Source organism: Desmodus rotundus, chromosome 10, assembly GCF_022682495.2.
Source record: "Desmodus rotundus isolate HL8 chromosome 10, HLdesRot8A.1, whole genome shotgun sequence".
Classification (NCBI taxonomy): domain Eukaryota; kingdom Metazoa; phylum Chordata; class Mammalia; order Chiroptera; family Phyllostomidae; genus Desmodus; species Desmodus rotundus.
The window spans coordinates 26164662-26236750 of NC_071396.1; the positions used below are offsets into that span (position 1 = coordinate 26164662).

At 47.6% G+C, this 72089-nt stretch overlaps 1 long non-coding RNA gene and 1 pseudogene across 1 annotated transcript; one reads left to right on the forward strand and one right to left on the reverse strand.

Annotated features, from left to right (window-relative positions):
* Window positions 1-9468: 9468 nt before the first annotated feature.
* Window positions 9469-59808, reverse strand: LOC123479887 (uncharacterized). Its single transcript, XR_008425423.1, has 10 exons — window positions 59608-59808; window positions 55865-55969; window positions 50048-50142; window positions 48544-48773; window positions 34728-34826; window positions 31798-31881; window positions 30281-30510; window positions 16087-16185; window positions 11025-11121; window positions 9469-9637 (listed from the first exon to the last, which is right to left on the reverse strand). It is a non-coding gene; the product is annotated as an uncharacterized lncRNA (long non-coding RNA).
* Window positions 52848-54551, forward strand: LOC112306002 (splicing factor 3A subunit 3 pseudogene; annotated as a pseudogene).
* Window positions 59809-72089: the final 12281 nt, after the last annotated feature.

The window sequence follows — 72089 nt, forward strand, 5'->3', positions numbered from 1 at the left end:
TGAGCCTTTGTGATCCCGGGAAGAGACATTCCACACCCCTCCCCCAACAGATAAAGACTCGCCAGCGTCAGCAGATGGAAGAATGCTAGGGGAGTTGCTGGACTTCAGCTTTTATCTGATTTACCTCTTTCCTGAATTCCAGATCCCTTACCTACACATTTTCCTACTTAAAAAAAAAAAAAAAGGCTGCTTGAAAGGAAATGTAAAACGGTCTTTTAGGGTACATGACCCACTGTCTACTCAGATCACTGGCCATCTGAATAAAGTGCCCAGAAAGATTCAGTCCCCCTCTCTGCTTTTTGGGTCTGGTGGTGACAGGCAGCAGGAACGCTGACTTTTCCAGTGTCTTCATCTCCTCCTCCACACATTCAACTCCAGCAGTGGCTGTTCTGATGACTCCTCAGTAGCTCATCCAAGTGCCAAGGGCCCCTTTTTGCCTTCTCACGCTTGCAAATTTTCCTGCTTGTCCTTTCCTTTCTAACTTCTGTGCACTTGAAATCTTAATTTACCTTCTAATAACTAACTTGTTCAGCCCTGGCTGGTATGGTTCAGTAGATTGAGTGCCAGCCTGTGAACTGAAAGGTTGCTAGTTTGATTCTCAGGCAGGACACATACCTGGGTTACCAGGCAAGTTCCCAGTTGGGGGGCGTGTGAGAAGCAACAAATTGATGTTTCTCTCTCAAATCAATGTTTATCTCCCTCTCTTTCTCCTTCCCTTCCCTTTTCTCTAAGAATAAATGAAATGTTTAAAAAATTAACTTGTTCATTATCTTCAGCAACTGATGTTCACATCTCTTGTTCGGTCTTCTAAGTTGATACACACATGAGTGAAATCGCATGGTACATGTCCTTCTCTGTCTTGTTTTACCTGATATAACAATCTCCAGGCCCATCCATACTGTTGCAAAAAGTAATGGCAAGGGGACTCAAGAGTTGAAAAATTTTAGTTTAAGGTAAATAGTTATAAGCCTAGTAAGTAATGCATATGTTAAAGCTTTTGTTTCAGAAACTACAGATAAGGCCCATCCTGGCTCCTGGGAGAGACAGCCGACCTCCTGGGACACTGCTAAAGACCACTGCCTGGGGACAAGTGGAGGCATCTAGTGGAGGCATCCAGGCCATTGTGTTCCAGGGAGAGACAGACACCACCCTCTCCTGGGAACAGCTAACTGCCCAGGGCGAGACTGCTGCTGTTTTTTTAAAATTCTAATTTTCCCTGAATTTCAAAATCCCTCACTGTACTTTGCTCTCTGCTATAAAAATGCTGGCTTGGAAAGAAAATGTAAGATGGTTTGTTAGGGTATGAACACGCTGTCTTCTCAGATTTCCGGCCATCTGAATAAAGCGCCCATAAAGATTCAACCTGTCTCTGCTTATTGGGTTTGGTATGTGACAGGCAGCCTGAATGCTGGTGTTTTTTCCGGTTTCAGTAAGAGTTCCTTCTTTTTTACAGCCTTATATCATTCCATTGTGTAAATGTAATGCTGATGAACAAGACGGAAACAGAGGCATGGACACACAGAACCTACTGACTGCTGTCAGAGGGGAGGGACTGGATGGAAAAAGGTGAAGGATTAGTCAAAGAAGATAAATGCATGACCCATGGACACAGACAACAGTGTGGGGATGGCCTGAGGGAAGGGGGGGGTGAGGGCGGAAGGAGGTGGGCAAAGAGGAGGAACATGGGGACATCTGTAAGAGTGTCAATAATAAAAGTAAAGTAAAAATAAGATAGGGTGGATCCTAATTACTTGTGGAGTCAGTATTTTCAAATCCGCCTGCTCACTAAAATCTTTTGTGACCCCCAAATCAATAGTTCTGGCACTTTTGTGGTCCAGGCAGACAAGCAAACAGTGGTGGAAGGTCTAGCCACCCTTTGAGAACCTTCCCACCTAAGATCCAACAAGGCCATGGTCTGCCTTTTGTCTCTGCTCATAAACTATAAAGAACCGTCCCTGACGAGTTAATGCCATGGAAGCTGGCTGGGAACCAGGCGCAGGTTTTGACCTTCATACACATAAACACTCCAGTAGCCTTCCTGCCCAGTTAGTTCTGGGGATCCTCTGATCAGTTAGCCACTACCAAAGAGCCCTGTGTGCCAAAATGCTCTCATTCCTGCTGTATCCCTGCTGACCTTTTCTCCTTCAAAATATTTTATTTTTCGAGGGTAAGGGAGAGAGAGAGAGGGGGAGAGAAACATCGATGAAACATTGATCAGTTGCCTCTTGCATGTGCCCCAACCAGGCCTGTGCCTTGACTGGGATTCGAACCAGCGACCTTTTGCTTTGTGGAGCGACACCCAATCCACCGAGCCACACCAGTCAGGGCCCTACTGACTTTCATGGCAAGTCACACACCATGTCTTTGGCAGCTAAGGGCTCATGTGAATGAAATGTTCTAGCTGATGCCAACCACACGAGACAACACTGTAAGTCCTGAATCCCTGGTAGCTGCGCTGACATCATGAGTTTGACCCAAGCGGGTGTTATATTTTGCCTTCCTCGTTATCACGACCTTAGAATCCACTTCCAAACACATCCCCAGGAGTCTGCCAATGTAGTCACTATACTGCGAATCTTTCGGCACATAGTGACTTCCTCCCGAGTCATGGTGTGTACTTGTCTCTTGAGATTGTACTGATATTTGATGCTAATTATGGGCCTAATGACAAAGAAGGATGATCAGTGGTGGGACTAGGAGAATGGGCAGCCCCTATACTGACCCGGTAACCCGGTAACCGTAACCGGGTAACCAAGTGATGTTATCAGGGGGCTGTCAAGCAGGAGGAGGCTATCTTCAGACTACAGAGACAAACTGCTTCTGCAGGGAGGATAGGCTCAGCATGACTTTGTGTTTCCAGAGGGTGGGTTTCAGCTCAGTGCAAGCAGAGCCCTTTTCCAACTTCCAAGATCTCATTCTTTATTAACATTCACCTGAAAATGTAGGGAGACTGTGCAATTAAATCTTGTGTTTGATATTCAGGAATATTAACCCTGCAGCTGCGAGACATGAGTCTCTTTTATAGCTTCCATGGAAGAGCCCAGGTTTTTGGACCATGGCTTCATCTGAGAACACAGAAACCTAAGCACGGCCCTGGCTGGGTACCACAGTTGGTTAGAACATTGTCTCAATATGCCAAGGTTGCAGGTTCAATCCCTGGTCAGGGTATATACAAGAGCCAACCAATGAATGCATCAATAAGTGAAGCCACAGATAGATCTTCCTCTTTCTCTCTCTTCCTTTCTCTCTAAAATAAAAGAAAAAGAAACCTAAGCTTGTCACTCAAGGCACATGCTTCACTTGCCACTCTCTCACATCAACAATGGGTGATTATTTAATGTTTAATTAATTTTTAGAGAGAGAAAGAAGAAACATTTGTTGTTCCACTTATTTATGCATTCTTTTTCTAAAAAAAAGTAGTTATTTCTATTAATTTTAGGGGGAAAGGAAGGGAGATAGAAGGAGAGAGAAAGAGAGACAGAGACACTGATTTATTGTCCTACTTATTCATTCATTGGCGGATTCCTGTATGTGCCCTGACCAGGGATCAAACCTGCAACCTTACTGTTTTGGGCCAACACTCCAAACAACTGAGCTTCCAGGCCAGGGCCTGGGCATCTAATGTTGATAGCACGCATATCAGAGACGGCCGGTGCCCCGCTTCGCAGTGGCAAGGAGCCCAGGGATTTGCTCAAGCACAGAGCAGTGACTGGACCCTCCCCTCAGTCTCATCTCTGCTGGTTCATCTCTGGGACCCAAACCCAGCATTATCCCTTGTCAGTGCGGGTGGAGTGGCGGGTGGATGTAACCCAAGAACTTGAGCAGACAAAGTTGAATCTGAGTGGGTGTGAACAGGGAGTGCCAAGCGCTCCACCCTGCAGGGGCTGCGCCAGTGGAACTTGCTGGGAAAGGGGTTTGCAGATGGGGGACACAGTGGCCTCTTGGCACTCTGGCTGCCATGCAGTGCAGGAGGCTGCTGCTCACGAAGCCACCTTAGCTGCAGGAGCTGGGCCCCCAGGAAGTCATGCCCACGATGGGACCCGGACCCTGGAAAAGTGTGTACTACAGGGGGCTGCTGAGAGGGCCAAGACACAGAAAGGAGCGTCTCTTCCTAACAGAACACAGAGTGGTCTCCATGTAATGGCAAAGGTGGCAAATAAAACCATTTGGAACATGCCCGGCATGATTTTCCAGAGTAGGAAATGGATGGTGAATTTGACTATGGGAGGCAACAGACTGTCAAGTGGTGGCGCTTCCTATAATAACAAAGGAAATAAGACAAGCAATGTCATCTGTCAGAGAGGTGGGGGAACTACCTCGGTGACAATACACTGCGCAGAATGAGCACAGTGTGACACAGGATGATGTATCATAGAACTGCACACATGAAACCTACATGACCCTTTAAAATGGTTTTATCCTCACCCTTGGACATGCTTGCTGATTGTTAGGCAGAGGGGAAGGGAGGGAGGAAAGGAGAGAGAGAGAAACCCTGATGTGAGAGAGAAACATCGATGGGTTGCCTCTCCAACGAACCCCAACCAGACACTGAACCCAAAACCCAGGTATGTGTCCTGACTGGGGATTGAACCCATGACCTTTCAGTTTACAGGATGACACTCCAACCAGCCAAGGCTGAAACCTATATAATCGTACTAACCAATGCCACTACAGAAAATTGGATTAAAAAAAGACAAACACGTCTCTATGTACAAAGGCTTATATTTTCATTTAGAAATGTTTCTTGTGTCTTGTTTCTTCAGGGGATCATGTTGCAGACTCACACGTGTCGATTTTGTCCTCGTGGTAGAAGCAGTCCAGCTGGATAATCCCCACGGACGGGAAGTTTGCACAGCATTTTGCAAGGAAATGCTGCTGCATCTCTCTCTGGGCTACTTCATGCACCCAGAGCTGTGCATTACAACCTGGGCGTGATGTCACCCACGGAGTCACACAGAGGCCATGCATAAAGAGATAATGTCATCAAATCAACGTGCTACATACAGGGTTGGACCTGGGTAAATCCTGCGGGCACATGTCAATTGCATGAATAGTGGCCCAGTGGCCCTCGGTCCCCCTGCTCTACAGTGGACCCCTCTCTCAGCCTGGACCCATGGGCCCACGGGGAGCTCCCTGGGCCCTGCTGACAGAGGAAGGGAAGCCTGCACATCAGTTAGCCTGATGTCCACGAACGGCCAGGAAGTGGACAGCTGCAGCACGATGGCCACCTGTGGACAATGGAGCAGGACAGTGGGTCAAGTAAACTGTCACCAGGGGCAGAGCTGGGAGCAATTCACCTCATCACTCACTTTGCATGAAGGACAAAGGACCAGACCCACAAGTACACGCTCATTTGTGGCTCTGGCCAATGTTAAACATCAAGAGTCAGGGACACGAAAGAGACATAATGGGAAAATCCCTCACAGTGATGTCTGGGAAGCGGTTTGAGGCCTGTTCTCATTCTCTGGGAAAAAATATGCAGAGATATGTGAGTCTCCTGTGACACTTATCACAGTGTGGCTGCCAAGGAGAGGGTTTCATCGGTCAAGAGGATAAGGTGGAACATTTGGTAGGTTCTACCATCTGTGGAATAGGAAGCTGAAGCTTCCAAGTAAAACTAATAAACACTCATCTACCTGCAGAAAACAGACCGGCGGGGACCAGAGGGGTGCAGGGCGGGAGCATGAGGAAAGCAAAAGGGGGCACATAGGGTGGCGCAGGGAGGCCAGACAGGGGCAGTGAGGGCACGAGGGAGTAGACTATGTTGTATTACACTTGTAGAGCAGTACGAGTGACATTTATACAACGTTACTAGCTACGTTATCTCCAAAGTCTAATAATGGAAAAAGATAAAAGAGAACCTTTCTCAGTCCTGCATTTGTTCAATAAAAAAAAAATTGCAGTATTTGAATAACACAACCATATTTCGTTGACTCACCACATGTTCAGGAAGGACCAGCTGCCTTGGGGGTGGAGAGTATGTGGCCAGCCTTCAGACAGTCCATGAGACGTGGTCGCTATGACAACAAAATCAATTAACCATCATGTGCAACAACAGCAACCACTGACTCCAGAGTCCAGCCAGTCAGGACAGCATCTAAGTTCTGGGCCACAGCATCATCTGAGCAGGAGTGAGGCCTGCTGGGGCCACTCATGGGCTTCCTGCTTTCCAGTTCCAGCGTCTGCAGTGATGGCAGAGACATGCTGAGCAGTTTCTGAGTGGCCCACAGATGTGGATGTGGGCCTGCTCTTTATAGTCACATGGGACAGTCTCTGTGATTTATATCCAAGACTGCAGATGCAGCTTAAAGAGCTTCAGGAAAAGCCTTGTGTTAGTAGTGGTTCCAAGCCAGATGTTGGAAAACTGGGAATGGTTCATTGTAGAGAAGTCACTGATACTGGAGTAACTAACATAATTCAGTACTTGTCACACAATGGAAAATGTGCAAGAGGAAACACAAGGGTAAGAATGATACGGACCTCTCCTGTGGCCATGGCCACCTTGACTCAGGTCCCTGCAGGGCCCTAAAGGTGAGGGACAGACAGGGAACCACGAGGAAGTGTGCTCCACTAGAACACAACCTGCATTTTGAAATCTATACAAAAAGAAAAATATGTAATATGTCTGTAAATAATGAATGGTGGGTAATAATGTTAAAATAAAACATAATTTGGTTTAAATGAATTTATTAATTCGGTCCTACCAGGCTGAGGTTCTGCATTTATATCTGCAGCTATATCTGGACCCAGAGAGAAGGCTCTAAACGTTCAGGGGATAGTTGGCTCAAGAAAGCACTCAGTGACGGCCCGGAAACTGTGACATGGAAAAGCTGCAGCTCCTTCCTTTGATGTGGAGGTGGGAATCCAACAGCTTAGGGGGACAGGAATGTTGGAGTGGGTTTGTCTTTTAAGTCCTGTTTTACAATCTGGGAGAGTCCACATGGCATACATTCCACCAACACATAGATAAGTACATTTTAGAGAAAACACAAAATAGTTGAAGGTCTCCTTGCTCACTCCTCTCTCAAGGCCTCACCAGGCATGGGAAACTGAAGCCTCTCAATCCTAAAATCTAATGTGACAGGTAGAGAGCAGGTTCACAGCTGTGGGGAAGGGCTCGATGGACAGCAGGGGGAGGGGTAGGAGACTGAGTGAGAATATGAAAGATGAACTCAATAGACAGAAAACACTTTGGTGTTTGTGGTGGAAGGGGGAAGAAGAGAAAGAAGAAGGGCATAGGGGTGATAAATGGTGAAAAAGAAGACCTGACTTAAGTGGGTAAACCCACAATAAATTGTACAGATAATGGGATTCAAAATTTTCCACCAGCCCTGTCACCCCAATATGTTCGATTAAAGTCAATAATCATTGCAGATAAACTGGGTCCTGCGGTAGCAGGGGCCTAAGGACCTTGTCCTATCACTAAATACTCAGTAGATCTGATCACCTAAAAGACAGCAAATCAAAGTATCATCAAATGAGTCTGACCAGTAGTGAGCTGTGGGCTTGGCTGATAAATCCCGGGTCTCCTGGAAGGGAAGACAGCAGCCCCCTGCATTCCCATGTGACCTGTACAAGCAGAAACACCCCAGATGCAGTGAACAATGGTGTAGCTGGAATCATAAGCACACTCAGTCTGTCCTTCCACCAATATCCTGTCCTGCACCAGTTACATTTTTAGAATTCTTTAGTGAAGGAAAGACCAGATACTCTGCGCAAAATCCGAACACACAACAGATCATTTCTACTGTCAACTTTCCTTCATCCCCCAAGAACATGAGAGCCTTCCCCAGGGTGACTGTGTATGTGAGAGAAAGCAGGGAAACAGACAATCCACAGACGACAGGACCCGGGTTCTGATCTGCACTTGGACTAGGAATCCGGAGTGTCACCATGTCCCTGCACTACCACCAGGAACCTTTAGGGGCACTGAGCAATGGAATTTTAGATCAGGACCATTTGGAAGAGGGTCCAAATGTGGCCCAACTCAATTTGTCATTGTCCCCTCAATCTAGAATGCATAAGAGAAATAGACGGAGCAGCTGAAAGATTCTCCCCACTGGCTCACTGGGCAGTGAGGGTTCTGTGGTGGGAAAGTCTAAACAGAAGCCGTGACAACTGTCTACACCCAGGACACTAGTGAGTCAGAAGCTGGACGGCAGAGGTTTGTGCTCTACACACCAGGATTTAGAACATGCAGGAGTGCTGATTCCCACCACACCAACATTCCACTTCTAATTAGACTGGTGCAAAAAAATATGTGAAAGAGGAGGAGAAATAGGAGGGGAATAAGAATAATGAGAACACAGACAAGAAGAAAGGGAAGAAACATAGAAAATGACAGTAACTTGAGGCAAATGTTAACTCAACGTGACTCTAACTGCTGCTGCGGCAGCCACGTGGGTACCCTGGCTGAGCAACCTCAGTTCAGGCATTTCCTGGTACCCACATCTCCTGGTACATGCATCCCCTGGTACCCCCATGCACACCTACTGATCTGCAAATGCCTTTCCAATCACGTTAAACAAAGGTCACCCAAGTTGTTTTTACACAGCGGACAAGGCCTGCACATCCCTTCACTGTCCCAAGACAGGGCACTTCCCCTCTACAGCCCTGTGTCCCCACCTAGTCTGCAGAGGTCCTGCTGCCTTTTCCATCCACAGCACGTCCCTCCTGCTGTTCCAGGAGGAGGATGTGATGCTGCCTGGACCAGTGAGTGGGCACAGTACTGCTAGGACTTCCTGACAGACTCTCAGGCTCAGAATTTCAGAATAAATCTCAATCAAATTAAGGGGGCTTCTCACTCAGTGATATATTTATAGTCCAGTGATACTGAGCAGCACAAGTTAATAGTCGCAATGTAAATAGTAATTTGTGGAATGCAGCCTCTCCTGCAACACAAGATGAAGAGGCCCAGCACCCAGGGGGCCTCTGGTGCTGGAGGCGGCACATTCCTCAGCTGCACAGGGGTCTCCAGCCCATGTGTGGGGGGAGCTGAGGAGCTGCTCAGTTGGAGACAGGCCCAGAGACACAGAGGGCTCTGCGACAGGGGCAGCCTGCTGTGCCAGCTGCCCTGTGACCTGGGCCATGTGTTGCTGCAGGCTTGATGGTCCTACCTGTTTCACTTGTGGACAGAGGTTCTGTGTGCAGACTGAGGAAGGCCTGGGGGTGAATAATGCGGAAGATGCTCAGGAGATTCAGCCAGGTCTTCACATCACACAGAAATAACTGCTGTCGTCCTGAGTAAAACACTTGGCCTTATCTTTGGACTCAAAATTGGCAAATACACTTCATCTCTGAAAGGCAGCAATGTGAGTGGGGCAACCACTGGCATTTACTCAGAAATCATTTCCTTCCAGAAAACAAGAATCTAAGAGACCCCATCCTCTCTCCCTCGTGTCATGACTGAGAAAGTGTGTTGAGGATGGACCACGGATTGCAAGCCCTTGAAGATGTCCTTACCTCTGAGTCTCAGAGAAAGAGCAGACACTGGACCCAGATGCTGGGGAAGCGGATACTCAGGGGTCGCTGGGCTGTGGAGATCTGGGCAGGAATCTGTATCTGCAGGGGTCTGGTCTCCACAGGATCCTGTCCACAGGGGATTTGGACTCCCCTCTGAGGTCCAAAGTAGTCCAGGCTAAAAAGACCAAGAATTCAGGGGCAGGTACTCTCAATGCTTCTCTCAAAATGGACTGTGACTTAGCTGAAAGGATTTCCTTGGTTTCAAAGGAGTTTTTAACCACAGGTCACCAGATTACCATGGAACCTGAGCTGTCCATTGTGACCTGCTGTGACATCACCCAGTGTCATAAAGGCCAGGCACAGGAAGACCCCAGCACCCACTCACACTGGTCCCCACAGGATAGCCCCTGGGAAGACCCTGCAGGAGGAAGCAGCTGTGTTACCAGTGGCCCCAATGCCCTGGGAGCCCACGCTGCACAGTGAGGGTCTCTCAGCCTCGGCCCCGCGGGGACCCCTGTGCTCTGTGCACGGAGGATGGAGAATCATGCCTGGTTTCTAGGTCCTTCCACAGGATGTGGGTGAAATGTCAGAAAAGGTACAGCGGCAGCAGGACAGGCCATCTGTGGACATCCATGGAGGACAGTACATCAGGGAAACCCCTCCAGAGGGACATAACTTCAGGCAGTTCAGCTCATCTCTCCCTTGGCTGGGGATGACCATGCCCGGATGCACCACCCTAGGCTGGTCCACACTCTGGTCCGCAGTCTGGGTCAGTGATCAGGGACCTGCGGGAACGTGATGCTGAGCATGCGGGCACTGGACTCTGGGGGACAGCAGGGGGACAGGTCTCCTCAGTGGGCAGTTGGACCCCAAAGACCTTGTGTCTCAGGTGATGCTGGGACAGTGTGGCCTTGTAGATGAAGACTTCAGTTATAACATGGACAGTGGTACCCAAAGAAAATACACAAAAAAAACAACAATGACAAAACACACTCACAGATGCACACATGCAATGATGGATACTAGAGGGGAAGGGAATGCAGGAGCACAAGGAGGGTAGAGGTCAAATTCAACATAATGAAACAACGGAAGTGTTTTGGGGGTGAGCTCACAATAGAGAATGTAGGTGTTGTATACATGCAGGTGCACACCTCAAATTTATATAATGTTATTAACCAATGTTACCCCCTTACATTTAATTTTAAAACTTAAAGAGAAGCTACTGAGCCCTTGTTTTATTTAAGAAGACTGTAAACATGGGGTTGGGGTGAAGGGAAGAGACAGAAACTCATGGACGCGGACAGCAGCATGGTGAGTGCCGGGGGGGAGGGGGGGGGGGACGGGGTTCCAGGGGGATAGATGGTGATGGAAGGAGACTGACTAGGGCCGGCGCACACCATACAGGGTGCAGATGGTGTGTTGTGGAACTGTACTCCTGGAACCTGTGTAATATTGTTAACCAGTGTCACCCCCATGAAGTCAATAAAAAGAAAAACACAGCAAAGAAAGCAAAGGGAAGACATTTTTCTTTCATCTACACAAGACTAGTTTTATTGAGTTACCTCAGTTCACTAAGGATCCAGGGAAACATCTGTTGAACTTGGCAGCTCAGAATGTGTTCTATGGTGTTTCCATCAGACATTTAATGTGGAAGAGTTTCTATGAAAATAAGAAAATATAAAGCATAACAGCTAAAAAGCAATTTCTGATTCCAGACGTCAGAAAGTGAAGAAGAGGGAGAACCAAGATGGCGGCGTAGGTGGACACACTGCGCCTCCTCGCACAACCAGAACTGACAGAGAATCGAACAGCGGGGGGCACCGACACCAAGGAAATAGAAAATGGACATTCATCCAGACTGGTAGGAGGGGCGGAGACGGGCACCGGGGTGGAGAGGACTCGCGTGGCTGTGGCAGGACTGAGACTGGAAGAGTGTGGGACAAATGGCGCAGGCAGTCCGAGCACTAGCAGACCCTGCAGCCCCACATTTGCACAGATAAACCCAGAGGGCTGGACTCAGAGTGGCGGAGAACATAAACCCAGCGGGTAGCACCCTCTATCTGTGGGCACCACATTCGCCCACAGATAAACCGGATGAACGGCGGGGAGCGAAGCAGACCTCCCGACCCAGGGCTCCAGCTCGGGGAAATAAAGCCTCAAACCTCTGATTGAAAGCGCCCCTGGGGTTTGGGGCGGCAGCAGGAGAGACTCCCAGCCTCACAGGAGAGGTTGTTGGAGAGACCCACAGGGGCCTAGAGTGTGCACAGGCCCACCCACTCGGGAACCAGCACCAGAGTGGCCCAGTTTGTGGGTAGCGGAGGGAGTGACTGAAATCCCTTGGAGAGTGGAGCGGGCGCCATTGCTCCCACTTGGCCCCTCCCCTACGTACAGCGTCACAGCGCAGCGACCAGCATTACCCCGCCCTGGTGAACACCTAAGGCTCCGCCCCTTAAAGTAACAGACGCGCCAAGACAAAAAAAAAAAAAATGGCCCAAATGACAGAACACTTCAAAGCTCCAGAAAAAATACAACTAAGTGACGAAGAGATAGCCAACCTATCGGATGCACAGTTCAAAGCACTGGTTATCAATATGCTCACAGACTTGGTTGAATCTGTTCGAAAAACAGATGAAAAAATGAAGCCTATGCTAAGAGAAACAAAGGAAAATGTACAGGGAACCAATAGTGATGAGAAGGAAACTGGGACTCAAATCAATGGTGTGGACCAGAAGGAAGAAACAAACATCCAACCAGAAAAGAATGAAGAAACACGAACTTGGAAAAATGAGGAGAGGCATAGGAACCTCCAGGACACCTTGAAACGTTCCAACATCCGAATTATAGGGGTGCCAGAAGGAGAAGAGGAAGAACAACAAATTGAAAACTTATTTGAACAAATAATGAAGGAGAACTTCCCCAGTCTGGCAAAGGAAAGGGACTTCCAGGAAGTCCAGGAAGCTCAGAGAGTCCCAAAGAAGCTGGACCCAAGGAGGAACACACCAAGGCACATCATAATTACATTACCCAAGATTAAACGCAAGGACCTACATCCAAGATTACTGTATCCAGCAAAGCTATCATTTAGAATGGAAGGGAAGATAAAGTGCTTATCAGATAAGGTCAAGTTAAAGAAGCTCATCATCACCAAGCCCTTATTATATGAATTGTTAAAGGGAGTTACCTAAGATAAAGAAGATCAAAAATAGGAACAGTAAAAACGACAGCAAACTCACAGTTATTAATGACCACACATAAAACAAAAATGAGAGCAAACTAGGCAAACAACTAGAACATGAGGGTTGTCAATAAGGGAGTGGGAGGGGGAGAGGGGGGTAAAGGTATAGAGAATAAGTAGCATAGATGATAGGTGGAAAATAGACAGGGGGAGGGTAAGAATAGTGTAGGAAATGTAGAAGCCAAAGAACTTATAAGTATGACCCATGGACATGAACTATGGGGGGGGAATGTGGGAGGGAGGGGGGTGGGCAGGATGGAGTGGAGTGGGGGGGAATGGGACAACTGTAATAGCATAATCAATAAATATATTTAAAAAAAAAAAAAAAAAAAAAAAAAAAAGAAAGTGAAGAAGAATCGAGATGTCAGGGTGAGGCATCATGAGAGGGTGGCGTGAGAACAGCATGAGGATCCACTGTATTCCTGGGGCGCAGTCTCAGCATCTGTGGGGAAGTCAGGGATGTTCTAGAATCCCTGTGTGGTGCCTGCAGCAGCAGGCGTGGGATCTGTGACCTGTAAACACAGGTGCGGATCTCCCCCAAGATTCCACCCCGTTGCCCAGATTCAGCTGGAAAAGCTTCAATAACAGAGTAGTTTTAGTTCTGAGCGATCGCATCACACACGAGGGGAAAGTCGTAGTTAATTTGGAGAGTTGTATCACATCCTGGAAAAACTACAATAATTCAGGACTTCTCACAGACTGGAAGAATGTGCAAGAGCAGTGTCACACAGTAGTGACTCCTGAGCCAGCTGCCACCGTGACCACATTCCTGCCCCAGCAGGACCCTAGAGCTGAGGGACAGAGAATGAACACTGACCAGGGTGCTCTACTCCCAAAGGACTTCTTAGTTCCCGGGTTATACAAACAGGAGAACGTGGAGTGTGTGTGGGATGCTGCACGGTGGGGAGGTGGATACACACGGCGCTGGGGGAGCAGGGGCTGATCGATGGGGTCACTGAGCAGAGGCTGCATTTCCGTCTGCATCCTGGTCCATTAGAAAGGCTCCAACCGGATGCTGGCAGGTGTGGCTCAAACCTGATCCCAAGAGATGGGGTCCCCTGTGAGTGACGTGGAAATGCCCACTGCCCCTCAGCTGCATGGGGAAGAAGGAATTGAAGAGGTCAGAGACACTGACATGTGAGGGTGCATCTGTCATTTAAGTCTACCAGACACCCTGGGAGCATGCTGAAGGGACACCTTCCCCATGGGTAGAGACACACACTGGGGAGGACGCATGGAGCATCTCTGCGGGGCCCTGAGATCACTCCTCCTTGTCAAGACCAGACCTGACAGCGGGGACCACAGCCGAGCTGGGGGGAAAAGCTGAATGTGAGGGAGCGAGTGCATGCTGGGGTCACCCCCCTCATTCCTCGCTGGCAGGTCTGGTTTCTCCGACAGAAGTCAAGTCAGAGCAGCATCCGACCAGCCTGACCTGCACTGGCCTGTGGTGTGGGCTCATCACCACAGGGCTCCTGGACGTGAGAAGCAAAGGAAGCCGTCCACATTCTTATGGGAGCTGCATGAGCAGAAATGTTCTCAGTGAGATGAGTAATTGCCTGACCCGCCATAAATGTGCTGCATCAGCCTGTGAGCCATTCTCAGACCCGAGCCCGTTCACACTGTCAGGAGCCCTGGAAAGAGGGAGACACTGTATCCACCTGAGGAAGGGCTCCAGCACACTACAGGAACCTTGTGTTGTTTATCTCACTTCGAGCCTGTCCCCAAGGGCCCCATATCTTCATTCAGAAATGCTGGTTCTGCACTGACATTGTTTATGGGAGACCCAACATGTCACTGTGACAGTGGATGCAGAGTAGGGGCTTCTGAGGGTCAAGTGATCATTGAGCTAGTGCTCAGGCCCATTTGGAAGTGCGCCCTACTGTCCTGGACCCATCCTGTCACTGTCCCCCAGTTCTAGAAAGCATAACTGAAAAGGACGTAGCAGTTGAAGGACCCCCACACTGAATCACTGGGCAGTGAGGTGCTGGGGTGGGAAAGTCTAAACAGAAGCTGTGAGAACTGCCCGCACCCAGGAAACCAGTGCATCAGAAGCTGCACGCACACCTGGGTGGATGGCAGAGGTGTGCGCCACCAGCAAGGATGTGAGAGGTGCAGGGGTGCTGATTCCCACCACGTCTTCCCAACCTGCTTGAGCAAAAAAAATGAATAAACAATAGCCAAGTGCTGGAAACACCGTAGGTGCCCACCTGTAAATGAGTGGATGGAAGAACTGTGGTACACTTCTACCGGGAATACTACACAGCAGAATGACAGAAGGAACTCTTACCCTTCGCCACAGCATGGACGGAACTGGAGAGCATTCAGCTTGGTGAAATAAGCCAAGTGTGAAAGACAATTACCATATGATCTCACCTTTAAGTGGAACCTAATCAACTAAACTAAAGAGCAAGCAAAAAAGAACCAGAGACATGGAAATAAAGAACAAACAGTGACCAGAGGGGTGGGGGAGGAGCATAACAGGGGACAGGGAGAAGGGGCAATACAAGGAACATGTATAAAGGACCCATGGACAAAGACAATGGTGGGGGTTTGAATATGAGAGGTGGGGGTGGGTAGGGCAGGGAGAGTAACAGGGGAAAATGGGGACAATGGGAATTGAATCACAGTAAAAAAAAATTAAAAATGAATAAACAAACTCAGAGAATGACCGTCAATGAGCACACATTTCACACGCAGGTCACCCACCTCCCGCTGCCGTGCAATGTGTGCTGTTGGGGAGCGCACTCTCACCTCACCTGTAACCGTACGCACCTACTGACCTGGAAACTGCCTTCTCCTGCACACGCATCCAAAGTCAACCAGAGCAGTTTCCTCCCAGGTCACAGCGAGAAACACACCCTCAGGCCTATGTCACTGTCTGTCTGCAGAGACCTGGCTGCCTCTTCCCTCCACAGCCAGCCCTCCCGCTGCTCCCTTACAAGGATGTGGGCCCGCTGCCTGCACCCAGCAGGGAGAACCGTAGGGCTCTGCTCCACACTGGAGGCCTGATAGTGAAGTGGGCAAGATGACACATTCTGACGCTTCCCTTCCATAAAAGGTATAAATGAAAACCACACACAACAGACACACTCACAGACACAGACAGCAGTACGGCTGATGACAGAGGAAAAGGGGGTGATGAAGCATGAAGGGACTGAAGGGGTCAAACCCCAGGGGACAGAGGAGACCAGACTTTGGACAGTGAGTGCACACAGAGTGGGCAGACGTCACCTTACAAATTGTCCACCTGACGTTTATATACCATTAAACCAAAGGTACCCCAACCAATTTCATTCTAAAAATCTTAAAAGATCCTTAATTGGTCACCTCTGATCAGGAGGAGAGCTGTTTCTCTCTTTGGGTAACAGAAGTATGTTTTTGTTACTTACCTTTGTTCACTAAGGGTCAGGCATTTGTTCGGTGGGGGCTCGGTAGTAGGAGGGGTGCTGTGTGGTGTCAGCCCTCGCACAGACCATGAGCCACAGTGTCTGTGAAAATAAAAGAAAAGCAATCAGTAGATTTCAAAACCAACTTCTGCTTCCAGAGTTCAGCCAATCAAGACAACTTCTGTGTCCCGGGCCATAGCATCAACTGACTCAGGAGTGAGACCCCTGGGGCCGCCCTATGGGCTTCCTGCTCTCCAGTTCCAGTGTCTGCAGTGACGGCAGAGATGTGCTGAGGAGTTTCTGAGTGGCCCAAAGCTGTCAACGTGGACATGCTCTTCACAGTCACCTGGGACGGTCTCTGTGATTATATCCAAGACTCCACGTTCAGCTTGAAGAGCTTCAGGAAAAGACACGTTAGTTCTCAGTGGTTCCAAGTCATATGAGAGAAACTTGGAATGATTAATTGTAGACATGTAACTGACACTGAAGTAAACTAGAATAATTCAACACTTGTCACAGAATGGCAAAAGGTGCAAGATGTAATTATATACAAGGGTAAGAATGGCAGTAACCTCTCCTGTGGCTGTTGATGCCTTCACTCAGGTCCCAGCAGGGCCCTAAAGGTGAGGGACAAAGAGGGAACCATGAGGCAGTTCAGGCCACATGGAGCAAGTGAGCCACATTGTTCCCTCTGTGACCCTCCCCCACAGACAGCACCACAGCGCAGCAAAGAGGGTTGCCCTGCCCTGGAGAACACCTAAGGCCCCACTCCCTTACAACATTAACAGGTGAACAGAGACAAGGAAACGTGGCCCACATGAAAGAACAGAGCAAAACTCCAATTAAACAGCTAAGTGATGAGGAGGTAGCCTATTGATCTGATGCAGAGTTCAAAGCCCTGGAAATCAGGATTACCAGCTCATTCGCAAAACGAAGGAACAAATGAAAGCTACCTGAAGTGAAATAAAGCAAAATACTCAGGAAACCAACAGTGATGGGAAGGAAACCGGGACTCAAATCAACGATTTGGAACAAAAGAAAGAAATAAACATCCAACTGGAGCAGAATGAAGCAACAAGAATTCAAAAAAAAAAAAATGAGCAGAGGCTTAGGAACCTATGGGCCAGCTTTAAATATTCCAATATTTGAATTATAGGGGTGACAGAAGGAGAAAAAGAAGAACAAGAAATTGAAAACTTCTTTGAACAAATAATGAAGGAAGACTTCCCCAATCTGGCAAAGGAAATAGACTTCCAGGAAGCCCAAAGAGTCCCAAAGAAATTGGACCCACAGAGGAACACACCAAGCACATCATAATTACATTACCCAAGATTAAAGATAAGGGGAGAATCTTAGAAGCAGCAAGAAAAAGGAGACAGTTACCTACGAAGGAGTTCCCATAAGACTATGCTGATTTCACAAAGGAAATATTTCAGGCAAGAAGCGGCTGGAAAGAGGTATTCAAAGTCATGAAAGGTAAGACCTACATACAAGATTATTCAATCCAGCAAAGCTATCATTTAGAATAAATGGGCAGATGAAGTGCTTCCCAGATAAGGTCAAGTTAAAGGAGTTCATCATCACAAAGCCCTTAGTATATGAAGTGATAAAGAGACTTAGCTCAGAAATTAAAGATAAAAAACTATGAATAGTCAAATGACAAAACTCACAACTATCAATAACTGAACCTAAAAAAAAGAAAAACAACAAAAACAAAAACTAAGCAAACAACTAGAACAAGAACAGAATCAGAGAAATGGACATCACATGGAGGGACTTCAGGGGAGAAGGGAGAGGAATAACATAAAGGGAAAGGGACAGGAATAAGAAGCATAATTGGTAGGCATAAAATAGATGGGGAGAGGTTAGGAACGGTATAGGACGCAGAGAAGTCAAAGAACTAATATGTACAACCCATGAACGTGAACTAAGGAGGCGAATACTGGAGGGTTGGGGTGCAGAGTGAAGGGGGGAACAAAGGGGGAAAATTGGGAAAACTGTAACAGCATAATCAATACAATTCACTTAAAAAAAAAAAAGAGTGAACCATGAGGGATGAGAAAGTGTGCTCCACTGGAAGACAACATGGGTTTTGAAATACACACAAAAAGAAACATATGCCCTATGCCTGTGAATAATGAATGGTGGATAATATTGTTAAAAAAAACCCATAAATTTGGTTTAAAAGAATTTATTAATTCAGGCCCAGGAGGCAGAGATTCTGCTTTTATATCTGCAGCTGTATCTGGACCCAGAGAGAAGGCTCTGAATGTTTACGGGATGGTTGACTCAAGAAAGCACTCAGTGAGGGCCCAGAATCTGTGACATGGGAAAGCTGCAGCTCTTTCCTTTGATGTGGAGGCGGGAATCTATGAGCTTAGGGGGACAGGCATGATGGAGAGGGTTTCCATTTAAGTCCTGTTCTGCAATCTGGGAGTGTTCAAATGGCATACCTTCCACCAGCACACTGAGAAATACATTTAGAGAAAAAACATAAAACATGTGGGGGCCTCCGAGTTCACTCTTCTCTCAAGGCCACCCCTGGCATGAGAGACTGAAGCCTCCCAATGATAAAATGTAATGTGACAGGTAGAGAGCAGGTTCACAACTGTGAGGAAGGGCTCAATGGACAGCGAGGGGTGGAAGGGTATGAGATTGAGCAAAAAAAGAGAGAAGGATTCAGAGATACAGAAATATTTTAGTAACTGCTGGGGAAAGGGGAAGGAGGGTGGAGGAGGAGGGCACAGGGGTGATGAATGGTGAAAACGAAGACTTGACTTAAGTAGTAAGCACACAGTAAAATGTACAGATGTTGTAAAATTGTGCACCAAAATCTGTATCATTTTGTTAAACATTGTGACCCAAATAAATTCACTAAAACGCAAATAATCATTTGGGGATATACTGGGTATCAGAGTACAAGGGACAAAGGGTTTGACCTATCACTAAGCACTTGGTAGATCTGACCACCTAAGAGACAGCCAATCAAACCACCAAGAAATGAGTCGCCTGGAGCTCCTGGAAGTGAAGACAGAAAGCCCCCACACTCCTACGTGATCTGTGTAAGCAGAAACATCTGGGGGAAGTGAACAGTGGTGTAGCTGGAATCGTAAAGATGCCCAGTCTGTCCCTTAACCAATACCCTGTCTTGAGACACTTACATTTTTAGAATTCTTCAGTGAAGGAACGACCAGATCATCTGGACAAACCCCAAAAGACAACAGAACTTTTCTACTGTCAACCTTCCTTCATGCCTGACTTCATCCCCAAGAAAATGAAAGCCTTCCCCAGGGTGACTGTGCATTGGAGAGAAAGCAGAGAAACAGACAATCCACAGACTATGGGCCCCTGCTTCTGAACTGCACTTGGACTAGGAATCCCGAGTGTCACCTGCACTGACACCGGGAACTTTTAGGGGAGCTGACCAATGGAATTGTAGATCAGGACCATTTGGGTCCAAATGTGGTCCAACCCAACTTGTCATTTTCCCTTCGACATAGAATGCATAAGAGAAACAAACGTAGTAGTTGAAAGAACCTCCACCAGGTTCACTGGGCAGTGAGGGTTATGTGGTGGGAAAGCCTAAACAGAAGCCATGACAACTGTCCATATTCAGGAAACTGGTGAGTCAGAAGCTAGACACACACCTGGGTGGATGGCAGAGGTTTGTGCTCTACACACAAGGATTTAGAAGATGCAGCACTGCTGATTCCACCACATCGACATTCCACTTCTACTTATACTTGTGCAGAAAAAAAGGAAGAAGAAGAAGGAGAAAGGGGAGGAGAGGAACAGGAGAATAAGGAGAAGACAAACAAGAAGGAGAAGAAGAAACTTAGAAAATGACAATAATATGAGGCAAACTTTAACTACACATAACTAACTGCTGTGGTATCCACGTGGTTACCCTGGTTGAGCAACCTCAGTTCAGGCATCTCCTGGTACCCGCAGCACCTACTGATCTGCACATGCCTTGCTAGTCATGTGAACCAAAGATCACCAGAGTCGGTTTTACTCAGCCAGTAAGGCCCAATTAAGCCTAACCCTAACTCAACTTCATGGGCCTGTTCTATAACAGCCCTGTGTCTACACCTAGTCTGCACATATCTGCTGCGTTTTCCATCCACAGGACACCCCTTCCCCTGTTCCATGACAAGAATGAGGTGATGCTGCCTGGACCAGTGAGTGGGCACAGTACTGCTAGGACTTCCTGACAGACTGTCAGGGTCAGAATTTCAGAATAAATCTCACTCAGATTCAAGGGATTTCGCACTCAGTGAAATATTTATAGTCCAGTGATACTGAGCAGGACAGGTATCAGCTACAAGGTAAATAGTCAATGTGGAATGTGGCCCCTCCTGGAACACAAGATGAGGAGGCAGCACATTCCTCAGCTGCTCTGGGGTCTCCAGCCCAGGTGTGGAGGGAGGTGAGAAGCTGCTCAGTAGGAGATGGGCCCAGACACACAGAGGGCTCTGGGACAGGGGCAGCCTGCTGAGCCAGCAGGTCTGTGACCTGGGCCATGTGTTGCCACAGACTTGATGGTCCTACAAGTTTCACTGGCACATGGGGATTCTGTTGCAGACTGAGGAAGACCTGGGGCTGAATCCCAGGGAATATACTCAGAATTTTCAGGCATATCTCAATATCACACACAAATAACTATGGTCCTCTTGAGTAAAAACCCTTGGCCTTATCTTCTGAGTCAAAATAGGCAACCATTCCCCTTGTACTAAAATGCGGCAACATGAAAGAAGCAACTACCAGGCTCTCCTCATCGTCCAGAATCTTCTCCAGCCACAAACCAAGAATCTAAGTGTCCCTACCCTCTGTCCCTCGTGTCATGACTGAGGAAGCGATTGGAGGTGGACCACAGTCTGAAAGCCCTGAAAGGAGTGTGAGCTGAAAAGAGCAAAGATGCAGGGAAAGGCACTGCCATTGCCTTGCAAAATGGACTGTGATTTGCCAAAAAGGATTTCCTTGGTTTCAAAAAAAGAATGTTTGGCCACAGGTCACCAGGATACCATAGAACCTGAGCTGTCCATTATGTCCTGGGTGTGATGTCACACAAAGGAAGACTAGGACATCCATTTACAGTGGTACATATGTGACTTCCGGTGATGATGGCAGGTAGCAGACATGGCTAACCACCTGGCACAACCACACTGTAGAGATGTCACTGATACTGAGTAAACTAGAATAGTTACGGACTTGTCACAGACTGGACAAATGTGCAAGAGGAAACACACAAGGGTAAGAATGGTAGTGACCTCTCCTGTGGCTGTTGCTGCCTTCACTCAGGTCCTGCAGGGCCCTAAAGGTGAGGGACAGACAGGGAACCACGAGGAAGTGTGCTCCACTAGAACACAACCTGCATTTTGAAATCTATACAAAAAGAAAAATATGTAATATGTCTGTAAATAATGAATGGTGGGTAATAATGTTAAAATAAAACATAATTTGGTTTAAATGAATTTATTAATTCGGTCCCACCAGGCTGAGGTTCTGCATTTATATCTGCAGCTATATCTGGACCCAGAGAGAAGGCTCTAAATGTTCAGGGGATAGTTGGCTCAAGAAAGCACTCAGTGACGGCCCGGAAACTGTGACATGGAAAAGCTGCAGCTCCTTCCTTTGATGTGGAGGTGGGAATCCAACAGCTTAGGGGGACAGGAATGTTGGAGTGGGTTTGTCTTTTAAGTCCTGTTTTACAGTCTGGGAGAGTCCACATGGCATACATTCCACCAACACATAGATAAGTACATTTTAGAGAAAACACAATATAGTTGAAGGTCTCCTTGCTCACTCCTCTCTCAAGGCCTCACCAGGCATGGGAAACTGAAGCCTCTCATTCCTAAAATCTAATGTGACAGGTAGAGAGCAGGTTCACAGCTGTGGGGAAGGGCTCGATGGACAGCAGGGGGAGGGGTAGGAGACTGAGTGAGAATATGAAAGATGAACTCAATAGACAGAAAACACTTTGGTGTTGGTGGTGGAAGGGGGAAGAAGAGAAAGAAGAAGGGCATAGGGGTGATAAATGGTGAAAAAGAAGACCTGACTTAAGTGGGTAAACCCACAATAAATTGTACAGATAATGGGATTCAAAATTTTCCACCAGCCCCTGTCACTCCAATATGTTCGATTAAAGTCAATAATCATTGCAGATAAACTGGGTCCCGAGGTAGCAGGGGCCTAAGGACCTTGTCCTATCACTAAATACTCAGTAGATCTGATCACCTAAAAGACAGCAAATCAAAGTATCATCAAATGAGTCTGACCAGTAGTGAGCTGTGGGCTTGGCTGATTAATCCCGGGTCTCCTGGAAAGGAAGACAGCAGCCCCCCGCATTCCCATGTGACCTGTACAAGCAGAAACACCCCAGATGCAGTGAACAATGGTGTAGCTGGAATCATAAACATCCTCAGTCTGTACTTCCACAAATATCCTGTCCTGCAGCAGTTACATTTTTAGAATTCTTTAGTGAAGGAAAGACCAGATCCTCTGTGCAAAATCTGAACACACAACAGATCATTTCTACTGTCAACCTTCCTTCATCCCCAAGAAAATGAGAGCCTTCGCCAGGGTAACTGTGTATGTGAGAAAAAGCAGAGAAACAGACAATCCACAGACGACAGGACACTGGTTCTGAACTGAACTTGGACTAGGAATCCACAGTGTCACCCAGACCATCCACTAACACTTGCAGCTTTTGCAGGCAGGTGAACAATGGGATTTTAGCTTCCGACCATTGGGAAATGGCCTAATGTTATTGGGCCCATCCTATAATTGTCCCATTGTTCTAGAATGCATAAGAGAAACAGACATAGCAGCTGAAAGAACCGCCACTAGGATCACTGGGAAGTGAGGGTTATATGGTGGGAAAGCCTACACAGAAGCCGTGACAACTGTCTGAACCCAGGACACTAGTGAGTGAGAAGCTGGACACACACTTGGGTGATGGGAGAGGTTTGTGCTCTACACACAAGGACTTAGAACATGCAGGAGTGCTGATTCCCACCACACCAACATTCCACATCTAATTAGACTTCTGCAAAAAAAGAAGGAAGGAGGAGGAGGAAGAGGAAGAGAGTAAGAGGAACAGGAAGAATAAGAGAAGGAGGGGAAGAAACTTAGAAAATGACAGTAAATTGAGGCAAACTTTAACTACATGTGACTCTAAGTGCAGCAACACCCACGTGGTTACCCTGGTTGAGCAACCTCAGTTCAGGCATCTCCTGGTACCCGCAGCACCTACTGATCTGCACATGCCTTTCCAGTCATGTGAACCAAACGTCATGAAGGTTGGTTTTCCTCAGCCGGTAAGGCCCACTTAAGCCTAACCCTAACCCTAACCCAACTTCAGGGGCCCGTCCCCTAGCAGCCCTGTGTTTCTACCTAGTCTGCACATATCTGCTGCGTTTTCCATCCACAGGACACCCCTTCCCCTGTTCCATGACAAGAATGAGGTGATGCTGCCTGGACCAGTGAGTGGGCACAGTACTGCTAGGACTTCCTGACAGACTGTCAGGGTCAGAATTTCAGAATAAATCTCACTCAGATTCAAGGGATTTCGCACTCAGTGAAATATTTATAGTCCAGTGATACTGAGCAGGACAGGTATCAGCTACAAGGTAAATAGTCAATGTGGAATGTGGCCCCTCCTGGAACACAAGATGAGGAGGCAGCACATTCCTCAGCTGCTCTGGGGTCTCCAGCCCAGGTGTGGAGGGAGGTGAGAAGCTGCTCAGTAGGAGATGGGCCCAGACACACAGAGGGCTCTGGGACAGGGGCAGCCTGTGGTGCCAGCTGCCCGGTGATCTGGGCCATGTGTTGCCACAGACTTGATGGTCCTACAAGTTTCACTGGCACATGGGGATTCTGTTGCAGCCTGAGGAAGACCTGGGGCTGAATCCCAGGGCATATACTCAGGATTTTCAGGCATATCTCAAAATCACACACACAAATAACTACAGTCCTCTTGAGTAAAAACCCTTGGCCTTATTTTTTGAGTCACAATTGGCAAAAATACTTCATGTCCTAAAATGCGGCAACATGAAAGGAGCAACCACCGGCCATCCTCATCTTCCAAAATCTTCTCCAGCCACAAACCAAGAATCTAAGTGTCCACACCCTGTGTCCCCTGTGTCATGACTGAGAAAGCAATTGGAGGTGGAATACGAGGCTGAAAGCCCTCCGAGATGTCCTTACCTCTGAGTCACAGAAAGATAGCAAAGCTGGACCTAGACGCTGGGGAGACATACTCAGGGGTCCCTGGGCTGTGGACACCTGGGTAGGAATATATTCACCAGGGTCCGATCTGTGCAGGATTCTTCTCACAGGGACCTGTGGGGAGGCAGGGCTTCCAGCTCTGACTGATGTCCATCTGGGCATCACAAGTGGATTCCATCCCCTCTGAAGCCCAAAGGAGTGTGAGCTGAAAAGAGCAAAGGTGCGGGGAAAGGCACTGACATTGCCCCGCAAAATGGACTGTGATTTGCCAAAAAGGATTTCCTTGGTTTCAAGAAAAGAATGTTAAAAAAAAAAAAAAAAAGAATGTTTTGCCACGGGTAACCTGGTTACCATGGAACCTGAGGTGTCCATTATGCCCTGGGTGTGATGTCACACAAAGGAACACTAGGACATCCATTTAAAGTGGTATCTATGGGACTTCAGGTGATGATGGCAGGTAGCAGACATGGCTAACCACCTGGCACAACCACACTGTAGAGATGTCACTGATACTGAGTAAACTAGAATAGTTACGGACTTGTCACAGACTGGACAAATGTGCAAGAGGAAACACACAAGGGTAAGAATGGTAGTGACCTCTCCTGTGGCTGTTGCTGCCTTCACTCAGGTCCTGCAGGGCCCTAAAGGTGAGGGACAGACAGGGAACCATGAGGAAGTGTGCTCCACTAGAAGGCAACCTGCATTTTTAAACAGATACAAAAAGAAAAATATGCAATATATCTCGAATAATGAATGTTGGATAATAATGTTAAAATGAAACATAATTTGGTTTAAATGCATTTATTAATTCGGGCCCACAAAACAGAGGTTCTGCATTTATATCTATAGCAGTATCTGGACCAACAGAAAAGGCTCTAAATGTTCAGGGGATAGTTGACTCAAGAAAGCACTCAGTGACAGCCCAGAATCTGTGACATGGAAAAGCTGCAGCTCCTTCCTTTGATGTGGAGGCGGGAATCCAAGAGCTTAGGGGGACAGGCATGATGGAGTAGGTTTATCGTTTACATCCTGTTTTGAAACCTGGGAGTGTCCACATGGCATACATTCCACCAGCACATTGAGAAATACATTTTAGAGGAAACACATAAATTTGTGAGGGCCTCCGTGTTCACCCTTCTCTCCAGGCCTCACCAGGCATAGGAAACTGAAGCCTCTCAATCCTAAAATCTAACGTGACAGGTAGAGAGCAGGTTCACAGCTGTGGGGAAGGGCTCGATGGACAGCAGGGGGAGGGGTAGGAGACTGAGTGAGAATATGAAAGATGAACTCATAGACACAGAAAACACTTTAGTGTGTTTGGTAGAAGGGGCAGGAGGAGAGAGAAGAAGGGCATAGGGGTGATAAATGGTGAAAAAGACCTGACTTAAGTGGGTAAACCCACAATAAATTGTACAGATGATGGGATTTAAAATTTTCTACCAGCCCCTGTCACCCCAATATATTCAATTAAAGTCAATAATCATCTGCAGATAAATAGGGTAATAGGGGTAATTATTCCCGAGGTAATAGGGGCCTAAGGACCTTGTCCTATCGCTAAATACTCAGTAGATCTGATCACCTAAAAGACAGCAAATCAAAGTATCATCAAATGAGTCTGACCAGTAGTGAGCTGTGGGCTTGGCTGATTAATCCCGGGTCTCCAGGAAGAGAAGACAGCAGCCCCCCCACATTCCTACATGCATACAAGCATACAAGCATAAACACCCTGATTGTAGTGAACAATGGTGTAGCTGGAATCATAAACATCCTCAGTCTGTCCTTCCACCAATAACCTGTCCGGAGCCAGTTACATTTTTAGAATTCTTTAGTGAAGGAAAGACCAGATCCTCTGCGCAAAATCCCAACAGACAAGAGAACATTTCTACTGTCAACCTTCCTTCATGCCTGACTTCATCCCCAACAAAATGAGAACCTTCCCCAGGGTGACTGTATTGGAGAAAAAGCAGAGAAACACACAATCCACAGACGACAGGGCCCTGGTTCTGAACTGCACTTGGACTAGGAATCCACAGTGTCACCATGTCCCTGCACTGACACCAGGAACTTTTAGGGGCACTGAGCAATGGAATTTTAGATGAGGACCACTTATCATTGTCCCATCGATGTAGAATGCATAAGAAAAAGAGACGTATCAGCTGAAAGATTCTCCATGCTGATTCACTGGGCAGTGAGGGTTCTGTGGTGGGAAAGTCTACACAGAAGCCATGAACACTTCCTGCACCCAGGACACTAATGAGACAGGAACTGGACACACACCTGGGTGGATGGCACAGTTTTGTTCTCTACACACCAGGATTTATAACATTCAGGAGTGCTGATTCCCACCACACCAACATTCCACTTCTAATTAGACTTGGGCAAAAAAAGAAGGAATAAGGAGGAGGAAGAGGAAGAGAGTAAGAAGAACAAGAAAAATAAGAAGACAGAGGAGGAGGAGGAGAAGAAACTTAGAAAATGACAGTAAATTGAGGCAACTTTAACTACACGTGACTCTAACTGCTGCGGCTGTCACGTGGGTACCCTGGTTGAGCAACCTCAGTTCAGGCATCTCCTGGTACCCGCACCTCCTGGTACCCACATCTTCTGGTACCCGCATGCTCCTACTGATCTGGCAAATGCCTTTCTAGGCATGTGAACCAAAGGTCACCAAAGTTGTTTTTACTGAGCCGTCAGGCTAGCATTTCCCCTCACTGCCCCACCTCGGGATATGTCCTGTTTGCAGCCCTGTGTCCCCCTCTAGCCTGCAGAGGTCCTGCTGCCTTTTCCATCCATAGGACAGCCCTCCCACTGTTCCACCATGAGGATGGAGCATATACTGCCTGGATCAGTGATGGGCACAGTTCTACAGTTCCTGACAGACTCTGAGGGTCAGAATTTCAGAATAAATCTCACTCAAATTCAGGGGGCTTCTCACTCAGTGAAATATTTATGGTCCAGTGACACTGGGCAGGACAGGTACAGCTACAAGGTAAATAGTAATTTGTGGAATGCAGCCCCTCCTGCAACACAAGATGAATAGCCCAGCACCCAGGGGGCCTCTGGATGCTGGAGGCAGCACACTGGTCAGCTGCGCAGGGGAATCCAGCCCAGGTGCAGGGGGAGCTGAGAAGCTGCTGAGAAGTTGAAGATGGGCCCAGACACACAGAGGGCCCTGTGACAGGGGCTGGTGGCAGACTTGATGGTCCTACAAGTTTCACTGGCAGATGGGGATCTGTTTGCAGTGGGAGGAAGTCCTGAGGCTGAATCCCAGGGTAGATACTGAGGATTTTCAGCCAGATCTCCATATCACACATAAATAACTCCTGTCCCCTTGAGTAAAAACACTTGGCCTTATCTTTTGAGTCAAGTTGGCAATCATACTCAAGAAAGCACTCCGTGACAGGGCAGAAATGGTGACAGGGAAAAGCTGCAACTCCTTCCTTTGATGTGGAGGCGGGAATCCAAGAGCTTAGGGGGACAGGCATGATGGAGTGGGTTTGTCTTTTAAGTCCTGTTTTGCAATCTGGGAGTGTCTGCAGGCATACCTTCCACCAGCACATAGAGAACTACATTTTAGAGAAAAAACATAAAATATTTGAAAGCCTCAGTGATCACTCTTCTTGCAAGGCCACACCTGGCAAGGGAAACTGAAGCCCTTCAATAATAAAGACGAATGTGACAGGTAGAGAGCAGGTTCACAGCTGTGGGGAAGGGCTTGATGGATGGTGGGGGAAGGATGGGTATGAGATTGAGAAAAAAAAGAGAGAAAGAGTCACAGACACAGAAAACATTTTCGTTACTGCTGGGGGAATAGGAAGGAGGGTGGAAGATGAGGGCATAGGGGTGATAAATGGTGAAAATTAAGACTTAAGGTAGTAAATGCACAATAAAATGTACAGATGATGTAAAATTGTGCACCAAAACCTGTATCATTTTGTTCACCAGTGTCACCCCAATAAATTCAATAAAAAATAGAAAATTGTGTTGGGATAAATCGGGTCCTGGGATAGCAGGGGCCAAAGGGCCTTGTTCTACCACTAAACCCTCAGTAGAACTGATCACCCTAAGAGACAGCAAATCAGAACCCACACAATGAGTCTGCCAGGCATTGAGCTGTGGGCTTGGCTGATTAATTTGGGGCTCCTGGAAGTAAAGACAGCAACCCCCCCACATTCCTATGTGATCTGTGTGAGCAGAAATATCCCAGGTAAATGAACAGTGGTGTAGCTGGAATCATAAAGACACTCAGCCTGTGCCTTACCCAATACCCTGTCCTGAGACAGTTACAGTTTTGAATTCTTCAGTGAAGGAAAGACCTGATCCTCTGGATGAAAGTCCAACAGGCAACAGAACATTTCTACTGTTAACTTTCCTGCATCCCTAAATAATGGGAGCCTTCCCTGGGTGACTGTGCATTGGAGAGAAAGCAGGGAAACAGATAATCCACATACTACGGGACCCTGGCTCTGAACTGCACTTGGACTATGAATCCAGTGTCACCGTATCCCTGCACTAACACTAGGGGCTTCTGAGGGAAGGCCAACAATCAAGTTTTAGCTAAGGACCATTTGGACGTGGGTCCAAATGTTGTCAGGCCCATCCTGTGATTGCCTTTTCACTCTAGAATGCATAAGAGAAACAAACGTAGCAGCTAACAGATTCCTCACTCAGGTTTACTGGGCAGTGAGGCTGCTGTGGTGGGGAAGTGTAAACAGAAGCCCTGAGAACTGCCCGCACCCAGAAATCTAGCGAATCAGAAGCTGCACACACACCTGGGTGGATGGCAGAGCTTGGATCCTCTATAACCTAGAATTTAGAATATGCAGGGGTCTGACCCCCCCAACTTAAGCATTCCACTCCTAATTTGGCTTGTGCAGGAAAAAAAAGAAATAGAAGGAAAAAAAGGAGGAGGAGAAGCATAGGCAGAGGAAGAAGAGGAAGGAGGTGGAGAAGAAGAAGAAATAACTTAGAAAATGACAGCAAATTAAGGGAAACCATAACTACAGGTGACACTATGGGCTGCAGCAGCACCCATGTGGTTAAACTGGTTGAGCAACCTCAGTTCACCCTTACCCTGGTACCTGATCACCTACTGATCTGGCAGATGCCTTTCCTCCATTTGCATGCAAAGGTTACCAAAGTTGTTTTTAGTCAGCCTGCAAGGCCCCCATAACCCTAACCCAACCTCAGGACACATCCCCTCTGCAGCCCTGTTGCTCTACCCTGCCTGCAGAGGTCCTCCTGTCTTTCCCATCCACAGGTGACCCCTCCCGCTGTTTCATGACAAGGATGAGGTGACACTGCCTGGACCAGAGAGTGGACACAGTGCTGCTAGGACTCACTGACAGACTCTGAGGGTCAGTATTTCAGAATGAATCTGACCCAAATTCAGGGAGCTTCTCACTCAGTGTAATATTCATAGTCACTGAGCAGGACAGGTACCTGTGGCAAGGTAAATAGTTGTGGGACACAGGCCCTCACAACACAAGAAGAAGAGGCCCAGCGCACAGGGGCCTCTGATGCTGGAGGCAGCACATTCCTCAGCTAGCTAGGGATTCCAGCCCAGGTGTGCAGGGAGCTCAGTTTGATATGTTCCCAGAAACACAGAGGGCTCTGTGATGTCCCTGTGACCTGGGCCACGTTTAGACTTGATGTTCGTACTAGTGTCACTGGTGGACAGAGGTTGTGTTTAGAACTCAGGAAGCCCTGGGGGTGAATCCCAGGGCAGATGCTCAGTGTTTACAGCCGAGGTCTTGACATCCCACACAGGTAACTGCTGTCCTTTTGAGTACAAACACTTGGCCTTACTTTTCAGTCAAAATTGGCAAACACACTTCATCTCTGAAAAGGCAGCAACATGAGTGGTTCAACCAACTGCTTTTACCCCATCCTCTGTCCCTTGGGTCATTAGTGAGGAAGGGTGTGCAGAATGGTGCCCAGGGCTGCAAGCCCTTGGAGACGTCCTTACCTTGAGTCTCAGAGAAAGAGCAGACACTGGACCCATACGCTGGGGAAGCGGACACTCAGGGATCGCTGGGCTGTGGAGACCTGGGCAGGAATCTGAATCCACAGGGGTCTGATCTCCACAGGATTCTGTCCACAGGGACCTGCGGGGAGGCTGGGCTTCCAGGCTCTGGCTGAAGTCCATCGGGCATAACAGGTGGGAATCATCCTCTCTGAAGCCCAAAGCAGTCTGAGCTGAAAGAGCACAATCAGGGGAAGGCACTGCCATTTCCCTTCCAAATGGACTGTGACTATCCCCAAAGGCTTTCCTTGGCTTCAAAAGAGGAATGTGAACCAGGGGCCACTAGGTTGCCATGGAACCTGAGCTGTCCATTGTGACCTGGCATGATGTCACCCACGATGTCATAAAGGCCAGGCAGAGGAAGACCCCAGCACCCATTCACAGTGGTCCCCACAGGATAGCCCCTGGGAAGACCCTGCAGGAGGAAGCAGCTGTGTCACCAGTGGCCCCAACGCTATGGGAGCCCATGCTGCACATTGAGGGTCTCTCAGCATCGGCCCCGCGGGGGCCCCTGCGCTCTGTGCAGGGAGGACGGAGAATGTGGCTGGTTTCTAGGTCCTTTCACACGATGTGGGTGAAATTTCAGAAAAGGGACAGCAGCAGCAGGACAGGCCATCTGTGGACATCCATGGAGGACAGTGCGTCAGGGACCCCCCCCCCAAGAGAGATAATTTCAGGCAGTTCAGCTCATCACTCCCTTGGCTGGGGAGGACCATGCCAGGATGCAGCACCCTAGGCTGGTCCACGCTCTGGGCCGCAGTCTGGGTCAGTGATCAGGGGCCAGCGGGAACGTGATGCTGAGCATGCGGGCACTGGACTGGGGGACAGGGGTCAGGTCTCCTCAGTGGGCACTTGAAGAACTTGTGTCTCAGGTGATGCTGGGACAGAGGGGCCTTGGAGATGAAGACAGGGGGACACAGTTTGTCATTTCACTCAGATGTGGGATATGACACCAAAAGCCACAAAGATAATAAACACACAATCAAAAACACACTCACAGATGCACACATGGAATGGTGGGTACCAGAGGGGAAGGGAATGCAGGAACACAAGGAGGGTAGAGGTCACATACAGCATAATGAAACAACATAGGACTTTTGGGGTGACCACACAGTAGAGAATGTAGGTGTTGTATACATGAGGTTGCACACCTCACATTTTACAATGTTATTAACCAATGGCATGTACATGGACGACAGTGTGGTGACTGCCAGGGAGGAGCTGCGATGGTGGAGGAGGTGATGGGGACAACTGGTGAAGTAAGGAGACTTGATTTGGGTGGTGAGCTCACAGTACAGGGTACTGATGGTGTGTTGTACATTGTGCACCTGAAACTCGTGTAATTTTTCAATTCATGTCACTCACTAAATTCAATAAAAAGGAAAAGAAACATACAACAATAAAAAAAATAGAGACATTCTTTTTTTTTAAATAACACAAGACTGTTTTTGTTTAGTTACCTCAGCTCACTAAGGATCTGGTGGAACATCTGTTGAACTTGGCAGTGGACAGTGTTGTATGGTGCCTTTATTTTCATTGGGTTTCTATGAAAATAAGAAAATATTAGATGTAACAGCTAAAAAGCAATCTGATTCCAGGGTTTAGACAGTCAAGAAGACTCTAAATGTCGGGGTGAGGCATCATCAGAGGGTGGCATGAGAACAGTGTAAGGATCCACTGTGTTCCTGGGGTGCAGTCTCAGCATCTGTGGGGAAGGCAGGGATGTTCTCGAATCCCTGCGTGGTGCCCGCAGCAGCAGGCAATGTGGAGTCTGTGACCCATAATCATGGGTGCGGATTCCTCAAAGATTCCACCCAAGTACCCAGATTCAGCTTGAAAAGTGTTCAAGTACACTTTTCTGCCTTTCCCCCCACCCCAGCCCTCCCCACCTTCCTTCCCTGTTTCCACCCCTTCTTGTTATTGTCCATGCGTCCTTCACAATTGTTCCTGCAAACCCTTCCCCCTTTTCCCCTGAGATTCCCTCTCCTCTCCCCTCTGGTCACTGTCGGCCTGTTCTCAATTTCAGTATCTTGGGTTATATTTTTCTTGCCTGTTTGTTTTGTTGATTGGGAATTGCCTTTTGACCCAACAATTCCACTGCTGGGACTATACCCTAAGAACCCTGAAACACCAATCCAAAAGAACCTATGCACCCCAATGTTCACAGCAGCACAATTTACAAAAGTCAAGTCCTGGAAGCAACCTAAGTGCCCATCAGCAAATGAGTGGATCCAAAAACTATGGTACATTTACACAATGGAAATCTACACAGCAGAGAGAAAGAAGGAGCTTCTACCCTTTGCCACAGCATGGATGGAACTGGAGAGCATTATGCTAAGTGACACAAGCCAGGTGGTGAAAGACAAACACCATTTGATATCACCTTTAAGAATAACAGAGTAGTTTTAGTTCTCAGCGATCCCAACTCAGAAGAGAGGAAAGTGGAAGGGTCCATTTGGAGAATTGTACCACATCCTGGAGAAAACTAGAATAATTGAGAACTCTGCATAGATTGGCAGAAGGTACAGAGGAAACACTCAAAACTAAGAACAGTAATAGCCTCCCTGCAGCCAGGTGCCACGTCGACCACACTCAAGTCCCTATAGGAGCCGAAAGGTGAGGGACATGGACTGAACCTTAGGAAGTGTGCGGCACTTTGTGAGCCCTTTCTGAGTTTTCCAATTTATGCAATGAGAGGTAGTGGAATATGTGTGGGAATGCTTCCTGGTGGGTATAATGGAACTGATAATGGTGGGGAACAGGTTCAGAACTGACATTGTTCCTGTGACACAGATCCTGTGAGAACTGACATTGTTCCTGTGAGAACCAAAAGGTGACTGTGACCCTACGTCAAAGAAAAAGCATCGAGGGTTCTGCCTCAGGTCACTCTTGTCTGTCCCAGACCCATCCTGACGTCATCCTCTCCTTCTGGAAAGCACACCTGAAACAGACATACCAGCTGAAGGATCCCCACACTGGTTGGCTCGGGGGTGGGAAAGTCTAAACAGAAGCCGTGAGAACTGCCCGCACCCAGGAAACCAGTGCATCAGAAGCTGCACGCACACCTGGGTGGACGGCAGAGGTGTGCGCCACCAGCAAGGATGTGAGAGGTGCAGGGGTGCTGATTCCCACCACGTCTTCCCAACCTGCTTGAGCAAAAAAAATGAATAAACAATAGCCAAGTGCTGGAAACACCCTAGGTGCCCACCTGTAAATGAGTGGATGGAAGAACTGTGGTACACTTCTACCGGGAATACTACACAGCAGAATGACAGAAGGAACTCTTACCCTTCGCCACAGCATGGACGGAACTGGAGAGCATTCAGCTTGGTGAAATAAGCCAAGTGTGAAAGACAATTACCATATGATCTCACCTTTAAGTGGAACCTAATCAACTAAACTAAAGAGCAAGCAAAAAAGAACCAGAGACATGGAAATAAAGAACAAACAGTGACCAGAGGGGTGGGGGAGGAGCATAACAGGGGACAGGGAGAAGGGGCAATACAAGGAACATGTATAAAGGACCCATGGACAAAGACAATGGTGGGGGTTTGAATATGAGAGGTGGGGGTGGGTAGGGCAGGGAGAGTAACAGGGGAAAATGGGGACAATGGGAATTGAATCACAGTAAAAAAAAATTAAAAATGAATAAACAAACTCAGAGAATGACCGTCAATGAGCACACATTTCACACGCAGGTCACCCACCTCCCGCTGCCGTGCAATGTGTGCTGTTGGGGAGCGCACTCTCACCTCACCTGTAACCGTACGCACCTACTGACCTGGAAACTGCCTTCTCCTGCACACGCATCCAAAGTCAACCAGAGCAGTTTCCTCCCAGGTCACAGCGAGAAACACACCCTCAGGCCTATGTCACTGTCTGTCTGCAGAGACCTGGCTGCCTCTTCCCTCCACAGCCAGCCCTCCCGCTGCTCCCTTACAAGGATGTGGGCCCGCTGCCTGCACCCAGCAGGGAGAACCGTAGGGCTCTGCTCCACACTGGAGGCCTGATAGTGAAGTGGGCAAGATGACACATTCTGACGCTTCCCTTCCATAAAAGGTATAAATGAAAACCACACACAACAGACACACTCACAGACACAGACAGCAGTACGGCTGATGACAGAGGAAAAGGGGGTGATGAAGCATGAAGGGACTGAAGGGGTCAAACCCCAGGGGACAGAGGAGACCAGACTTTGGACAGTGAGTGCACACAGAGTGGGCAGACGTCACCTTACAAATTGTCCACCTGACGTTTATATACCATTAAACCAAAGGTACCCCAACCAATTTCATTCTAAAAATCTTAAAAGATCCTTAATTGGTCACCTCTGATCAGGAGGAGAGCTGTTTCTCTCTTTGGGTAACAGAAGTATGTTTTTGTTACTTACCTTTGTTCACTAAGGGTCAGGCATTTGTTCGGTGGGGGCTCGGTAGTAGGAGGGGTGCTGTGTGGTGTCAGCCCTCGCACAGACCATGAGCCACAGTGTCTGTGAAAATAAAAGAAAAGCAATCAGTAGATTTCAAAACCAACTTCTGCTTCCAGAGTTCAGCCAATCAAGACAACTTCTGTGTCCCGGGCCATAGCATCAACTGACTCAGGAGTGAGACCCCTGGGGCCGCCCTATGGGCTTCCTGCTCTCCAGTTCCAGTGTCTGCAGTAACGGCAGAGATGTGCTGAGGAGTTTCTGAGTGGCCCAAAGCTGTCAACGTGGACATGCTCTTCACAGTCACCTGGGACGGTCTCTGTGATTATATCCAAGACTCCACGTTCAGCTTGAAGAGCTTCAGGAAAAGACACGTTAGTTCTCAGTGGTTCCAAGTCATATGAGAGAAACTTGGAATGATTAATTGTAGACATGTAACTGACACTGAAGTAAACTAGAATAATTCAACACTTGTCACAGAATGGCAAAAGGTGCAAGATGTAATTATATACAAGGGTAAGAATGGCAGTAACCTCTCTGTGGCCGTTGATGCCTTGACTCAGGTCCCAGCAGGGCCCTAAAGGTGAGGGACAAAGAGGGAACCATGAGGCAGTTCAGGCCACATGGAGCAAGTGAGCCACATTGTTCCCTCTGTGACCCTCCCCCACAGACAGCACCACAGCGCAGCAAAGAGGGTTGCCCTGCCCTGGAGAACACCTAAGGCCCCACTCCCTTACAACATTAACAGGTGAACAGAGACAAAGAAATATGGCCCAAATGAAAGAACACAGCAAAACTCCAGTTAAACAGCTAAGTGATGAGGAGGTAGCCTATTGATCTGATGCAGAGTTCAAAGCCCTGGAAATCAGGATTACCAGCTCATTCGCAAAACGAAGGAACAAATGAAAGCTACCTGAAGTGAAATAAAGCAAAATACTCAGGAAACCAACAGTGATGGGAAGGAAACCGGGACTCAAATCAACGATTTGGAACAAAAGGAAGAAATAAACATCCAACTGGAACAGAATGAAGAAACAAGAATTCAAAAAAAAAAAAATGAGCAGAGGCTTAGGAACCTATGGGCCAGCTTTAAATATTCCAATATTTGAATTATAGGGGTGACAGAAGGAGAAAAAGAAGAACAAGAAATTGAAAACTTCTTTGAACAAATAATGAAGGAAGACTTCCCCAATCTGGCAAAGGAAATAGACTTCCAGGAAGCCCAAAGAGTCCCAAAGAAATTGGACCCACAGAGGAACACACCAAGCACATCATAATTACATTACCCAAGATTAAAGATAAGGGGAGAATCTTAGAAGCAGCAAGAAAAAGGAGACAGTTACCTACGAAGGAGTTCCCATAAGACTATGCTGATTTCACAAAGGAAATATTTCAGGCAAGAAGCGGCTGGAAAGAGGTATTCAAAGTCATGAAAGGTAAGACCTACATACAAGATTATTCAATCCAGCAAAGCTATCATTTAGAATAAATGGGCAGATGAAGTGCTTCCCAGATAAGGTCAAGTTAAAGGAGTTCATCATCACAAAGCCCTTAGTATATGAAGTGATAAAGAGACTTAGCTCAGAAATTAAAGATAAAAAACTATGAATAGTCAAATGACAAAACTCACAACTATCAATAACTGAACCTAAAAAAAAGAAAAACAACAAAAACAAAAACTAAGCAAACGACTAGAACAAGAACAGAATCAGAGAAATAGACATTACATGGAGGGACTTCAGGGGAGAAGGGGAGAGGAATAACATAAAGGGAAAGGGACAGGAATAAGAAGCATAATTGGTAGGCATAAAATAGATGGGGAGAGGTTAGGAATGGTATAGGACGCAGAGAGGTCAAAGAACTAATATGTACAACCCATGAACATGAACTAAGGAGGCGAATACTGGAGGGTTGGGGTGCAGAGTGAAGGGGGGAATAAAGGGGGAAAATTGGGAAAACTGTAACAGCATAATCAATCAATACAATTTACTTAAAAAAAAAAAAAAAAGAGTGAACCATGAGGGATGAGAAAGTGTGCTCCACTGGAAGACAACATGGGTTTTGAAATACACACAAAAAGAAACATATGCCCTATGCCTGTGAATAATGAATGGTGGATAATATTGTTAAAAAGAAACATAAATTTGGTTTAAAAGAATTTATTAATTCAGGCCCAGGAGGCAGAGATTCTGCTTTTATATCTGCAGCTGTATCTGGACCCAGAGAGAAGGCTCTGAATGTTTACGGGATGGTTGACTCAAGAAAGCACTCAGTGAGGGCCCAGAATCTGTGACATGGGAAAGCTGCAGCTCTTTCCTTTGATGTGGAGGCGGGAATCTATGAGCTTAGGGGGACAGGCATGATGGAGAGGGTTTATCATTTAAGTCCTGTTCTGCAATCTGGGAGTGTTCAAATGGCATACCTTCCACCAGCACACTGAGAAATACATTTAGAGAAAAAACATAAAACATGTGAGGGCCTCCGAGTTCACTCTTCTCTCAAGGCCACCCCTGGCATGAGAGACTGAAGCCTCCCAATGATAAAATGTAATGTGACAGGTAGAGAGCAGGTTCACAACTGTGAGGAAGGGCTCGGTGGACAGCGAGGCGTGGAAGGGTATGAGATTGAGCAAAAAAAGAGAGAAGGATTCATACACACAGAAACATTTTGCTGCTTGCTGGGGGAAGGGGAAGGAGAGTGGAGGAGGAGGGCATAGGGGTGATGAATGGTGAAAATGAAGACTTGACTTAAGGAAGTAAACACACAATAAAATGTACAGATGTTGTAAATTGTGCACCAAAATCTGTATCATTTTGTTAAACATTGCGACCCGAATAAATTCACTAAAACGCAAATAATCATTTGGGGATATACTGGGTATCAGAGTACAAGGGGCAAAGGGTTTTGACCTATCACTAAGCACTCGGTAGATCTGACCACCAAACAGACAACAAATCAAACCACCAGGAAATGATTCTGCCTGGAGCTCCTGGAAGTGAAGACAGCAAGCCTCCCGCAATCTTACATGATCTGTGTGAGCAGAAACATCCCGGGGGGAGGGAACAGTGGTGTAGCTGGAATCGTAAAGATGCCAGTCTGTCCCTTAACCAATACCCTGTCTTGAGACACTTACATTTTTAGAATTCTTCAGTGAAGGAACGACCAGATCCTCTGGACAAACCCCAACAGACAACAGAACTTTTCTACTGTCAACCTTCCTTCATGCCTGACTTCATCCCCAAGAAAATGAGAGCCTTCCCCAGGGTGACTGTGCATTGGAGAGAAAGCAGAGAAACAGACAATCCACAGACTATGGGCCCCTGCTTCTGAACTGCACTTGGACTAGGAATCCCGAGTGTCACCTGCACCGACACCGGGAACTTTTAGGGGAGCTGACCAATGGAATTGTAGTTCAGGACCATTTGGGTCCAAATGTGGTCCAACCCAACTTGTCATTTTCCCTTAGACATAGAATGCATAAGAGAAACAAACGTAGTAGCTGAAGGAACCTCCACCAGGTTCACTGGGCAGTGAGGGTTATGTGGTGGGAAAGCCTAAACAGAAGCCATGACAACTGTCCATATTCAGGAAACTGGTGAGTCAGAAGCTAGACACACACCTGGGTGGACGGCAGAGGTTTGTGCTCTACACACAAGGATTTAGAAGATGCAGCACTGCTGATTCCACCACATTGACATTCCACTTCTACTTACACTTGTGCAGAAAAAAAGGAAGAAGAAGAAGGAGAAAGGGGAGGAGAGGAACAGGAAGAATAAGGAGAAGACAAACAAGAAGGAGAAGAAGAAACTTAGAAAATGACAATAATATGAGGCAAACTTTAACTACACGTAACTAACTGCTGTGGTATCCACGTGGTTACCCTGGTTGAGCAACCTCAGTTCAGGCATCTCCTGGTACCCGCAGCACCTACTGATCTGCACATGCCTTGCTAGTCATGTGAACCAAAGATCACCAGAGTTGGTTTTACTCAGCCAGTAAGGCCCAATTAAGCCTAACCCTAACTCAACTTCATGGGCCTGTTCTATACCAGCCCTGTGTCTACACCTAGTCTGCACATACCTGCTGCCTTTTCCATCCACAGGACACCCCTTCCCCTGTTCCATGACAAGAATGAGGTGATGCTGCCTGGACCAGTGAGTGGGCACAGTACTGCTAGGACTTCCTGACAGACTGTCAGGGTCAGAATTTCAGAATAAATCTCACTCAGATTCAAGGGATTTCGCACTCAGTGAAATATTTATAGTCCAGTGATACTGAGCAGGACAGGTATCAGCTACAAGGTAAATAGTCAATGTGGAATGTGGCCCCTCCTGGAACACAAGATGAGGAGGCAGCACATTCCTCAGCTGCTCTGGGGTCTCCAGCCCAGGTGTGGAGGGAGGTGAGAAGCTGCTCAGTAGGAGATGGGCCCAGACACACAGAGGGCTCTGGGACAGGGGCAGCCTGCTGAGCCAGCTGGTCTGTGACCTGGGCCATGTGTTGCCACAGACTTGATGGTCCTACAAGTTTCACTGGCACATGGGGATTCTGTTGCAGCCTGAGGAAGACCTGGGGCTGAATCCCAGGGAATATACACAGGATTTTCAGGCATATCTCAATATCACACACAAATAACTATGGTCCTCTTGAGTAAAAACCCTTGGCCTTATCTTCTGAGTCAAAATTGGCAACCATTCCCCTTGTACTAAAATGCGGCAACATGAAAGAAGCAACTACCAGGCTTTCCTCATCGTCCAGAATCTTCTCCAGCCACAAACCAAGAATCTAAGTGTCCCTACCCTCTGTCCCTCATGTCATGACTGAGGAAGCGATTGGAGGTGGACCACAGTCTGAAAGCCCTGAAAGGAGAGTGAGCTGAAAAGAGCAAAGATGCAGGGAAAGGCACTGCCATTGCCCTGCAAAATGGACTGTGATTTGCCAAAAAGGATTTCCTTGGTTTCAAAAAAAGAATGTTTGGCCACAGGTCACCAGGATACCATAGAACCTGAGCTGTCCATTATGTCCTGGGTGTGATGTCACACAAAGGAACACTAGGACATCCATTTAAAGTGGTATCTATGGGACTTCAGGTGATGATGGCAGGTAGCAGACATAGCTAACCACCTGGCAAAACCACACTGTAGAGATGTCACTGATACTGAGTAAACTAGAATAGTTACGGACTTGTCACAGACTGGACAAATGTGCAAGAGGAAACACACAAGGGTAAGAATGGTAGTGACCTCTCCTGTGGCTGTTGCTGCCTTCACTCAGGTCCTGCAGGGCCCTAAAGGTGAGGGACAGACAGGGAACCACAAGGAAGTGTGCTCCACTAGAACACAACCTGCATTTTGAAATCTATACAAAAAGAAAAATATGTAATATGTCTGTAAATAATGAATGGTGGGTAATAATGTTAAAATAAAACATAATTTGGTTTAAATGAATTTATTAATTCGGTCCCACCAGGCTGAGGTTCTGCATTTATATCTGCAGCTATATCTGGACCCAGAGAGAAGGCTCTAAACGTTCAGGGGATAGTTGGCTCAAGAAAGCACTCAGTGACGGCCCGGAAACTGTGACATGGAAAAGCTGCAGCTCCTTCCTTTGATGTGGAGGTGGGAATCCAGCAGCTTAGGGGGACAGGAATGTTGGAGTGGGTTTGTCTTTTAAGTCCTGTTTTACAATCTGGGAGAGTCCACATGGCATACATTCCACCAACACATAGATAAGTACATTTTAGAGAAAACACAAAATAGTTGAAGGTCTCCTTGCTCACTCCTCTCTCAAGGCCTCACCAGGCATGGGAAACTGAAGCCTCTCATTCCTAAAATCTAATGTGACAGGTAGAGAGCAGGTTCACAGCTGTGGGGAAGGGCTCAATGGACAGCAGGGGGAGGGGTAGGAGACTGAGTGAGAATATGAAAGATGAACTCAATAGACAGAAAACACTTTGGTGTTTGTGGTGGAAGGGGGAAGAAGAGAAAGAAGAAGGGCATAGGGGTGATAAATGGTGAAAAAGAAGACCTGACTTAAGTGGGTAAACCCACAATAAATTGTACAGATAATGGGATTCAAAATTTTCCACCAGCCCCTGTCACTCCAATATGTTCGATTAAAGTCAATAATCATTGCAGATAAACTGGGTCCCGAGGTAGCAGGGGCCTAAGGACCTTGTCCTATCACTAAATACTCAGTAGATCTGATCACCTAAAAGACAGCAAATCAAAGGATCATCAAATGAGTCTGACCAGTAGTGAGCTGTGGGCTTGGCTGATAAATCCCGGGTCTCCTGGAAGGGAAGACAGCAGCCCCCCGCATTCCCATGTGACCTGTACAAGCAGAAACACCCCAGATGCAGTGAACAATGGTGTAGCTGGAATCATAAACATCCTCAGTCTGTACTTCCACCAATATCCTATCCTGCACCAGTTACATTTTTAGAATTCTTTAGTGAAGGAAAGACCAGATCCTCTGTGCAAAATCCGAACACACAACAGATCATTTCTACTGTCAACCTTCCTTCATCCCCAAGAAAATGAGAGCCTTCGCCAGGGTAACTGTGTATGTGAGAAAAAGCAGAGAAACAGACAATCCACAGACGACAGGACACTGGTTCTGAACTGAACTTAGACTAGGAATCCACAGTGTCACCCAGACCATCCACTAACACTTGCAGCTTTTGCAGGCAGGTGAACAATGGGATTTTAGCTTCCGACCATTGGGAAATGGCCTAATGTTATTGGGCCCATCCTATAATTGTCCCATTGTTCTAGAATGCATAAGAGAAACAGACATAGCAGCTGAAAGAACCGCCACCAGGATCACTGGGAAGTGAGGGTTATATGGTGGGAAAGCCTACACAGAAGCCGTGACAACTGTCTGAACCCAGGACACTAGTGAGTGAGAAGCTGGACACACACTTGGGTGATGGGAGAGGTTTGTGCTCTACACACAAGGATTTAGAACATGCAGGAGTGCTGATTCCCACCACACCAACATTCCACGTCTAATTAGACTTCTGCAAAAAAAGAAGGAAGGAGGAGGAGGAAGAGGAAGAGAGTAAGAGGAACAGGAAGAATAAGAGAAGGAGGGGAAGAAACTTAGAAAATGACAGTAAATTGAGGCAAACTTTAACTACATGTGACTCTAAGTGCAGCAACACCCATGTGGTTACCCTGGTTGAGCAACCTCAGTTCAGGCATCTCCTGGTACCCGCAGCACCTACTGATCTGCACATGCCTTTCCAGTCATGTGAACCAAACGTCATGAAGGTTGGTTTTCCTCAGCCGGTAAGGCCCACTTAAGCCTAACCCTAACCCTAACCCAACTTCAGGGGCCCGTCCCTTAGCAGCCCTGTGTTTCTACCTAGTCTGCACATATCTGCTGCCTTTTCCATCCACAGGACACCCCTTCCCCTGTTCCATGACAAGTATGAGGTGATGCTGCCTGGACCAGTGAGTGGGCACAGTACTGCTAGGACTTCCTGACAGACTGTCAGGGTCAGAATTTCAGAATAAATCTCACTCAGATTCAAGGGATTTCGCACTCAGTGAAATATTTATAGTCCAGTGATACTGAGCAGGACAGGTATCAGCTACAAGGTAAATAGTCAATGTGGAATGTGGCCCCTCCTGGAACACAAGATGAGGAGGCAGCACATTCCTCAGCTGCTCTGGGGTCTCCAGCCCAGGTGTGGAGGGAGGTGAGAAGCTGCTCAGTAGGAGATGGGCCCAGACACACAGAGGGCTCTGGGACAGGGGCAGCCTGTGGTGCCAGCCGCCTGGTGACCTGGGCCATGTGTTGCCACAGACTTGATGGTCCTACAAGTTTCACTGGCACATGGGGATTCTGTTGCAGCCTGAGGAAGACCTGGGGCTGAATCCCAGGGCATATACTCAGGATTTTCAGGCATATCTCAAAATCACACACACAAATAACTACAGTCCTCTTGAGTAAAAACCCTTGGCCTTATTTTTTGAGTCACAATTGGCAAAAATACTTCATGTCCTAAAATGCGGCAACATGAATGGAGCAACCACCGGCCATCCTCATCTTCCAAAATCTTCTCCAGCCACAAACCAAGAATCTAAGTGTCCACACCCTGTGTCCCTTGTGTCATGACTGAGAAAGCAATTGGAGGTGGAATATGAGGCTGAAAGCCCTCCGAGATGTCCTTAACTCTGAGTCACAGAAAGATAGCAAAGCTGGACCTAGACGCTGGGGAGACATACTCAGGGGTCCCTGGGCTGTGGACACCTGGGTAGGAATATATTCACCAGGGTCCGATCTGTGCAGGATTCTTCTCACAGGGACCTGTGGGGAGGCAGGGCTTCCAGCTCTGACTGATGTCCATCTGGGCATCACAAGTGGATTCCATCCCCTCTGAAGCCCAAAGGAGTGTGAGCTGAAAAGAGCAAAGGTGGAGGGAAAGGCACTGACATTGCCCCGCAAAATGGACTGTGATTTGCCAAAAAGGATTTCCTTGGTTTCAAGAAAAGAATGTTAAAAAAAAAAAAAAAAAGAATGTTTTGCCACGGGTAACCTGGTTACCATGGAACCTGAGGTGTCCATTATGCCCTGGGTGTGATGTCACACAAAGGAACACTAGGACATCCATTTAAAGTGGTATCTATGGGACTTCAGGTGATGATGGCAGGTAGCAGACATGGCTAACCACCTGGCACAACCACACTGTAGAGATGTCACTGATACTGAGTAAACTAGAATAGTTACGGACTTGTCACAGACTGGACAAATGTGCAAGAGGAAACACACAAGGGTAAGAATGGTAGTGACCTCTCCTGTGGCTGTTGCTGCCTTCACTCAGGTCCTGCAGGGCCCTAAAGGTGAGGGACAGACAGGGAACCATGAGGAAGTGTGCTCCACTAGAAGGCAACCTGCATTTTTAAACAGATACAAAAAGAAAAATATGCAATATGTCTCGAATAATGAATGCTGGATAATAATGTTAAAATGAAACATAATTTGGTTTAAATGCATTTATTAATTCGGGTCCACAAAACAGAGATTCTGCATTTATATCTATAGCAGTATCTGGACCAACAGAAAAGGCTCTAAATGTTCAGGGGATAGTTGACTCAAGAAAGCACTCAGTGACAGCCCAGAATCTGTGACATGGAAAAGCTGCAGCTCCTTCCTTTGATGTGGAGGCGGGAATCCAAGAACTTAGGGGGACAGGCATGATGGAGTGGGTTCATCGTTTACATCCTGTTTTGCAACCTGGGAGTATCCACATGGCATACATTCCACCAGCACATTGAGAAATACATTTTAGAGGAAACTCATAGATTTGTGAGGGCCTCCGTGTTCACCCTTCTCTCCAGGCCTCACCAGGCATAGGAAACTGAAGCCTCTCAATCCTAAAATCTAACGTGACAGGTAGAGAGCAGGTTCACAGCTGTGGGGAAGGGCTCGATGGACAGCAGGGGGAGGGGTAGGAGACTGAGTGACCCCCACATTCCTACATGCATACAAGCATACAAGCATAAACACCCTGATTGTAGTGAACAATGGTGTAAACATCCTCAGTCTGTCCTTCCACCAATAACCTGTCCGGAGCCAGTTACATTTTTAGAATTCTTTAGTGAAGGAAAGACCAGATCCTCTGTGCAAAATCCCAACAGACAAGACAACATTTCTACTGTCAACCTTCCTTCATGCCTGACTTCATCCTAAAGAAAATGAGAGCCTTCCCCAGGGTGACTGTATTGGAGAAAAAGCAGAGAAACACACAATCCACAGATGACAGGGCCCTGGTTCTGAACTGCACTTGGACTAGGAATCCACAGTGTCACCATGTCCCTGCACTAACACCAGGAACTTTTAGGGGCACTGAGCAATGGAATTTTAGATGAGGACCATTTGGAAGTGGGTCCAAATGTGGTTGGACCCCACTTATCATTTCCCATCGACATAGAATGCATAAGAAAAAGAGACTTATCAGCTGAAAGATTCTCCATGCTGATTCACTGGGCAGTGAGGGTTCTGTGGTGGGAAGGTCTACACAGAAGCCATGAACACTTCCTGCACCCAGGACACTAATGAGTCAGGAACTGGACACACACCTGGGGGGATGGCACAATTTTGTTCTCTACACACCAGGATTTACAACATTCAGGAGTGCTGATTCCCACCACACCAACATTCCACTTCTAATTAGACTTGGGCAAAAAAAGAAGGAATAAGGAAGAGGAAGAGGAAGAGAGTAAGAAGAACAAGAAAAATAAGAAGACAGAGGAGAAGAAGGAGAAGAAACTTAGAAAATGACAGTAAATTGAGGCAAACTTTAACTACACGTGACTCTAACTGCTGCGGCAGTCACGTGGGTACCCTGGTTGAGCAACCTCAGTTCAGGCATCTCCTGGTACCCGCACCTCCTGGTACTCACATCTTCTGGTAGCCGCATGCTCCTACTGATCTGGCAAATGCCTTTCTAGGCATGTGAACCAAAGGTCACCAAAGTTGTTTTTACTGAGCCGTCAGGCTAGCATTTCCCCTCACTGCCCCACCTCGGGATATGTCCTGTTTGCAGCCCTGTGTCCCCCTCTAGCCTGCAGAAGTCCTGCTGCCTTTTCCATCCATAGGACACCCCTCCCACTGTTCCACCATGAGGATGGAGCGTATACTGCCTGGACCAGTGATGGGCACAGTTCTACAGTTCCTGACAGACTCTGAGGGTCAGAATTTCAGAATAAATCTCACTCAAATTCAGGGGGCTTCTCACTCAGTGAAATATTTATGGTCCAGTGACACTGGGCAGGACAGGTACAGCTACAAGGTAAATAGTAATTTGTGGAATGCAGCCCCTCCTGCAACACAAGATGAATAGCCCAGCACCCAGGGGGCCTCTGGATGCTGGAGGCAGCACACTGGTCAGCTGCGCAGGGGAATCCAGCCCAGGTGCAGGGGGAGCTGAGAAGCTGCTGAGAAGTTGAAGATGGGCCCAGACACACAGAGGGCCCTGTGACAGGGGCTGGTGGCAGACTTGATGGTCCTACAAGTTTCACTGGCAGATGGGGATCTGTTTGCAGTGGGAGGAAGTCCTGAGGCTGAATCCCAGGGTAGATACTGAGGATTTTCAGCCAGATCTCCATATCACACATAAATAACTCCTGTCCCCTTGAGTAAAAACACTTGGCCTTATCTTTTGAGTCAAGTTGGCAATCATACTCAAGAAAGCACTCCGTGACAGGGTAGAAACGGTGACAGGGAAAAGCTGCAACTCCTTCCTTTGATGTGGAGGCGGGAATCCAAGAGCTTAGGGGGACAGGCATGATGGAGTGGGTTTGTCTTTTAAGTCCTGTTTTGCAATCTGGGAGTGTCTGCAGGCATACCTTCCACCAGCACATAGAGAACTACATTTTAGAGAAAAAACATAAAATATTTGAAAGCCTCAGTGATCACTCTTCTTGCAAGGCCACACCTGGCAAGGGAAACTGAAGCCCTTCAATAATAAAGACGAATGTGACAGGTAGAGAGCAGGTTCACAGCTGTGGGGAAGGGCTTGATGGATGGTGGGGGAAGGATGGGTATGAGATTGAGAAAAAAAAGAGAGAAAGAGTTACAGACACAGAAAACATTTTCGTTACTGCTGGGGGAATGGGAAGGAGGGTGGAAGATGAGGGCATAGGGGTGATAAATGGTGAAAATTAAGACTTAAGGTAGTAAATGCACAATAAAATGTACAGATGATGTAAAATTGTGCACCAAAACCTGTATCATTTTGTCCACCAGTGTCACCCCAATAAATTCAATAAAAAATAGAAAATTGTGTTGGGATAAATCGGGTCCTGGGATAGCAGGGGCCAAAGGGCCTTGTTCTACCACTAAACCCTCAGTAGAACTGATCACCCTAAGAGACAGCAAATCAGAACCCACACAATGAGTCTGCCAGGCATTGAGCTGTGGGCTTGGCTGATTAATTTGGGGCTCCTGGAAGTAAAGACAGCAACCCCCCCACATTCCTATGTGATCTGTGTGAGCAGAAATATCCCAGGTAAATGAACAGTGGTGTAGCTGGAATCATAAAGACACTCAGCCTGTGCCTTACCCAATACCCTGTCCTGAGACAGTTACAGTTTTGAATTCTTCAGTGAAGGAAAGACCTGATCCTCTGGATGAAAGTCCAACAGGCAACAGAACATTTCTACTGTTAACTTTCCTGCATCCCTAAATAATGAGAGCCTTCCCTGGGTGACTGTGCATTGGAGAGAAAGCAGGGAAACAGATAATCCACACACTACGGGACCCTGGCTCTGAACTGCACTTGGACTATGAATCCAGTGTCACCGTATCCCTGCACTAACACTAGGGGCTTCTGAGGGAAGGCCAACAATCAAGTTTTAGCTAAGGACCATTTGGACGTGGGTCCAAATGTTGTCAGGCCCATCCTGTGATTGCCTTTTCACTCTAGAATGCATAAGAGAAACAGACGTAGCAGCTAACAGATTCCTCACTCAGGTTTACTGGGCAGTGAGGCTGCTGTGGTGGGGAAGTGTAAACAGAAGCCCTGAGAACTGCCTGCACCCAGAAATCTAGCGAATCAGAAGCTGCACACACACCTGGGTGGATGGCAGAGCTTGGATCCTCTATAACCTAGAATTTAGAATATGCAGGGGTCTGACCCCCCCAACTTAAGCATTCCACTCCTAATTTGGCTTGTGCAGGAAAAAAAAGAAATAGAAGGAAAAAAAGGAGGAGGAGAAGCATAGGCAGAGGAAGAAGAGGAAGGAGGTGGAGAAGAAGAAGAAATAACTTAGAAAATGACAGCAAATTAAGGGAAACCATAACTACAGGTGACACTATGGGCTGCAGCAGCACCCATGTGGTTAAACTGGTTGAGCAACCTCAGTTCACCCTTACCCTGGTACCTGATCACCTACTGATCTGGCAGATGCCTTTCCTCCATTTGCATGCAAAGGTTACCAAAGTTGTTTTTAGTCAGCCTGCAAGGCCCCCATAACCCTAACCCAACCTCAGGACACATCCCCTCTGCAGCCCTGTTGCTCTACCCTGCCTGCAGAGGTCCTCCTGTCTTTCCCATCCACAGGTGACCCCTCCCGCTGTTTCATGACAAGGATGAGGTGACACTGCCTGGACCAGAGAGTGGACACAGTGCTGCTAGGACTCACTGACAGACTCTGAGGGTCAGTATTTCAGAATGAATCTGACCCAAATTCAGGGAGCTTCTCACTCAGTGTAATATTCATAGTCACTGAGCAGGACAGGTACCTGTGGCAAGGTAAATAGTTGTGGGACACAGGCCCTCACAACACAAGAAGAAGAGGCCCAGCGCACAGGGGCCTCTGATGCTGGAGGCAGCACATTCCTCAGCTAGCTAGGGATTCCAGCCCAGGTGTGCAGGGAGCTCAGTTTGATATGTTCCCAGAAACACAGAGGGCTCTGTGATGTCCCTGTGACCTGGGCCACGTTTAGACTTGATGTTCGTACTAGTGTCACTGGTGGACAGAGGTTGTGTTTAGAACTCAGGAAGCCCTGGGGGTGAATCCCAGGGCAGATGCTCAGTGTTTACAGCCGAGGTCTTGACATCCCACACAGGTAACTGCTGTCCTTTTGAGTACAAACACTTGGCCTTACTTTTCAGTCAAAATTGGCAAACACACTTCATCTCTGAAAAGGCAGCAACATGAGTGGTTCAACCAACTGCTTTTACCCCATCCTCTGTCCCTTGGGTCATTAGTGAGGAAGGGTGTGCAGAATGGTGCCCAGGGCTGCAAGCCCTTGGAGACGTCCTTACCTTGAGTCTCAGAGAAAGAGCAGACACTGGACCCATACGCTGGGGAAGCGGACACTCAGGGATCGCTGGGCTGTGGAGACCTGGGCAGGAATCTGAATCCACAGGGGTCTGATCTCCACAGGATCCTGTCCACAGGGACCTGCGGGGAGGCTGGGCTTCCAGGCTCTGGCTGAAGTCCATCGGGCATAACAGGTGGGAATCATCCTCTCTGAAGCCCAAAGCAGTCTGAGCTGAAAGAGCACAATCAGGGGAAGGCACTGCCATTTCCCTTCCAAATGGACTGTGACTATCCCCAAAGGCTTTCCTTGGCTTCAAAAGAGGAATGTGAACCAGGGGCCACTAGGTTGCCATGGAACCTGAGCTGTCCATTGTGACCTGGCATGATGTCACCCACGATGTCATAAAGGCCAGGCAGAGGAAGACCCCAGCACCCATTCACAGTGGTCCCCACAGGATAGCCCCTGGGAAGACCCTGCAGGAGGAAGCAGCTGTGTCACCAGTGGCCCCAACGCTATGGGAGCCCATGCTGCACATTGAGGGTCTCTCAGCATCGGCCCCGCGGGGGCCCCTGCGCTCTGTGCAGGGAGGACGGAGAATGTGGCTGGTTTCTAGGTCCTTTCACACGATGTGGGTGAAATTTCAGAAAAGGGACAGCAGCAGCAGGACAGGCCATCTGTGGACATCCATGGAGGAGAGTACGTCAGGGAACCGCCCCCCCAAGAGAGATAATCTCAGGCAGTTCAGCTCATCACTCCCTTGGCTGGGGAGGACCATGCCCGGATGCAGCACCCTAGGCTGGTCCACAAGTCTGGGTCAGTGATCAGGGGTCAGCGGGAACGTGATGCTGAGCATGCGGGCGCTGGACTCCAGGGGACGGGGGCGGCGGGGGGAGGACAGGTCTCCTCAGTGGATATAAAACCCTGAATCTTGTGTCTCAAGTGATGCTGGGACAGTGAGGCCTTGGAGAGGAAGACTTCAGTTATCTCATGGACAGGGGGACACAGTGTCATTTCACTCAGATGTGGGATATGACACCAAAAGCCACAAAGATAATAAACACACAATCAAAAACACACTTACAGATGCACCCATGGAATGGTGGATATCAGAGGGGAAGGAAATGGAGGAGCACAGAGAGGGTAGAGGTCACATACAGAATAATGAAACAACATAGGACTTTTGGGGTGACCACACCTCAAATTTTTGTAATGTTATTAACCAATGGCATGTACATGGACGACAGTGTGGTGACTGCCAGGGGGGAGCTGGGATGGTGGAGGAGGTGATGGGGACAAATGGTGAAGGAAGGAGACTTGATTTGGGTGCTGAGCTCACAGTACAGGGTACTGATGGTGTGGTTTGGAATTGTGTGCCTGAAACTCGTGTAATTCTGTCAATTCATGTCACTCACTAAATTCAATAAAAACGAAAAGAAACATACAACAAAAAAAATATAGAGACTTTTTTTATTTTAAATAACACAAGACTGTTTTTGTTTAGTTACCTCAGCTCACTAAGGATCTGGTGGAACATCTGTTGAACTTGGCAGTGGACAGTGTTGTATGGTGTTTCCATCAGATATTCAATGTGGAAGAGTTTCTACAAAAATAAAAAAAAATATTACATGTAACAGGTAAAAAGCAATCTGATTCCAGGGTTTAGACAGTCAGGAAGAGTCTAAATGTCAAGGTGAGGCATCCTCAGAGGGTGGCGTGAGAACAGTGTGAGGATCCACCGTATTCCTGCGGCGCAGTCTCAGCGTCTATGGGGAAGGCGGGGATGTTCTAGAATCCCTGTGTGGTGCCCGCAGCAGCAGTCAATGTGGAGTCTGTGACCCATAATCATATGTGTGGAACTCCTCGAAGATTCTACCCAAGTGCCCAGATTCAGCTTGAAAAGCTTCAATAACAGAGTAGTATTTTTATAATATATATATTTTATTGTTATTCAAGTACACTTTTCTGCCCTTCCCCCCCACCCCAGCCCAACACTCCAGCCCTTCCCACCTCCCTCCTGTTTCCACCCCCTCTTGTCCTTGTGTCCTTCACAATTGTTCCTGCAAACCCTTCCTCTTTTCCCCTGAAATTCCCTCTCCTCTCCCCCCGGTCACTGTCAGACTGTTCTCAATTTCAGTGTCTTTGGTTATATTTTGTTCATCTGTTTGTTTTGTTGATTGGGAACTGCCTTTTGACCCAGCAATTCCACTGCTGGGACTATACCCTAAGAACCCTGAAACACCAATCCAAAAGAACCTGTGCACCCCAGTGTTCACAGCAGCACAATTTACAATAGCCAAGTGCTGGAAGCAACCTAAGTGCCCATCAGAAAATGAGTGGATCCAAAAACTATGGTACATTTACACAATGGAAATCTACACAGCAGAGAGAAAGACGGAGCTTCTACCCTTTGCCACAGCATGGATGGAACTGGAGAGCATTATGCTAAGTGACATAAGCCAGGTGGTGAAAGACAAACACCATTTGATATCACCTTTAAGAATAACAGAGTAGTTTTAGTTCTCAGCGATCCCAACTCAGAAGAGAGGAAAGTGGAAGGGTCCATTTGGAGAATTGTACCACATCCTGGAGAAAACTAGAATAATTGAGAACTCTGCATAGATTGGCAGAAGGTACAGAGGAAACACTCAAAACTAAGAACAGTAATAGCCTCCCTGCAGCCAGGTGCCACGTCGACCACACTCAAGTCCCTATAGGAGCCGAAAGGTGAGGGACATGGACTGAACCTTAGGAAGTGTGCGGCACTTTGTGAGCACTTTCTGAGTTTTCCAATTTATGCAATGAGAGGTAGTGGAATATGTGTGGGAATGCTTCCTGGTGGGTATAATGGAACTGATAATGGTGGGGGACAGGTTCAGAACTGACATTGTTCCTGTGACACAGATCCTGTGAGAACTGACATTGTTCCTGTGAGAACCAAAAGGTGACTGTGACCCTACGTCAAAGAAAAGGCATCGAGGGTTCTGCCTCAGGTCACTCTTGTCTGTCCCAGACCCATCCTGACGTCATCCTCTCCTTCTGGAAAGCACACCTGAAACAGACGTAGCAGCTGAAGGACCCCCACAGTGGTTGGCTCGGGAGTGAGGTGCTGGGGTGGGAAAGTCTAAACAGAAGCCGTGAGAACTGCCCGCACCCAGGAAACCAGTGCATCAGAAGCTGCACGCACACCTGGGTGGACGGCAGAGGTGTGCGCCACTAGCAAGGATGTGAGAGATGCAGGGGTGCTCATTCCCACCACATTCTCATTCAACTCTTTATTTGGCTTGAACAACAAAAAAATTAAACTCAGGGAATGACCGTTGATGATCACACGCAGGTCACCCACCTCCCTCTGCCGTACTGTGCGGATTGTTGGGGAGCGCACTCTCACCTCACCTGATAATCGTATGCACCCACTGACCTGGAAACTGCCTTCTCCTCCACAAGTGTCCAAAGTCAACCAGAGCAGTTTCCTCCCAGGTCACAGCGAGAAACACACCCTCACTGTCTCACTCAGGGGCACCTCCGCCCCTCAGCCCTATGTCACTGTCTGTCTGCAGAGACCTGGCTGCCTCTTCCTTCCACAGCCAGCCCCACCCCCTACTCCACTGCTCCATTAGCAAGATGTGGGCCCACGGCATGCACCCAGCAGGGAGAACAGTACAGCTCTGCTCTACACTGGACACCCGTAGGGTCAGCAGTTGTGGGAAAATCCAGCTAAAACTCAGGGCTCTTCTCCCTCAGGGAGCACGCACAGTCCCGTGTGCTGAGCAGGACAGGAAATGGCTTCGAGGAAAACAGTGACTCTTGCCATCGGCTCCCTCCTGCAACCAGCCTGGAGGCCCAGCACCCAGCGGTCTCTGGCTGTGGGACGCAGCGCGTTTCTCAGGACCACTGTCTGCACCACGTTGTGCGGCAACCTGAGCAGCTGTGCAGTTAGAGTGGGACCAGGAACATGCAAGGCTCTGGCACAGGCCCAGGTGCTGTGCCAGCTGCTCTGTGGAGGACCAACACAGGGCTGTGGCCCCTGCAGGAGGCCCTTACCTTTGGAGTCACAGAGAAACAGCAGGGCCTGGGACCACGCTGCCAAACCTTGTCCTAGTGGTCACTTGGTGGAGAGAGCGGGACACACAGAAGTCCGATCCCAAAGTTCCAAGGGACCCTGGCTCTGCAGGGACCTGGGGGGAGGTAGGGGCCCCAGGCATAGGCAGAGGTCCATCTGGACATCACAGGAGCCTTCATCCCTCTGACACCCATAGCAGTCCCACCTCAGAGGGGCATGCAGTCAGGGAAGGGGGCTCTCGTCACCCCTTAAAATCAGCTGTGGGTCGGTGGTCTGAATTGAGTGGTGGCGGCGGAGTGAAGATGGAAACAATTCTCAAGCAGCAGCGGCTCTATCATGAGGAGAAGGAGCGGCTCATGGATGTCATGGCCAAAGAGATGCTCACTAAGAAGTCCACGCTCCGGGACCAGATCAACTCTGACCACCGCACGCGGGCCATGCAAGATAGGTACGTGGAAGTCAGTGGGAACCTGAGGGATTTGTATGACGATAAGGACGGGTTATGGAAGGAGGAGCTCAATGCCATTTCAGGACCTAATGAATTTGCTGAATTCTATAATAGACTCAAACAAATAAAAGAATTTCACCGGAAGCACCCAAATGAGATCTGTGTGCCAATGTCAGTGGAATTTGAGGAGCTCCTAAAGGCTCAAGAGAATCCAAGTGAAGAGGCACAAAATCTGGTGGAGTTCACAGATGAAGAGGGATACGGTCGTTACCTGGATCTCTACGACTGTTACCTCAAATACATAAACCTGAAGGCCTCTGAGAAGCTGGATTATATCACATACCTGTCCATCTTTGACCAGTTATTTGATATTCCTAAAGAAAGGAAGGACGCGGAGTACAAGTGATACCTGGAGATGCTGCTTGAGTACCTCCAGGAATACACAGATAGAGTGAAGCCCCTCCAAGATCAGAATGAACTTTTTGGGAAGATTCAAAATGAGTTTGAGAAGAAGTGGGAGAACGGTACCTTTCCTGGATGGCCGAAAGAGACAAGCAGGGCCCTGACACATGCTGGAGCCCACCTTGACCTCTCTGCTTTTTCCTCCTGAGAGGAGTTGGCCTCCCTGGGTCTGGAAAGATTGAAATCTGCACTCCTAGCTTTAGGCTTAAAGTATGGCGGGACCCTAGAAGAGCGAGCCCAGAGGCTATTCAGCACCAAAGGAAAGTCCCTGGAGTCACTCGACACCTCCCTGTTTGCAAAAAATCCCAAGTCAAAGGGTACCAAGTGAGATGTGGAGAGGAACAAAGATATTGCTTTCCTCGAAGCCCAGATCTATGAATACGTAGAGATTCTTGGGGAACAGCGACATCTCACTCACGAAAATGTCCAGCGCAAGCAGGCAAGGACAGGAGAAGAGCAAGAAGAGGAGGAGGAAGAGCAGATCAGTGAGAGCCAAAGTGAGGATGAGGAGAACGAGATCATTTACAACCCTCAAAACTGCCCCTTGGCTGGGATGGCAAACCCATCCCCTACTGGCTGTATAAGCTTCATGGCCTAAATATCAACTACAGCTGTGAGATCTGTGGAAACTACACCTACTAAGGTCCCAAGGCCTTCCAGCAGCACTTTGCTGAGTGGCATCACGTGCACGGCATGCAGTGTCTGGGCATCCCAAACACTGCCCACTTCGCCAACGTGACACAGATTGAAGATGCCGTCTCTTTGTGGGCCAAGCTGAAGCTGCAGAAGGCGTCAGAATGGTGGCAGCCCGAAACTGAGGAAGAGTATGAAGACTCCAGTGGGAATGTTGTGAATAAGAAGACATATGAGGATCTGAAAAGACAAGGACTGCTCTAGTAGTGTTCAGGAGTGCACTTCAGCTCTCGGGCTTGCCCAGGCTTCCCTAAGATTTGCTTTTTCTATTTCTCCCAACCAAGTGCGCCTACAGACTCTGCTAGTCTTACAGTCTGGTGTGCATCCTGTAGAGACAAGGCATGCTGGCAGGTTGTGGAGTTGAAATGTGTTTTATTTTTGTTTTATATTAAAAAAAATTCAGAAAAAAAAAGTCAGCTGTGATTTATCCAACAGGGTTTCCTTGGTTTCAAAAAATAAATGTTGGACAATGGCTAATGGAAGCTGAGCTGTCTATTGTGACCTGAGTGTGATGTCACCCATAGGACGACTACGACATCCATGTAAAGTGGTACATATGACATGGCACCTGGACAAACATTAGTAGTCACCTGAAGTAGGTACCGCAGGGGCCCACACGCCTTTCGCCGCAGTGTCTGTCAATGAGTCTGCACCTGTGGGCACACTGGGAGCTTCTGAGGACCTGGGGCAGAGGAGGGAAAGCTATGGTCTGGTTTCCAGATCATTCAGCAAACTCAGGAGGCAACACCAGGAACTGGATGGCTCCAAAGTGACAGGACATCTATGGGACATTTCTCAAGGACAGAGGGTCAAGAAAAACCTCCCATGGGAACACATGCCCCTCATCATTAACTTTGATAGGAAGCATAAATGATCACATATGCAAGTACATGATTTCTATCCTCTGGCCAACATTTTACTTCATTTTTATTATTATTTCTAAATATATATTGATTTTTAGAGAAAGGACAGATGGAGACAGAGACAAACAGTGACTTGTTCCATTTAGTGACATATTCACTGGCTGATTCCTGCATGTGCCCTGACAGGGGATCAATTTGCAACTTTGGGAGATCGGGAAGATGCTCTAAACACCTGAGATACCCGTCCAGGGATGGCCAGTATTTTCAATGAATATTTGGAAACTTCACTAAAACATGTCAGTTGATTTGACAATAAAATTGGGGAAGAGGTATGCAGAGAGACCTCTCTCTCCAGGGGCAAAAACCCAGGAGACACGTGTCTGTCCTGTGATTCCTATCACAGGGTGACCTCACAGAGGAGGACACAGGTAATCAAGTAGACAAGATGACACGTTCTGGTCTTTCACTTCTACAAAAGGTATAAATGAAAACCACACACAACAGACACACTCACAGACACAGAGAGCAGTACGGTTGATTACAGAGAAAAAGGGGGTGAAGAAGGACGAAGGGACTAAAGGGGTCAAACCCCAGGGGACAGAGGAGACCAGACTTTGGACAGTGAGCACACAGAGTGGGAAGACATCACATTAAAAATTGTCCACCTGACGTTTATGTAACATTACCCCAACCAATTTCATTGTAAAAATCTTAAAGACCTTTAGTTGGTCACCTCTGAATTACAAAAAGACATGCTTCCTTCTTTCAATAATAGAAATATGTTTTGTTTACTTACATTTTGTTCACACACCTAAGGATCAGGTGGATGATGGGTGGAGACTCGGTAGTAGGAGGGGTGCTGTGTGGTATCAGCCCTCGGACAGACCATGAGCAACAGTGTCTGTGAAAAGAAAAGAGAAGCAATTGATACAGTTCAAAACCAACTTCTGCTTCCAGAGTCCAGCCATTCAGGACACCTTCTGTGTCCTGGGCCACAGCCTCATCTGATGCAGGAGTGAGGCCCGCTGGCCCGCCCATGGGCTTCCTGCTCTCCAGTTCCAGTGTATGCGGTGATGGCAGAGACGTGCTGAGCAGTTTCTGAGTGGCCCACAGCTGCGGACCTGGGGCTACTCTACACAGTCACTTGGGACGGTCACATGATTATATCCCACACTCAAGATTCAGCTTGAAGAGCTTCAGGAAAAGAGTTGTCTTAGTTCTCAGTGGTTCTAAGCCAGAGGCCAGAGGGGAGAAACTTGGAATGGTTAATTGTAGAGATGTAATTGATATTGAAATAAATTAGAATAATTCAGGGCTTGCCACAGAATGGAAAGGTGCAAGAGGAAACACACAACGGTAAGAATGTCAGTGACCTCTCCTGTGGCCATGGCCACCTTGACTGAGGTCCTTGCAGGGCCCTAAAGGTGAGGGACTTAGAGGGAAATATGTACAAAAAGAGAAACATGCACTACATCGCCAAAAATTGATGATGTACGTAAAGTTAAAAAGAAACATAAATTTGAGCCCTGGCTGGTGTGGCTCAGTATACGCAGCACCAGCCTGAGAACCAAAGGGTTCACCAGTCAGGGAACACGCCTGGGCTGCAGGCCAGATGCCCAGTTGGGGGCGCATGAGAGGCAACCACATATTATTTCTCTACCTCTCTTTCTCCCTTTTCCTTCTGTCTATAAATAAATAAATAAATAAATAGATCTTAAAAAAGAGAAACATAAATTGGGCTTAAATGAAGTTTATTAGTTTGGGCCCATGAGGCAGAGATTCTGCATTTATATCTGCAGCTGTATCTGGCCCAACAGAAAAGGCTCTGAATGTTTAGGGGATGGTTGACTCAAGAAAGCACTCAGTGACGGCCCAGAAACTGTGACATGGAAAAGCTGCAGCTCCTTTCTTTGATGTGGAGGTGGGAATTCAAAAGCTTAGGGACACTGGAATGATGGAATGTATTTATCATTTAAGTCCTATTTCACAATCTCAGAGTGTCCAAATGCCATACTTTTCATCAGGACATTGAGAAATACATTTAGGGAAGAAACATAAAATATCTGAGGGCCTCTGGGATCACCCTTCTCTCAAGGTCACACCTAACATAGGAAACTGAAGCCTCTCAAGAATAAAATCTAATGTGGCAGGTAGAGAGCAGGTTCACAGAGGTGGGGAAGGACTTGATGGACCACAGGGAGAGGAGTATGAGATTGAGCAAAAAACATGAAAGATGAACTCATAGACACAGAAAACACTTTGGTGTTTGTGGCAGAAGGGGGAGTAGGAAAGAGAAGGGCATAGGGGTGATAAGTGGTGGAAACGAAGACCTGACTTAAGTTGGTACACGCACAACAGAATGTACAGATGTTGTAAAATTGTGCACTGAAAACTTGTATCGTTTTGCTAACCAGTTTGACCCCCAATAAATTCAACAGAAAGTAAATAATCATCTGGGGAGAAATTGGGTCCCGAGATAGCAGGGTCCAAATGTCCTTCTCCTATCACAAAACACTTGGTAGATCTGATCACATAAAAGACAGCAAATCAAAGTATCATCAAATGATTATAACTGGTACTGAGCTGCAGGGATGGTAATTAATCCCAGGTTACCTAGAAGTGAAGACAGCAAGCCCCTGGATTCCTATATGACCTGCACGAGCAGAAAAATCCTGGGGGAAGTGAACAGTGGTGTAGCTGGAATCATAAAGACGTTCAGTCTGTGCCTTAACCAATACCCTGTCCTGAGACTCTTAGATTCTTAGAAATCTTTAGCGAAGGAATGACCTAATCCTCTGGACAAAATCCCAACAGACAACAGAACATTTCTACTGTCAACCTTCCTTCATGACTGACTTCATGCCCGACCTCATGCCCCAGAAAACGAAAGCATTCTCCAGGGTCACTGTGTGTTGGAGAGAAAGCAGAGAAATGTGACCACAGACCACGGGACCCTGCTTCTGAACTGTAAGGGACTAGGAATCCAGACCCTGTGACCAGTCACCTTTACCTTGCAGTAACACTAGCAACTTTTAGGGGAGCTGAGCAATGGAATGTTAGCCCAGGACCATTTGGAACTGGCCTAATGTCATTGGGCTCTTCTTGTCATTGTCCCTTCACTGTAGAATTCATAAGAGAAATACATGTAGTGGGTGAAAGAACCCCCACTGGTTCACTGGGCAGTGAGGGTTAGGTGGTGGGAAAGTCTACACAAAAGCCATGACAATTGTCTGCACCCAGGACACTAGTGACTGAGAAGCTGGACACATACCTGGGTGGACGGCAGAGGTTTGTGCTCTACACACAAGGATTTAGAAAACACAGGAGTGCTGATTCCCACCACACCAACATTCCACTTCTAATTAGACTTGTGAAAAAAAAAGGAAAAAGTAGGAGAGGAAGAGGAACAGGAAGAATGAGGAAGAGAAGGAGGAGATAAAACTTAGAAAATGACAGTAAATTGAGGCAAACTAACTACATGTGACTCTAACTGCTGGGGCAGCCACATGGTTACCCTGGTTGAGCAACCTCAGTTCAGGCATCTCCTGGTACATGTATGCACCTAGTGATGTGCACATGCCTTTCTAGTCATGTGAACCAAAGGTCACCAAAGTTGTTTATACTCAGCCGGCAAGGCCTGCACATCCTTCACTGTCCCACCCCACAGCACACCCTCTCTGCAGCCCTGTGTCCCCACCTAGTCTGCAGAGGTCCTGCTGCCTTTACCATCCACAGGACACCCCTCCTGCTGTTCAATGACGAAGATGAGGTTACACTGCCTGGACCAGTGAGCGGGCACAGTGCTGCTAGGACTTCCTGACAGACTCTGTGGGTCAGAAGTTCTGGACTAAAGGCGAAAAATATTCAGGGGGCCTCTCACTCAGTGAAATATTTATAGTCCAGTGATACTGAGCAGGACAGGTACAGCTACAAGGTAAATAGTGATTTGTGGAATGCAGCCTGTCCTGGAACATAAGACGAAGAGGCCCAGTACCCAGAGGGCCTCTGGATGCTGGAGGCAGCACATTCCTCGCTACGCTGGGGTCTGCAGCCCAGGTGTGCGGGGGGCTGAGAAGCTGCTCAGTTGGAGACGGGCCCAGAGACACAGAGGGCTCTGTGACAGGGGCAGCCTGATGTGCCACCTGCCCTGTGACCTGGGCCATGTGTTGCTGCAGACTTCATGGTCCTACAAGTTTCTCTGGTGGACAGAGGTTCTGTTTAGAGAGTTAGGAAGGCCTGGGGGTGAATCCCAGGGCAGATGCCAAGGAGGTTCAGCCAGCTCTTGACATCACACACAAATAACTGCTGTCCTTCTGAGTAAAAACTCTTGGTTTTATCTTTTGAGTCAAAACTGGCAAATATTCTTCATCTCTGAAAAGGCAGCAACGTGATTAGGGCAACTACTTGCTTTCACTCAGAAATCATTTCCTCTCAGTGCACTAGAGTCTCAGTGTCCCTGCCCTTGGTCCCTCATGTCATCACTGAGAAAGTGTATGGAGGACAGACCACGGGGCTGCAAGCCCTCCAGGATGTCCTTACCTCCGAGTCCCAGAGAAAGAGCAGACACTGGGTCCAGATGCTGGGGAAGCTGATACTCAGGGGTCACTGGGCTGTGGACACCTGGCAGGAATCTGTATCTGTACGAGTCTGATCTCCACAGGGACCTGAGGGAAGGCTGGGCTTCCAGGCTCTGGCTGAGGTCCATCGGGGCATCATAGGTGGTTCCATCCCCTCTGAAGATCAAAGCGGTCCAAGCTGAAAAGAGCAAAGATTCAGAAGAAAGTACTCCCATTTCCCCTCAGATTGGACCCTGACTTCCCCAAAGGCTTTTCTTGGTTTCAAAGGAGGTATATTTAACCACAGGTCACCAGGTTACCACAGAACCTGACCTGTCCATTGTGACCTGGTGTGACATCACCCATTCATACACAGGATATGCACAGAAAGAGCCCAGCAGCCATTCACAGTGGTCCCCACAGGATGGCACCTGGCAGACCCTGCAAGAGGAAGCGGCTGTGTCACCAGTGGCCCCAATGCCCTGGGAGCCCACGCTACACAGTGAGGGTCTCTCAGCCTTGGTCCTGCGGGGGCCCCTGTGCCATGTGCAGGGAGGATAGAGAATCGTGTCTGGTTTCTAGGTGTTTTCACAGGATGTGGATGAAATGTCAGAAAAGGGACAGCAGCAGCAGGACAGGCCATCTGTGGACACCCATGGAGGACAGTGGATCAGGGAAACCCTTCCAGAGGGACATAATTTCAGGCAGTTCAGCTCATCACTCCCTTGGCTGGGGAGGACTATGCCCAGATGCAGCACCCTAGGCTGGTCCACGCTCTGGGCCGCAGTCTGTGTCAGTGATCAGGGGCCTGCGGGAACGTGATGCTGAGCATGCAGGCTCTGGACTCTGGGGGACAGGGGTGGGGGATGGGTCTCCTCAACGGGCAGTTGGACACCCAAAACCTTGTGTCTAGGGTGACACCAGGACAGTAGCACAGAGGCCTGGCGCCCAGCGATCTCTGGCTATTGGACACAGCGTGTTTCTCAGGACCACTGTATGCACCACGCTGTGCCATGACCTGAGCAGCTGCGCAGTGAGAGTGGGACCAGGAACATGCAGGGCTCTGGCACAGGCCCAGGTGCTGTACCAGCTGCTCAGTGACCTGGCCCATATGTTGTCCCAGACATGACAGTCCTACATGTGTCACTCGTGGACAGGGACTCTGTTTGGAGCCTCAGGAGGACCTGGAGGGGGTCACAGAGCAGATGTACAGGACTTGGAATCCAGGACTCGCTCTCACAGAAGAAATTACAGCACCTTTGAGTAACAACTCAGCATTTCTAACTTCAGTCACATTTGGCAAACAGAGTTCTTTCATGAAAATATAGCCACAGAGTAAAATAACCCCAGGCCTTCACTCAACCACCAAAATCTTTGCCCGGCAGAAACGAAGGACACAAAGACCCTGATCTCTGTCACTGTGGTGTCACCTTGAGAAAGCCTGGGGAGGACGGACACAGGGCTGTGGCTCCTCCAGGAGGCCCGGACCTTGGGAGTCAGAGAGAGACAGCAGGGCCTGGGCCCAGACGCTGGCAAACCTCCTCCTTGTGGGTCACTTGGTTGTGAGAGTGTGGTGGACGGAAGTCCAATTCCAAAGCTCCACAGGGACCCTGGCTCTGCAGAGACCTGGGGGGAGCAGGGGCCCCAGATGCAGGCTGAGGTCCATCTGGACATTATGGGAGCCTTCACCTCTCTGAGGCTCAAAGCAGTCCCATTTCAGAGGGGCACACAATCATGGGAAGGGGCCGTCATCACCCCTCAAAATCAGCTGTGATTTGTCCCACAGGGTTTCCTTGGTTTCAAAGAATAAACGCTGGACCTGGGCTGTCCATTGTGACCTGGGCGTGATGTCACACACAGGACAACTATGACATGCATGTAAAGTGGAACATACGCCATGGCCCCTGGGCAAACAGTAGTGCTCTCCTAAGGCATGTACTGCAGTGGCCCACACGCCTTGGTCTGCAGTGTGTCTCAATGAGTCGGCACCTGTAGGCACCGGAGGGAAAGCCGTGGCCTGGTTTCCAGATCATGTAGCACAATAGGGAAGCACCACCAGGAAGCAGACCTCTGTAACATGACAGACCTTCTGAGAGACATTCGTGAAACACAGAGGGTCAAGAAAAAAATCCAATGGGAACAATTTAGGGAGGTGGCCCTCATCGTTAACTTTGATACGGAACATGATATCAGATATGCAAGTGTATGATTTCTCTCCTCTGGCCAATATTTTATTTCATTTTTATTATTGTTTTAAAAAATGTGTTGATTTTGAGAGAGAAAGGACAGACAGACACAGAGACAAACAGCGACTTGTTCTACTTAGTGACACAGTCACTGGTTGATTCCTGCATGAGCCCTGCGGGGGAAATGGGTCCACAACCTCGGCCACAGGCAGAGTATCAGGAAGCTGCTCTCACTGCCTGAGCTGCCTGGCCAGGGATGGCCAGTATTTTCAATCAATACTTAGAAACTGCAAAGAGACATGTTAATTTTCTTGGCAACAAAACTGGGGAAGAGGTATGTAGAAAGACCTCTCTCTCCATGGGCAAAACTCAGGTGATATTTGTGCCATGTAATTCCTATCACACGGTGACCTCACAGAGGAGGACACTGGAAATCAAGTAGACGAGATGACACATTCTGTCCTTTCACTTCTACAAAAGGTATACATGAAAACCACACACAAACAACAGATACACTCACAGACACAGACAGCAATACGGTTGGTTACAGAGGAAAAGAGGGTGAAGAAAGATGAAGGGACTGAAGGGGTCAAACCCCAGGGGACAGAGGAGACCAGACTTTGGAGAGTGAGCGCACACAGAGAGGGCAGATGTCACCTTACAAACTGTCCACCTGAAGTTTATATAACATTAACCAAAGGTACCCCAACCAATTTCATTCTGAAAATCTTAAAAGACCCTTTATCGATCACTACTAAATTAGGAGAAGAGATGTTTTATTTCTTCAAACAACAGAACTATATTTTGTTTACTTACCTTTTGTTCACTAAGGATGAGGCGGATGATGGGTGGATACTCGGTAGTAGGAGGGGTGCTGTGTGGCGTCAGCCCTCAGACAGACCATGAGCAACAGAGTCTGTGAAAATAAAGGAAAACCAATCAAGAGAGTTCAAAACCAACTTCTGCTTCCAGAGTGCAGCCAGTCAGGACAACGACTATGATCTGGACCACAGCATCATCTGAGGCAGGAGCAAGGCCCGTGGGGCAGCCCATGGGCTTCCTGCTCTCTAGTCCCAGTGTCTGTGGTGATGGCAGAGACGTGCTGAGCAGTTTCTGAGTGGCCCACAGCTGCTCACATGGACATACTTGGGATGGTCTCCATGATTATATCCCATGCTCCAGATTCAGCTTGAAGAGCCTCAGGAAAAGTCATGTCAGTTCTCAACGGTTCCCAATCACATGTGAGAGAAACCTGGAATGGACAATTGTAGAGCTGAAACCAATATTGGAGGAAACTAGAACAATTCAGGACTTGTCACACACTGGAAAATGTGCAAGAGGAAACACACATGTGTAAGAATGGTAGTGACCTCTCCTGTGGCCGTGGTTGCCCTGACTCAGGTCTCTGCAGGGCTGGAAAGGTAAGGGACAGAGAGGGAACGATGAGAAAGTATGGAATAATTTGGAAGAACTTTGTGAATTTTGAAATCTATACAAAAAGAAAATATACAACATGTCTGTGAAAAATGAATAGTAGATAATAATGTTCAAAAGAAACATAAAGCTGGTTTAAATGAAGTTTATTAGTTTGGGCCCACAGGCAGAGATTCTGCATTTACATCTGCAGCTGTATCTGGGCCAACAGAAAAGGCTGGGAATGTTTATGGGGTAGTTGGCTCAAGAAGAACTCAGTGACAGCGTAGAAACTGTGACAAGAAAAGCCACTGCTCCTTACTTTGATGTGGAGGCGGGAATCCAAGAGCTTAGGGGGACAGGCACAATGGAGTGGGTTTATCATTTAAGCCTTGTTTGTAATCTGGGAGTGTTCACGGGCATACTTTTCACCAGCACATTGAGAAATACATTTAAGAGAAGAAATATAACATATTTGAAGAGCTCCGTGCTCACTCTTCTCTCAAGGCCACACATGGCATTGGGAACTGAAGCCTTTCAACCCTAAAATCTAATGTGACAGAGAGCATGTTCACAGCTGTGGGGGTTGGCTGGGTATATGGCGGATGGGGAGGCATATGAGATTGAGCCAAAAAAATGAAACATAAATTCATATACACAGAAAACACTTTGGTGTTTGTGGTGGAATGGGGAGATGAGAGAGAAGAAGGGCATAGGGTTGACAAAGGGTAAAAAAGACAACTTGACTTAACTGGGTAGACTCACAATAAATCTTACAGATGATGTGATGTAAAATTGTGCAACAAAAACCTGTAAATTTGGTTAACCAGTGTGACCCCAATAAATTAATAAAAAGCAAATAATCATCTGGGACCCAGGGTAGCATGGGACAAAGGGCCTTCTCCTATCAATAAACATTCAATAGATTTGATCACCTAAAAGACAGCAAACTAAAGTATCAGCAAATGAGTCTGACTGGAACTGAGCTGAAGGGTTGGCTCATTAATCCCAGGGCTCATGGAACTGAAGACAGCCAGCCCCCCACATTCCAAGGCGATCTGCGTTATCAGCAATACCCCGGAGGAAGTGAACAGTGGTGTAGCTGGAATCATAAGGACACTACGTCTGTCCTTTAATCAATAGCCTGTCCTGAGACAGTTACATTTTTGAATTCTTCAGTGAAGGAATGACCTGATCCTCTGGACAAAACCAAATAGACAACAGAACATTTCTACTGATAACCTTCCTTCATCTCCAAGAAAATGAGAGCCTTCACCAGGATAACTGAGTATTGGAGAGAAAGCAGAGAAACATATTCTACAAACTACAGGCCCCTCTTCTGAACTTGGACTAGGAATCCAGAGTGTCACCATGTCCCTGCACTAACAAGGAGCTCTTGAGGGCATGTGGCCAATGGAATTTTAGCTGAGGACCATTTGGACGTGGGTCCAAATGTCATTGGGCCCATCCTGTCATTGTCCCCTCAATCTAGAATGCATAAGAGAAACAGATGTAGCAGCTGAAAGATTCTCCCCACTGGCTCAATGGGCAGTGAGGGTTCTGGGATGTGAAAGTCTAAACAGAAGCCCTGACAACTGCCCGCACTCAGGACACTAGTGAGTGAGAAGCTGGACACACACATGGGTGGAAGGCAGAGGTTTGTGCTCTACACACCAGGATTTAGAACATGCAGGAGTGCTGATTCCCACCACACCAACATTCCACTTCTAATTAGACTTGTGCAAAAAAAAAAGGAGGAGGAGGAGAAGGAGGAGAAGAAACTTAGAAAATGACAGTAAATTGATGCAAACGTTAACTGCAGCAGCACCCACGGGGTTACCCTGGTTGAGCAACCACAGTTCAGGCATCTCCTGGTACCTGTAGCACCTGCTGATCTGCACATGCCTTTCCAGTCATATGAACCAAAGGTCATCAAAGTTGTTTTTACTCAGCCGGCAAGGCCTGCACATCCTTCACTGTCCCACTATGGGGCACATCCCCCTGCAGCCCCGTGTCTGCAGAGGCCCTGACTGCCTATTCCAACCAAAGGTGAGGTGACGCTGCCTGGACCAGTGAGTGGGCACCGTACTGCCAGGACTTCCTGACAGACTCTGAGAGTCAGAATTTCAAAATAAATCTCACTTAAATTCAGGGGGCTTCTCACTCAGTGAAATATTTATAGTACAGTGATATTGAGCAGAAAGGTTAATAGTTACAACATAAATAGTAATTTGTGGAATGCGGCCCCTCCTGCAACACAAGATATAGAGGCCTCAGCACCCAGGGGGCCTCTGATGCTGGAGGCAGCACATTCCTCAGCTGCGCTGGGGTCTCCAGCCCAGCTGTGGGGGGAGCTGAGAAGCTGCTCAGTTGCAGACGGGCCCAGAAACACAGAGGGCTGTGGGACAGGGGCAGTCTGCTGTGTTGCCGCAGTCTCGATGGTCCTGCAAGTTTCTCTGGTGGATAGGGGTTCTGTTTGCATACTCAGGAAGACCTGGGGCTGAATCCTGGGGTAGATACGCAGGAGTTTCAGTCAAGGTCTCGATATCACACGCAAATAACTGCTGTCCTTTTGAGTAAAAAACGCTTGGCCTTATTTTTTGAGTCAATGTTGGTAAACATGCTACACATGTGGAAATGCAGCAACATGAATGGAGCAAATCCAGCCTTTCCTCATCTCCCAAAATCTTCTCCAGCCACAAAACTAGAATCTAAGGGTCCCCACCCTTACTCCCTCGTGTCATGACTGAGAAAGTGTGTGGAGGTTGGACCACAGGGCTGGAAGCCCCCTGAGATATCCTTACCTCTGAGTCACAGAGCAAGGGCAAAACTGGACCCAGATGCTGGGGAAGCTGCTACTCGGGGTCACTGGGCTGTGGAGACCTGGGCAGGACTTTGTATTCATAGTGATCCCATCTCCACTGGATCCTGCCCACAGGGATCTCGCAGGGACCTTGCATCACAGGTGGTTTCCATCCCCTCTGAAGCCCAAAACAGTCATAGATGAAAAGAACAAAAATAAAGGGAAAGGCACTGTCATTGCCCCTCAAAATGGACTGTGATTTATCCCAAAGGCTTTCTTTGGTTTCAAAGAAAGAATGTTGAACCACGGGTCACCAGGTTACCATGGACCCTGAGCTATCCATAATGCCCTGGGTGTGATGTCACCCACAGGGAGACTATGACATCCACTTAAAGTGGTACATACTGGACTTCTGGTGACGATGGAAGCTTAGTAGACATGGCCCACCTCTTTGCACAACCACATCAAAATTACCACTAAAATATAGAGCAGCCATCACTCGGAACCATTAGAAATCGATCTGAAATGATGCCTAACAACTATGGAATTAAAGAAACAATATCCATCCAGACTGGTGGGAGGGGTGCAGACATGGTCAGGCTGGTCCCATATCCGTGTGTGGTGGATAAAAATCAGGAGGGATATCTCAAGAGGGAGGAGTGTAAGTCCCAACCCAGAACACAGAGCCCAGGGTTCCAGTGCCAGGAAATAAGTCCCCACAACTTCAAGCAAAAACAAGTCGGAATGAGTCAGTGGAAGAAACTTCTGGAGCCCCAAGCAGTTCCTCTTAAAGAACCCACACATGGACTAACCTACTTGGACTCACTCCCTCTGAGCTCCAGTACCAGGGTTACACCTGGAGGGACACCAGTGGCATACGGGGAGAAACTGAAGTGTCTGGCATCAAGGCGAGCAGAGGGCATTATCCATTGTCTTAACTCTCCCCACACAGAGGTGGCAAGCTGGTGCATATCTGAGACTCCATCTGCTTGGCTAACTCTGTTTGACCTGTCTGGAGGTCCCCAGAGACTCTGCCCCACCCAACTTATGGGCCCACCCAAGATGCCTTTGCACATGAATGGTTGGCCTGGCACAGGCATAAAAACTTCCAAAATCCTCTCCAACCAGCAGCAGCTTAACTCAGTGAGCCCCAGGCTTGGGTCTAGTAGCAGCCAGCCAAGATTCACAGCTTGGCTTCCCCTGGGAATCTCTATGCCTAGACAAGTAGCAGCCATCTCAGACTGCTTTAGAGCTCAGCCAAGGTGCTCTGGGAAAAACACAGGTGTGGGCTGACCTTGGCCTGCACCACAGAGGAAACCCCAGAGCCTGCACATCCAGTGAACAGTTACAGGCCATGTCCCAGCACTACCACCCTGCCCTGCACAGCTGATCCTCCATAGAGGGCAGAGGTTGGTGGGCAGTGGTCACAGCCAGTCCTGGCAGCTGACTGGCCTGGGTAAATCCCTCCCATTGACCTGCCAATAGCAACCAAGGCTCAACCACAAGAGGAAGGTGTACTCAGACCACAGGAAGGGTGTACCAGGAGTACCCACCTTGAGATAAAGGGGAGGCTGTGCCACTGGACTCTACAGGACACCTACTACGTGAGGCCACACTACCAAGGCACAGAGTCAAGCAGTTCTACCTAATACATAGAAACAAACACAGGGAGGCTGCTAAAATGAGGAGACAAAGAAACAGGGCCCAAATGAAAGAACAGAGGAATCTCCACAAAAAGGTAAGTGATATGGAGACAAGCAATCTATCACATGCAGAGTTCAAAACACTGGCTCTAAGGATGCTCAGGGAACCTAGTGAGGACCTCAGCAGCATAAAAAAGAACCAGGCAGAAATGAAGGATCCACTGATTGAAATAACAAATTACAGGGAGACAACCTGTAATTTGGATGAAGTTGAGAATCAAATCAATGATTTGGAACATAAGGAACCAAAAACCAGCCAATGGAAAAAAAAACAAGAAAAAAGAATCCAAACCAATGAGGGTAGTATAAGCAGCCTCTGGGACAACTTCAAGAAGTCCAACAGTGGCATCATAGGGATGCCGGAAGGAGAAGAGAAAGAGCAAGACATTGGAAATCGATTTGAAAAATGCATGTAAGAAAACCTCCCTACTTTGGTGACAGAAACAGACATGCAAGTCCAGGTCCCAGAGCCCCAAACAAGATGATGCAAAGAGGCCCACTCCAAGACACATCATAATTAAAATGTCAAAGCTTCAAGAGAGAATCTTAAAAGCAGCAAGGGAAAAGAAGTTAGTTATCCACAGGAGAATTCCCATAGACTGTCAGCTGATTTCTCAAAAGAGACTTTGCAGGTTAGAAGGGACTGGCAAGAAATATTCATGAAAAGCAGGGACCTACAGCAAAGATTGCTCTACCCAGCAAATCTATCCTTTAGAATCAAAGCGCAGATAAAGAGCTTCCCAGACAAGAAAATAAAAAAGGAGTTCATCCTCTCCAAAGCATTATTATATGGAATGTTAAAGGGACTTATTTAAAAAGAAGATCAAAACTATGAAAAATAAAATGGCAATAGATAAAAAGGCACATCTATCAACAACTGAATCTAAGAAACTAACTAAGCAAACAAGAACAGAGACAGAATCCTGGTTATGGAGAGCATTTTGATGGCTGCCAGGTGGGAGGGGGCTGTGGGCGATGGGAGAAGAGGTGAGGGGATTAAGAAGCACCAACAGGTAGTTACTGAATATCCACGGGGATGTAAAGGACAGTATAGGAAATGGAGCAGCCACAGAACTTACATGCATGGCCCAGGGACATGAACAATGGTGGGGGGATTGCCTGAGGGAGTGGAGGTTGTGGGGTTCAGGGGCAAAGGGGGAAAAATCAGGACACCTGTAATAGCATAATCAATAAAATGTCAGTTTAAAAAAGTGGTGTATCCGTCATTTCACCTGGGCAAACACTTAGGACACACGTCACTTACTGCATTTTGTCATGTATAATGTGCACTTATTTGCCCAAATTTTTGAGGGAAAAATAAGGAGGCACATTATACATGCGTAGTACTGAAATACCTTCTATCTCTTCTGTGTTTTGTAATTATTTGTTACATAAAATTTCTTGTACCATCATATGTTCAAACACAAATGATAAAAATCCTTTATAATATATAAAGGTAAGAATGTAAATATAAATAAATAAAAATTGAATGAAAAATATTAAAACAAAAGATTTCCTTCCTGAACTTTTGGGAAAAAACATGTGTGCATGGCCCAAATGCCTTGGTCTGTAGTGTACCTCTCACTCAGTCTGCACCTGTGAGTACATCAGGCGCTCCTGATGACTGTGTGCAGGGGAGGGAAAGCGGTGGCCTGGTTTCCAGGTCATCTAGCACGGTAGGGAGGCACCACCAGGAAGCGGACCTCTGCAATATGACAGACCATCTCAGGAACATTCATGAAGGACAGAGGGTCAAGAAAAACCTACCATGGGAGCTCGTGCTCCTCATCATTAACTTTGATAGGGAGCATAAATGAACAGAGACACAAGTACATGATTTCTCTCCTCTGGCCAATATTTTACTTCATTTTTATTACTATTTTTAAATATATATTGGGTTTTAGAGAGAGAATGGGGGGAGAGAAACAGAGAGAAAGACAAACATGGACTTTTGTCCAATTATTGACACAATCACTGGTTGATTTTGAACGTGCCCTGGCAGGGGAATCAATGTGCAACCTTTGCCTATCGGGAAGCTGCTCTAATCATGGGAGCTGCCTGGCCAGGGACAGCCAGTATTTTCAATCAACACTTAGAAACTTTGAAACATGTTAATATTGTTGACAATAAAAGAGGGGAAGAGGTATGTAGAAAGACGTCTCTCTCCATGGGAGAAAACTCAGGTGACACATGTCTGTCTTGTGATTCCTACCACACGGTGACCTCACAGAGGAGGACACTGGAAATCAAGTGGACAAGATGACACATTCTGTCCTTTCACTTCTACAAAAGGTATAAATGAAAACCACACACAACAGACATACTCACAGACACAGACAGCAGTACAGTTGATTACAGAGAAAAAGGGGGTGAAGAAGGATGAAGGGACGGAAGGGTCAAACCCCAGGGGACAGAGGAGACCAGACTTTGGACAGTGAGCACAGACAGAGTGGGCAGACGTCACTTTACAAATTGTTCACCTGAAGTTTATATACATTAACGAAAGGTACCCCATATATTTCATAGTAAAAATACTTAACAGACCCTTTATTGAAGACATGTTTCACTTCTTCCAACAGAAATATGTTTTTGTTTACCTACCTTTTGTTCACTAAGGGTCAGGTATATCATGGGTGGAGACTTGGTAGTAGGAGGTACAGTGTGTGGTGTCACCATTGGATGATCCATGAGCAACAGTGTCTGTGAAAATGAAAGAAAATCTATCAATAAGAATTAAAACCCAATTTCTGCTTCTAAAGCCCAGCCAATCGGGACAACGTCTAATCCAGGGCCACAGCCTCACGAGACACAGCACTGAGGCCCGCTAGGGCAGGACCACGGGCTTCCTGGTCTCTACCTCCAGTGTCTGTGCTGACAGCAGAGACGAGTGGAGGAGTTTCTGAGTGGCCCAGAGACGTGAACACGGACAGGCTCTTCAGAGTCACCTGGGACGAACTCTGTGATTTATATCCAAGACTCCAGATTTGGCTTTAAGTGCATCAGGAAAAGACTTGTGTTAGTTCTCAATGGTTCCAAGCCAGATGTTGAAAAACTGGGAATCGTTAAGTGTAGAGATGTCACTGATACTGAAGTAAACTGGAATAATTCAGGACTTGTCACAGACTGGACAAATGTGCAAAAGGAAACACACAAGGGTAAGAATGGTAGTGACCTCTCCTGTGGCTGTTGCTGCCCTGAGTCAGGTCCCTGCAGAGCCCTAAAGGTGAGGGACACAGAGGGAATCATGAGGAAGTGTGCTCCACTAGAATACAACCTGCATTTAAAATATACACAAAAAGAAAAATAGGAAATATGTCTGCAAATAATGAATGGTGGATGATCATGTTAAAAAGAAACATAAATTTGAAATACATGAATTTATTAATTTGGGCCCACAAGGCAGAGATTCTGCATTTATATCTGCAGCTGTATCTGGGCTGACAGAGAAGGCTCTGAGTGTTTGTGAGGGACTTAACTCAGAATGCATTCAGTGACAGCGCAGAAACTGTGACACAGAAAATCCACTGCATGTTCCTTTGATGTGGACATACGAATTCAAGAGCTTAAGGGACAGGAATGACGGAGTGGGTTTGTCTTTCAAGTCCTGTTTCCCAATCTGGGAGTGTTCCAGTGGCACACATTCCACCAGCACACTGAGAAATACATTTTAGAGAAAAAACAAAATATCTGAAGGCCTCTGTGATCACTGTTCTTCAGGGCCACCCCTGGCATGGGAAATTGAAGCCTCTCAAAAATAAAATGTAACGTAACAGGTAGAGAGCAGGTTCACACCTGTGGGGAAGGGCTAGATGGACAGCGAGGGGTAGAAGGGTATGAGATTGAGCAACAAAAAGAGAGAAAGAATCTTAGACACAGAAAACATTTTGGTGAGTGCTGGGGGAAGTGGCAGGAGGGTGGAGGAGGAGGGCATAGGGGTGATAAATGGTGAAAACGAAGACTTGACTTAAGATAGTAAATACACAAAAAATGTACAGATGATATAAAATTGTGTACCTAAACCTATATCATTTTGTCAACCAGTGTCACCCCAATAACTTCAATAAAAAGCAAATAATTGTCTGGGGAGAACTTGGATCCTGGGGTAGCAGGTATAAAAGGGCCTTGACTTATCACTAAACACTCAGTAGATCTGATCACGTAAGAAGACAGCCAATCACAGCACCAGGAAATGAGTCTGACTAGAACTGAGCTGCAGGGTCGGCTCATTCATCCCAGGGATCCTGGAAGTGAAGACAGCAAGCTCCCCGCACTCCTACGTGATCTGTGTGAGCAGAAACATCCTGGGGGAAGTGAACAGTGGTGTAGCTGGAATCATAGAGACACTCATTCTGTCCCTTAA